The following is a 72,089-nucleotide window of genomic DNA, read 5'->3' on the forward strand; positions in this document are numbered from 1 at the left end:
CTCATTATTTAAGCAAACCTTTTCCTTGTGCTTAGATAATTGAAAGCCTCCACTGCTTGGAGTGCTCCACACAGGATAAGGCCAACTTACCCTCAGGGACCCATGAAAAGCCATGAACCCAGCAACATACATGAATGCATTTGAATCTCTAAGAAAATATTTCCACTGCTCACTTCTCTTTGGTGAGCTTCTTTTAAGCATAGGTAAATTGCATTACTCCATTTTCTCTGAATGATTTCTGATTCTTGATAGATAATGGATCTTTTTCATAATGCTTTTCTTTTTGAGAAGCATCTCTGGGAAATACAGACCTTTTGGGCCACACTGCTCTGTGCTGAAATTCTCTGAGGGTTCTCCATCCCTTTCTTCTTGCTTGTTAACATCATGGTGCTTGAATGAATGCCTCTTGGTGCAGCCTTTCCATACCAACAATTGCAGTGACTGGTCAGAAGAAAGTCACCTGTGTTAGAAGGTGGTGAGCAGGTGGGCTGTGTGATGAGGTGATGGTATCTACTACCTACTTAATGAGGAGAACTGTAAGACCTGTGTTCTTGAGAAAGAGAGGTAGAGTAGTGTCATGTAGCTTTGCTTAGGAAAGGATCATTTGGTTACTGTCATGACCACTGGAGATTCACAGAAGGAGCATTTTTCTCCAGAGGATTAAAAAAGCAAATCTTACCTCAGTAAATGACCAAAGCTAAAAAGGACATCAAATCACATCAGAGACCTGCATTGCAGGTTGGAATCGCCCATGAAGCAGGTCAGGAAAATGAATTTGCTTTAAACACCCAAGCCCTATGATACAATCTGCTCACATGGTGTTCATGGGCACAAAACAAGCACAAAATCATATCGAGGTAAAGACTTTGAAGTCTATATTATTTCACCTGCTGTTGCCTATGAACCACAGCAAGGATCATCTTGTCTTCACAGAACACTCACGCCAATTCTCCCCACAGGGTGTCAAAAAATGAAACTGGAGCAAACAAGAGGAAAGCCTGATGCTGTTTCTGGATTATTTGACCACTGTTGTGACCCACAGGGAAGCAAATATTACAAGCCATCTTTTCATACAGCAGATAATGTCCTCATTAGTCACAGCAAGAAGTCTCAGTGAGCAGAAGAAAGATGGATGAGATCCGAAGTAATTTCTAGTGCATCAAACACCTGAAGTAGCTAAATAGCTCAGGACAGAGAGCTCTGATGAGAGGATGAGTGAGAAGAAGGGATGGTGAAAGACCTGTACAGGCATGGAAAGGTGACAGAACAAGCCCAAGGCAGGAATTGGAAATGTGAAAAATATTTGACTTAGAGGGAAGGCGCAGAGCTCATGAGGAGTTTGTACACATGCAATGAGGATTTAGAGGCAGACAGAAAACTGATGGAGAATCGGAGTGTGAGGCCTGGAGCAAATATAGTTCTCTCTTAATAAGATCCAAGTCAGATCTTATTTTTGTTGACAGGACACAGCGATTTCAAGCAAGTTTTACCTATTTATGTTATCAGCAAGATCAAAATCCAGACCCAGAAGAAGCCAGGACACAATATAATCAACTCTTTGAAGTTCAGGGAACAGAACACAGGCTGATTGCAAACAAGAGAAGGAGCACTCTAATCAGTGTACCTTTTCCGATTAAGATGTATTTAAAGATTTGCAAAGCAGTGGAGTCATCAGGTGAATAGAAAAGAATACATTCAGACCTGGAGAAAAATAAAATCCATAGCCTCCTACTCCTTATTAGAAAAAGCTTTATTTAGCATAAGCAAGAAGGAGCAAGTAAAGTCAGAGATGCAGGATAGGAAGGAATTATTTTCCTTATCATTTGGAGTATTTCTTTTTAGGTGTTTTTGGGGGGGGGGTTGGTTTTGGTTTGGGGTTTTCTTTTTCAGAAAAAGAAAGCAGCAGGCTCTGAAGATTTCACTACTTATGTAAGCATAACAATCTATCACAGAAAACATGAGCAGAACAGAAAACAGCTTAAAGAATTTGCTGGTATCTGTTTGCCAGTATAATTCACCCTTAAAAATTAGCAGATAAGAAGGAAAGGATTTGCAAAGAGCAATTATAACTTACTATGAAAAGCAGAGATTAGTAGGCAGTAACTAGAATAAGCTAAATAGGGGAGAAATATTGACACTATCTTTAGATTGTAAAAATGGAAATTACATTTTTAATTCATTCTCTACCAAACTATGGAAGCAGTCAGAGTAACAACAATCATGTAATCTTAGTTCAGATTGTGACCCAAATGCTATCTTGCACAAAGAAGGGATGATTGCCTAGTATCTTCCCAGCAAATAAACTTTAAATCCACTCCCATGCCTGCTATAGAAGTTCCCCACAACAGTAATTGGCTCACATTTATGGAGATTGACTGAAAGTCTCTGAATGTTACTTAGTCTGTCTCCACAATGCTGCATAAAGATGAGCATTCAGATGGCAATTAATAGTTACTCTTGGCATCAAGTAGAAGAGATACTATCTAAGGCTAACACTGGTATGGAGATTAAATGTTACATTTGGCAAAAGTTTCTTAACAGACCATAAGGGCTCAGGTGCTTTAATGCACATTTGCTTAAATGCCTGTTCCTTTTTTTCCTTTTCTTTGATGTAGTCCTTTTAGTCTGTAGATTTGGTTCATTCAGAATTTCATGGTCACTGTGTTGCTGCCCTAGAGATACATCTCTGGGTAGCTTTCATTGCGCATTCCTTCGACAGATGACAATGATTTCCTATGTTTTCTTGCCTGGTAGGCTGCTTGGAAACGAGGGGAGGGAGGTCATTTTTGCTTAAGAATGAAGGAAAGGGGGCAGACAATTCAGAAGACAATTCTCAGTGTATCTCACTGAGAATCCTAAGGGACTAAGAAGCATGCAAATAATGCAAAACATTAGTCATTACTATAGTTCATACAAAGATGGTATTAATAAAATCCATTGTCTAAAAGCAGTTTGCATTTAGAAACAAAATCTAGGGGTTTCATCATCACAGGAGTATCAGAAAAGATAACTTTCCAAATAGTCTGCATGAGGGAAAAAAAGCCCTCCCATGTAGATCCATCAGCATTTTGTACCTGGATCAACACAGGTTTAAAGGGTTCTATTGCAAAACACAGGAGGAAGAGTTCTTGTCCTTTTCTCTGTGAAATATTAGAAATATTTAGATCTAGCTCGTAAAGATACAAAAAGTGGGCTTATAAAATATTTTAATAATAGAATCAAAAAATATTTTGGTTTGGAAGGGACCTTAGAGGTCATCTGTTTCCAACCCCTGCTGCCATGGGCAGAGACACCTTCCACTAAACCAAGCTCTTGAAACACTGCCAGGGATGGGGCAGCCACAGCTTTTCTGAGCAGCCTGTGCTCACAGTAAAGGATTTCTTCCTAATATCTAACCTAAATCTACCCTCTTCCAGTTAAAACCATTCACCCTTGTCTTATTCCTGCACGCCATTGTAAAAAGCCCCTCTGCAGCTTTTCTGTAGGCTCCGTTTAGATGCTGGAAGCTGATCTAAGGTCTCCATACAGCCTCCTCTTCTCCAGGCTGAGCAAGCCCATTTCTCTCAGCCTGTCTCCACAGAAAAGTTGCTCCAGCCCTCTGTTGATCTTTGTGGCCTCCTCTGGACTCACTTGAGCAGGTCCACATCTTTCTTATGTTTGGGCCTGTGGTGAGTTGACCTTGACTGGATGCCAGGACCAAGGGCACTCTACCATTCCCCATCCTCAGCTGGGCAAGAGAGAGAAGATACAGCAAAAGGCTCATGGCTTGAGATAAAGGCAGTTCAATAAAGTAAAAGCAAAGGTCATGCATGGAAACAAAGGAAAACAAACAATTTTATTCTCTACTTCCCATCAGCAGGTAATGTTGAGTCACGTCACAAGAATCAGGGCTTCAGTATACATAGTGGTTGCTCCAGGAGACAAACATCATACAGGATCTTTTGAATGTTTTCTTTAATAAGCAGGAGTCTATCAGTTTCATGCACAGCAGCTGTTATTTTGATGAATCAACAAGATTTCTAAGAAAGCTTATTTGACAGAAAGCACCAGATTATCAAACTGTACAAGGCATGGTAGTGCCAGTGAAACCTATGTACGTACTTCTGTCTGTACCACTTGAGGACTGTGACCCAAGTATTTCCATGCTCTACTCAATGCAGTGACGTGTGGGTTAATTTTGAATTAAATCATATTACCAATGTGTAACTTCCTTGATCCTATGCAAACAAAATAAACAAGTAAATAAATAGGACCTTAAACCCAAGCAGAATATAATCAACCTAGTCAAGAAGTGGGCTTGTAGTACTGTAAAGACAAAAATCTCCTGCTTTCAAACTTTGCTACTAAAACCCAAATAGCTCTATTTCTTACTAATGGGATTTCAAAAATAATACTCTATTACTAAATAAAGTGGTTGTTATACAATTAAGAATAGGTTTAAATAACCAAATTTTCCATTTTATTCTGTACTGCAATTATTCAGTCTTGATGAATATTTTCCAAGAAAGGCTGTGACCCAAAATTAATCTTTCTGCAGTAATGTTCTATTGATCAGTTCAGTGAATTTTAAATAAAATGCATGTGTTACATTTTTAGAGCAATAAGTCAGACAGAGCTTCAAAAAAGCCCAGAACAGTGTCTACTGTCCATCTTTGCCACAGTCCTGCTGGAAGACTGTGGGCACTTCAATCCTTCTCTCACTACTTGGAGCAACTTTCATGAAAAAGTAAAGTTACTACACTTCAGGTATGTCTCTCACATAAATATGGTGAAGTTTAATAATTCCTATCTATGATAAGTTGCAGGTTCGGGATTAAGGGTAGCAGTGAACCAAACATTAATCAACTATTGTACGAAAATACACAAGGCCTATACTGCTTTTAAATAGAACACATTTAGGCAGGAAATTGTATGAAAGTTATTAAATGTCAGGCTGGCAGTGTTCAGGAGAGTCTGCTCTAGATTTTTATTCTCAAAAGATTTGAGAACTATGAATTTGACTAAGGATGAAAACAATAAGGTTACTTTTATGTAAGCATTACAGTGTCTTAAAGTGGAGATAGGCAGTCAAGCTAGTAGAAATGTGCTATTGGGGCAAACCAACAACAGTCATGGTAGAAAACAGGACAGGGCCAGTGTAATCATCCAGTAATAGGGGACAGATATTGGTTGCATTAGATATTATAAAACTTAGTGTAATAACCACTTGAACCTTACATGAGCCATTTGGCATCATAAGAGAGACTATGCAGGACATGGAGATCCTTGTTTCTAACTTGGTGCCTTCAGCAAAAGGCCATGCTTTTCTTCAACGAAGTGCTGAACCTTAGAACATCTCACACAGTAGCTATTTCACCCTCACAACACCGAGGAATGAATTTCTTTACAGATTATCTCACATTTTCACTTTGAGGTGATAAAATGAGGATGGGTACGTGACTTGCCCAGGCAATGCCTGTCAGAGATTTTACCTCTGCAGACCCAACACTGAGATGTCTAATTTATTTGGATTTTTTAATCTAGGCACCTGAGGTAGTTGTACGGAGTCTGGCAAGAAGGGCTACGCAATAGCTAATTGTTCCAAGGAGCAGCATACGCCCATAATCCATACAGGACTGAATACAAGTTGACAGAAGACACTTTCTGTACTGCATAGGCAGGACATACTGATCAAAATTGTCCCAGGATACATGCTTAAATATAGACAGCATGAACTGAACACACAATGCTGCTCATGGCTGTGTGTTTCACTCTTCAGTGCTCCATAAATTTAAAGTGCCTGTGAGATGATAATCACTCCCATACATATGGCTCCCCGCTGTCTCTTACTGGTGCATGGGCCATGTGCAGACCTTGCTGTGCCTAAGCCGAGGGACCTGGGGAAGATCCTGGCAGAGCATGGCCAAAGGCTATCCAGTCTGGGGGCACCCCAGAGGGAAGAAGTGTACCATCATCTGCACATCCAGGAAGCACAACAGGATTAAGGGTTTCTGGAATAGCAGCCAAAGGCCTAAACTAAACCTTTCCTGAATTTTGAGTGCTACCAAGAGATCCTCCATCTACCTCTTTCTCACAGTTAGTCTTTCTCACTAACTGAGCTGCCTGGTAAAGATTTAAGGCAACAACAAAGCTGCCAGATCAGGCCTCGCAGAGCATCACAGCACAGGTATTATTAGCTCACTGCAGCTGTAGCAATGAGCAGTGCAGGGTGCAGGTGTTGCAACACAGGGACAGCTCATGGTCCTGCAGCAAGGTCCCAGGGAGGTGAAGACCTTCACTTCTTCACACCCTCAGCACTTCATGGGACCTCCCTGTCACCAGCAGTTGCTGAGGCATTTGCACATGGCGAATTTTATCTCAAGGGCTGTGTTTTGTCTGAAGCTAACAGCTGTTGTCACTCCCAGGTTGAGGTCAAACATGTTTTAAAAGAGGCTCCCTGCCCATGAACTCTGAAACAGAGGGTCAGCCAGTGGTCCCTTTATTTTCAGAGTAAGATGAGCCATTGTAGGGGTGAATAAACCTGACTAGTTGATACGTAGCTCATTATGATGTCCATACCCATTTTCTTTCAGGAAAGTAAACCTGATCTGTTGGAAACAATATCTAGGGCTTTTATACAGTAATTATAGTGAGCTAAGATCAGTATTTTAAATGAAAGTGATGACAATGCTTTATGGAATGAGTAGCAACAGAGCTGATTTAGATCCTTTATGCTGCTAATGAAATGTGAATAAGTAGGAGTCTCATTATCTGCACTTTAGTGTGTGCCTTAGATTGCTCATTATCCTTCCACATTGTGAACAGTTACTTGTGCATGTGTGTGATCCTAACAGTTTTTACACAAAAGGCTTCAAGCTTTGTTTAAGTAAGTGGTTTTTATGATTATATTTTGGTAATAAGCATAATATCTGGCTATGCACTATCCACATACAGTGCCTAATGGTTTGCAGCTTCAAAGAAAAGGAAGGTGATTTCAACAAAAGCTAGATTTTTTTCTGGGAGGAAAAAAAAAATCATGCGATTTATACAAACCCTTTTTGTTATGCAATAATTAGCATTTTCCAGGCATTCACAGTGTGGCAGCTGAAAAATGAATCTTTTAGGCAACCAGAATCACTTATGTTCGTATTGCAGGGAAAGAAGAACAGAGACAGTATCCTCTTGACCATATCTGGTTGCAGCAAAAGGACACAAAAAGGAAAGAAAATCAGCAAAGGATGAAGTCTAAACCATGGATTATTGCAGAAGGGATCCTCTTGTCCATTATGCCACAGTTTATCATCTTGCTTCTCCTGCCTCCTGTACTCTTCACATTGGTTCCTTCTCAAGTCCTACTAGCTGTTACTGGCAACAAAATCTTACCATTCTGAAAAGGAGATGGCACAGATGAGCATGGATTGGAGCCGTCAACCCCTTTGTCAGCGCACCTGAGAAGACCCAGAACTGATTAAAAAAAAAAAAAAATATACATTTTTTTCCCAAACCTCCAAGCAGACCTGACAGAACTTCTTCCAAGTGTGACAAGGATGGACTTCAGTATATTCCTCTCATAGTTATTGTGATGCCTCATGGTTTAATTAGATCTTCTGGATGTCTCTCTGCCATCTGCTCCCTTCCAAAAGCCAGCACCTGTCTGCTTGTCTTCATAAGCTCCAACACTGTCTCTTCAATGACTGGAAGAACATATTTCCTCCTTCCTAAAAGGGGGAAAATTATAGGAGAGAATAAGGACAAATATTTTAAGGTGCAAAGAAAATGTTAAAAATTAAAAACAAACCAAAACAGCACTCTTAGGATTAAAACACAAACCTTGTTTATATTTGTTTAGGGTTTCATATCTTCAGATACTTTGTTTACACCTTAGGCATGCTGATGGAAGAGGCAGCATGCACAGTGGTACTTTACCTCTCAGGTGACTCCTTCACTTGAAGGGACTCTCTTTGGCCATTTCCCTCATGGTAGGATTTGGATAGCAGTGCTGTTGGGTCATGTATCTGGAATCTGGCACTGACCGCAGAAGATCACATGATGCAGGGCCCTGCAGGGTCTTTCCTACCATTGATGCCTCCAAAGCCTGAGGTCATTTCTCCATTTCACATCTACAGGCAAGCAGACCTGTGCAGTCTGGCCTTCTCACATGGAAGTCCCTAAGCAAGGTGGGGTCACCTGTGTGTTCTATTAGACCTCATATGGGTCTGCACTAATTCAACTTCTGGTAAGACAGAACTTCTGTAAGCACCCAGATGCTGGGAGATCTCATTGCTTGAAGGATTGTACCAAGGGAGGATGTTTTTCTAATACTGAAACCTCATTCAGAACCAGGAGGTAATAAAGGCTTGTTTAAGAGGAAGATGATTTCCAGTTTGCATTTGTTTACTGGAAAGAAACCATTCATCTAAAATGGATGGAGGCCAGAACTTCTTGGGTGAAATCCTGGCCCCATTAAAGTCAATGGGTATTTTGCCACTGCCTATGCATTCAACACATCATTTCTTGTATAGAGAATGGGAAATTACTTGTGTTTTCAAACACAACACATCCAGCAAGGGAAAGCTCTAGAGCAAAGAAGAAAGCAAATGAAAGTTCCACCCCAACATGTTTCATCTGTAGATGAAACTACGAGAGGCTCACCTAGCATATGGACATCATGTCGATAGCTACTGTATTAATTAAATATCACCTTGGAGATTCTCTTTCACAGTCAAAAGAGCCAACAGCTACCAATTTCTCAGACACCTGGTACTTAGATGAAGGATGAACAATGTAACGTAGGAACTTGGCCCATGATTACGGATACCTCAAGACAATTTGCTATTCCCTCCTCATATAGCAAACATGAAACCACTTCATCTTTTATTCTTTTTAAAAAAGAGCATTATTTTTTTATCAGTTGAGCTTTATGCTGCTTTTTGCTCTTTCTTTAACATTTCATTGTTTTTACTAACATTTGTTTATCCCACATTTTTGAATTTTTATAGCAAGAGTATACTGATCAGCCATTTAATCTCTGCTCATCTGGTAGATCATTGCTATGTGAGGGGGCTGCAATTCAAAAAGTTAAACTTTCTAGCTTTTCTAAAAATGAAAGAAATGAAATAAATCTGTGTCTTCTTGGACAAGTAGATAGAACCACACAGCTATATCTTGCTGAATGTATTTGCATTCTCAAGTAACAGCTGAATTCAGGTGTTGCTACGTGTCACTGCATCATAGGATCCTTATTCATCCTTAGAGGTGTATTGGAACCAAACCAAAACTCTGATCTTTCCAGAATGCCTAAAGCAATAGCCTAATTTTATAAAAGCAAATAGGAAATGTGCCTTTGGCTTCACCAAACACTGAGATATATCAACAGTAAAGGACAAAGTTTGAATATATGTATATATTCAAAGGTACCTAGCAGATTTTCAAAGGATCTAGGAATCTAGACACCTCTGAAGTCAATGTTGAAATGGGAACTAGGCATTTCTTAAAAGTCACAGCAGACACCTGAAGGCAGGTAGCTGTCCAAACTCTCAGATGGAGAATCGGAGTTTTGTGGTTTTGGAAACTCTTCTTCTACAGGCTTACGAGTTCCAGTGGTTGCTCAAGCTCCTGGAGAGAAGAGCTTCAGTATTCCTCTTCCATCATGTTACAACTAGATCCTCACAGCATAAAATCTTGCATTTACGTATGCCGCTATCTTTTGAAATCCAAATTAATGACATACCATTTCAATCAATTCTCTGATCAGCATATGTTGTTTTATTCTTATCAAATACAGTTTGAGAATATGTCCAAACATATTTTTGCTCTATATTCCATTATTAATTTAAGCTGATGCTGAGTTGTCCTCTATTAGTTCGTTACTTTCCCATAGGTAGCAGAACATTGGAAACAGCAAATATTAAGTAGAAAGAAAATAATTATATCTAATTCTGAAAAGTTTACATTTTCAGATCATAGATGTAAGTACTAAATATACAGAGGTGTCATATCCAGTCTGGGTGTGCCCATTTATGAATGTAGTTCCCATTGCAGTTCTGTTTTTATTCATAGTTAAGGTAAGATACTGGTAAATCATGGGCAGTGAAAGATAAGCAACATCTGAGTAGAGAGATCAGATTCATTATTTGTCAAAATTCTAATTGCAGCATATTAACAGTAACAAAAAATCATGATGTTGTTAAATATCCAAAAGGTAAAAAAAAAATCATAAGATTAATAATATCAAGGCTCTTGGTTTACCAACATAATAAAATGTTCCCTGCTTTTCAGACTTTCAGTCCATCAAATTCCCTTGCTACTTTAGTTTCAGTGGCATTTTGAATTTAATTTCTTATCCTACTTTTGTAGGATGAGGTTACTTGTGGTAATTAGCTCATCCTTGTTTGGTAGACTAATTAGGACTGGTTGAAGGGAAAAAAAACCCAAAACAAACAAAAAAAAATTATTTCCATTGTAATACAACTGGTTGCAAAACCTACTCCTTGTATGTGTTACATTTGAGTTTTCATTAGAAACATTAGCCCCAGAAACCCGAACTTGAAAATATTGTGTTTATTTTCTTTAATGAAAAATTCAAGTTTTTCTAGATATTCAGACCATTGCCAAATACCTCTAGCAGTATTTGGCAGCTAAATGAGCTACAACATGAATAAACAAACCAACATTTAGAATGAATTCCAGAGCATTTTACCAGTGTTAATTGGCTAGCTAACTGGGAAGCATGTAGGTAACTCTTCAGTCACCAGAACAGAGAAAAAGTTCATTTGAGTTAAACCTACAGAGCTGAGTATCAGTGCTTGACACTTTTCCACCATGTCAGGAACTGGGACTCCTCTGAGCAATGTATGGGGAGAGCTAAAAGCTGAAGAAAAAGATTACAGAAGATGCTAGATGTACTAGGGAACAGCTTAAATTAGCATTAGATGTGAAGGGAGATCCAAGTTCCACTGGCAAGGCATCTCCACCTTTGGAAAACCATTTTAAGCCCATTTTACGATTTTTTCTACTTATCTTAAGACAAATATTATTTGATGTTTTCAGTTGCAGCAATTTCATGTGTATCCTCCCAACTTGCTAAATTTTCCCTGACAAAACAAAACAAAACAAAACATCAGATTCCAGGCCATTCAGCTCCAAACAAAAAGGTCTTCCCCTAAAACATGGTATGGGACTCTCGGCTACTGATCCTCTTGTCTTTCCCAGCCAGGAACAGGGGTGCCTCCTCCTTTGGCAGAGCTGCCTGTTCCTGTTCTGCTATTACAATAGAAGGGAGGCTGTAAACCTGTCCCGATCTCCATCCCCTGGAAAGCCCCTGCAAGGAAAAGTGTTTGGGGTTGCTACACACCAATGGAAATGTTTCTACAGGCATTTGCTTTTCTTTCAATGAACACTTCTGTGGAAAAAACCCACTTATCTTACTGTCTCTGAGTCATGGACCACTTTTCATTAACTGAGAGTTTTGATGGAAGATTTTCAACCAGTGTTAATCATACCTACCAGCAGGTCTGTAAGGATCTCCCTGAGAGTTTGTGCCAGACTATCATTTTAATACCAGGAAACTGACTGAAATGCTAACTAAAAATAGAATAATAAAATGTTCAAGTATGAATGCCAGAAAGACTAAGCAGAAAGGCCTTTGCAAAGAAAATCATGGGTTAGTAATCTCTCCAAAATTACATCAGCATATTAATAAAGTCAGGGTTGAAGCAGAACTAGATGATGTCATTTGACTGGAAATCCAAAAACCATTTGACAAAAACTGTAATGATTTCACAACTAGAATAACGGGTAATTAAAATAGCAACAGAAATTTTAATAGCAGGATTAAGGAGTTGAACACTCTTGTGCAACAGGAGAAAACCAGGAGAAGGTAGGTAAAAATATGTTACAGGCCATGATATGCTCCCGCAAAAATAAATGGTATCCAAGTAGTGCTTCTACACGCTGCAGGGTTCAATCCCTAGGCCATAAAGTTCTAGAGATACAGATGCAGATACAGGGATACAGAGGCAGGCTGATGACCTCATAGGCACTGCACCTTGATTATTCCTCTTCTGGTCCCTCTGTAGCATTTCCCTTGTACCGCACTGCAGCTGTTAAAAGAGAAAGGAAAGGTACAGTGGCCAAGAGCAAATTTATTCATTAAATGAAAGGATTAAGATGAAAAATGGAAAATTTACCTTCCTCTGAAAATTGGCACAAAAGAACCAAGTGTTAAAGTTTGTTTCTTTAACAGTGTTCCCACATGATACCAGGCTCTGCTGTGCCAGGGTTACCATGGTTATCACTATTGATTAGTAAATAGTGTTATTAACTCCCATGTAAATAGTTAGTGACTGACAATTCTGATATAGATGTGGACCTTTTAAGTAAATACGCTTTTTTTTTTTTTTTTCAATTGAATAGGGGCTGGTTGAACATTTGAACTGCAGCTTACATTTTCTCCCCTGCTTCACTTCTGTTTTGTTAGGCAAGTATATCCTAATGGCTGCTGTGTGCAAGGAAAGAGGGAATGTCAAATAAAATGTCCAGGCTTATCTGGTCCAGAGACAAAGGGAGAAATAAATAGCTGGTAATCATTAGGAGAAATATTGGATAATTTCAGAAAAGTCTTCTAAAGATAGCTGCTCCAGGTCTCTAGGAATAGACTTGTCTCTCTAGCTTAGTCACAACAGCAGCTACACGTCTCACTGCTGAACATCATCACGTAAAAGCTCTGAAAATGTTTGTTAGACATGAACTGAGCAGCATATTTTTGTGAGATGGAAAATTGCACTTCTCATCCTATTAGGGGAAGATGAACATTAAATTTGCCTGATGCCACAGCTTCTCTGCAGAAGAAATAGGGCCAGAGCCCAGACACTTTCCCCTTCACAAAAGTGACCTCAGTAGGTTACACAATGAAACTAGCAGTGGGCTCTTGAGGACATCAGATAATTGGAGTGACTTGGATATACCCTGGCATGGTCCATGTCACAGTGCTTCCCTACTTTCTACACGCAAATAAATGTGATGAGGCTTTTGGTTGTAGTGACTGGATGTGAATGCAGGCATCCTGACTGATTTTTCTGCAATATTTATCTGTTTTTCCATATAAATTATTGCATGTGGAATAATGTTAGCATGAAAGTTATGCAGTGGTTATCAACACTCAGACTCAAATATGCATACCTGTACATGCAAAAAATGTTCAGGTATCACAACTTACACCAGACTTGTCAGTCCTGAATTCACATAGCCACAGACAGTCAGGAGCAGAAACAGTGCTGTGTGATTTAGGTGACCATCCACAGGATCACAAACAAATAAGCAGTCACAGCTCAAAGTCATTCCTGGGAAGAGTTCAGTTCTTAGCTAACCAGTTAATAGGTGCAAATGTTTGCTTTTGTGGATAGTGAACTTTTCTAGGTAATTTGCACGTCAGTGAAAGATGGAATGTCTAATCTAAGCAAGATAAATCTGCGTAGCTACAGCAGCAGTGTAACAGAAATGCAGGTCAACTGAGAATCAGATCCAAGCCTGTAAAAAAGGAATCTGAAAACAGAAAAACCAGAACTAAATTAAATGGATTCATTATCTACTGCTAATTGTTTGTTCAGCTTTGTTTAGGAACAAAATGCTAAAGAATAAAAACAAATTACCAGTGGTCAGTTTTGGGTTGCTCAGGGTATGTTCTGCTCAGCTTGTTACTAAGCATATAAGGCAAATTTAAAACAGAGACCAAATTAATCCAAATGAAAAGAGTTTAGTAATACCATGCAAGGAGCCTGGCAATGCAAATTCTCAGACAAAGATGTTGTGCTAGCTGTCTTCAATATACCAGCTTATCTCTACATATAATCCTAGCAGAAACAAGATCCTGTTGGTTTTACTTTACTGTAAATAGACAAGATAAGCCTTCAGCTGGTGATTTCAAACTGGCCTTCACCAATTGTATGATGATACCTGTCTGAGTATCTCATCTTTTCTCATTGTGGAGGAAATATGGCAGAAATCTGGGTTTCTCTGGGCAGAGAATAAAGCCCCAAAGCAGATCCTTTTTGAAGGCTCTGCTTGTACAGCACATACTATAAAAATTCCTAGCCTCTGCCAGGACCACTGGTGCTATGGTGACATAAATACAGAGGGCTGCCTGGAATTTTGTATGTTATTAGCATATCAGACACACAATTATTTTGGTTATAAAAAGAAATAAGATTTTGGTTTCCAACATCTGCAAATAGAAACATTCTTTACCACACAGGAAAAGATGAGGGACTTAGGACAAGAAAAAAGCCATGAACATTTTCAAGAGGCCTTTGTGTACTTTCATTAAAGCCTTGCTTTATTTCAAATTGATTTGTCTTTGAAATAATGTCAAGAGAATATTTTATAACCTATCCTATATACAGAATAATCATATACTAAAGAACTGACTCTTTGAATAGGGCCTGAGCTGCAGATGCACGGTCTGATCATAGGTATTTTCATGTCTCTTTGGAAGAATTCTGCAAGTGAGAAAACATTGGAAAATGTGAACATAGTTCTAAAAGATGGTTCTTACTACCAGGAGTCTCACTGGTCCTGCTTTGCTATTGCAGATAGGTCATAGGAGTGTGAAAGCCAAGAAAATGTAGCAGGGCTGCAGAGTAAATGCAAACTGGGCTCTTAGCCAGAGCAAGTTCACAGCTCCTTGCAAGAGCAGGCAAAGCCAAACTCCTGCCCTAGGGAAGAGACAGTAAGCATGAGAATGCACCATTCCCTCTGTAGGAAGGGGAACACAGAGGGGACAGCAGAGGTGGATGTGGAGTAGAAGTGTCCTGAAGAGTTGAGATCTTGCTTGTGCTGCAAACAGGAACAGTACAGCTGGGGATCAACCACAGGGAGGACAACTTTGGCCAATATCTGCTGCTCCCCATGTATTGTCCCCAACCTTCAGCCTTCTTTTCCATAGTACATGGAAAATCCATGGCTTTTGGTGCCTACCTTCCCTGTGGCAAAAGCTGACGCTGCTTCTGGGATTTAGAAATATTTGGGAAAAGCATGGCAAAACATTTTAATGTTTTTAATGATGCAGTAGCATGCAGTATTACTACACAACTTGATGAAATAATAAATGTCACACAGTTTTCTTCAATGTTCAGTTACTTTATCTTAAAGAAGTCTGACAAGCTAGAATGCATCAAATACCTTTATCCTAAGAGCTCAACAAACACAATACCGAAAGCTTCCCACTTGACTTATTTGCTAGAGAATGCCATCATCATGTATTTGTTGCAGTTGAATTTCACCACAATGGGTATTTCAGCTTTACCTTGTAGGAGAACAAAGTTAAACAGGAGGTTGCTGAGGGAATTATAAGTTTAAGACTTGAAGATGAATTTAACCCAGGTCTCCAGTCTTCTTATCTCATTAGTGCAGCCATGGTCTTCAGCAGCCATGGCATGATGCTCAGAGCCACCATGGCTGAGGCTAGCAGATTGAAAGGGTTCAGCTTGTTAGGAATTCTCATTTGTTGTCTGAGCTCCTTCAAGACTGTCATTTCACTTTAATGAATTCATTCCACATGATACCATGGTGTTTCTATGAATATGGATTTATCTTCTGATTGCTGCAGCAGCTAGGGAAAAGAAGACGGGGAAGGCAGAGACTTTTAAAGGTGCCATCATGCAGTTCTACAACTTCTGCAAAGGCCAGTTCTTGCTTTCCTCTCAGCTATTTCACCACAGTTTGTTTACTCACAGTTGATGCTCTTTTCAATGCAAGGATTCCCCTGCTCAAATAGTTTTCAAAGTAAGCTTTATTAATGATCACATTACAAAGGAGACATAAGGAAAACAGGGAGATCATTGACTTCTACATGAGACACTAAAAGAAGGAAGGAAAGAAGGTGGGAACAATTATATGTGGTCCACATTCAGGCCTTCAGCTGAGGATGCCCAGTGTAAGCACCATGATACCTTCTTTCCATTGACCATGTAATGGCAATGTCTGGTAGTCCTGCACCTAAAACAGTCTGAGTGGCTCATTGGATTCACAATTTCACTCCGCTATCAACTGTGGTGGCTCAGCCAGGATCTTGGAAGACTTGAATGAGGCCCTTGATTTTTCTGAGTAGCAAGGGAAAAGATACAAAAGTACACATGATGCTGGCTCTCAAATACAGGAGTAATACCCTCTGCCTTTCTATTTGGACACAAATGATACTAGGAAACTCTCAGTGTGGCCAGAAGACAGTTCTCACTTGAAGTCTCTGTGGGCACTCAAGGGAGAGCTGGCCACCTACTACTTCCCATTATTCTATGTGCAACTAAGGAAAAGGCAGAACAGTTCAGATTCTTAACAAATAAACAACCAACCAGATGAAGCTTGGTCTATTGAATTAATGGATAGTATTTTACTAAACCATAAGCTTCCTTTTTCTCAGAGCAGCAGCATTATGGATCCTCCTTATATTTGCACTAGATAAATACTTAAAATATCCCAGCAATTATTTCATGTTGGCACATAATAGCTTGACTAGAAAAGATCTTCTTCTACAAGGATGTTGTTAGGCTATGTAGAGAGAAAGTTAGAAAGGAGAAGGCACAGATGGAACTAAATTTGGCCACTGCCATAAAAGATAGTAAAAAGTACTTTTTCAAATATATTAGCAATAAAAAGAGGGCTAAGGAGAACCTCTATCCTCTCCTGATATGAGGGGAAACCTAGTGACTGAGGGTGAGGAAAAGGCTGACGTACTTAATGCTGCCTTTGCCGCAGTCTTTAATAGTCACATCGGGGTACTCAGTTCCCTGAATTGGATAGGAAGCTGATTGAATTCCCCATAATTCAGGAAGAAATGGCTAGTGACCTCCTGCTCTGCTTAGACATATACAGGTCTATGGGGTTGGATGGGTTACACCCAGGAGTGCTGAAGGAGCTGGCAGAGGAGCTTGCTAAGCAACTCTCCATCATCTATCAACAGTCCTGGTCTAGTGTGCAGGTCCCAGACGGTTGAAGGTTGGCCAATGTGATGCCTCTCTACAAAAAGGGCAGGAAGGAAGACCCCGGAAACTACAGGCCTGTTAGCCTGAGCTCAGCGCTGGGGAAGATCGTGGAGCAGATGATCCTAAGTGACATCATAAAGCATGTGGAGGAAAACAGAGGGATTAGGCCCAGTCAGCACGGGTTCATGAAGCACTGGACCTGCTTGACCAACCTGATCACCTTCTACCAGAAGGTGGCCCACGTGGTTGATTGGGGAATGGCTGTAGACATTGTCTATTTGGACTTCAGTAAAGCATTTGACACTGTCTCCCACAGCATTCTCCTGGAGAAATTGGATGCTCACTGCCTGCATAGGTGTATTCTTTACTGGGCTGGAAACTGGCTGGATGGTCAAGCCCAAAATATGGTGGTAAATGGTATCACATCTAGTTGGTGACTAGTCACTAGTGTCACTAGTGGTGTCCCTCAGGGCTCGGTGTTAGAGCCAGTGCTGTTTAATGTCTGGATGAGGGGATTGAGTGCACCCTCAGTAAATCTGCAGATGACACCAAGCTGGCTGGGAGTGTTGATCTGCTGGAGAGTAGAAAGGCTCTGCAGAGGGATCTGGACAGCCCGGATCAATGGGCTGTGGCCAATGGTATGAGGTTCAACAAGGCCAAGTGCCAAGTCCTACATTTGGACCACAACAACCCCACGCAACGCTACAGGCTTGGGGAAGAGTGGCTGGAAAGGACCTGGGGGTGCTGACTGACGGCTGAACATGATCCAGCTTGTGCCCAGGGAGCCAAGAAGGCCAAGAGCATCCTGGCCTGTATCAGTATACTAGTGTGGCCAGCAGGGCCAGGGCAGTGATCAACCCCCTGTACTGGGCACTGGTGAGGCTGCACCTTGAACACTGTGTTCAGTTCTGGGCCCCTCACTGCAAGAAAGACATTGAGGTGCTGCAGTGGGTCCAGAGAAGGGCAGCAAATCTGGTGAAGGGTCTGAAGAATAAGTCTTGTGAGGAAGAGCTGACGTAACTGGGTTTGTGTAGTCTGGAGAAGAGAAGGCTCAGGGGGGGCCTTATTGCTTGCTTCAGCTAGCGGAAGGAGGTTGTGGTGAGGTGGGGGTTGGTCTCTTCTCCCAAGTAACAAGTGATAGGATAAGAGGTCACAGCCTCAAGCTGCTCCAGAGGAGGTTCAGATATTAGAAAAAATTTCTTCACAGAGAGGGTGATCAGGCATTGGAACAGGCTGCTCAGGGCAGGGGTGGAATCACCATCCCTAGAAGTGTTCAGAAACCGTGTGGATGAGGCCCTCAGTGACATGGTTTAGGGGTGGTCTTGGCTGTTCAGGTGTAATGGTTGGACTTGATCTTAAAGGTCTTTTCCAACCTATCTGGTTCTGTGATACTATGATTCTTATATGTGAGAATACAGCGAATGATTGTCTTACTAAGAAAAGCCTAACCCTTAAAAGGGCTCGTGTTCTTCTAATGACTCACTTTAGGAGAGGTAGATAGGCAGGAAGGATGATTCATCATGGGACACCTACTGTACACTATTCTGGAATATATTTTTTGCATCTCTCTCCCACTCTACCTATCAGAAAGGGATAAATAAGACCATAACAGTTTGGAGATTCAGAAAGAAGGGAAAATTGGTTAAAAGTCAATCCTGGCAATGGGGTGTTTTTAGAATTGAGTAAAAAAGTGGTGACAGCAGCACAGTAATGTATTGGCCTCGGAGGTCAGATTGGCCTTAGCAGATATAACCAATAAATCTGTAAGACTCAGGATGCAATACTGAGTCAAAAGTTCAGCTACGTTCTCAGGCTTTGCCTCTCAAGCTTTTTCAAAGTGCAGCCTCTGTTCCTAGCCCTGTTTCCCCAAACAGCCCAGGAGTGAAATATCAGGGAAAACAAGAGCAACAGATAAAAGCAATTCACTCAAAGCCTCGATGTGGCAAAAAGAAAATTACACTGTCTCAGTGTCACGCTTTTCTGAAACTTACCTTTGAAAAGAGGTCAAGAAAACCAACCCAATAATATACTTTGTTGTCACAGAATATTTGTTGAAGGTTCAGCCAAGCATTAATTTTTCATTCCAGCAAGTTGTGTTCCAGTCCAAAAGGTCGCACAGGAAAATGAATTTTAGGGTGTTGTCCACATGCCCAGGCCACAGGTGCTCAACTCACTTCTAGCAATCACTAGAAAAGCAAAAATTCATCTTGTATAAGCCAGGGTATTAGTAAAAATGAGTGCTGAAGCTTATGCAGAGACTATGCAGCTGTAGTTGGCTTGACCATGCACTTAGAAACTTTAAATGGCGATTTAGCATGACTGATAGCCATACACAGCAAGTGAAAGCAGTGACTGAATAATCTCTACACCTGCAATTGCGCATGCTGAAGTTGGCAGAATAGGATTCATGGGCTGGAACTTGAGGAGAAAGCTGCATTAACAGAGGGCATTCATAAAAATGCCATGGGATCATTTATAAACACATTTAGTGACAATTCATTTCTCTAGCTCACTAGAAATGCACGGTCTGCAGCAAAACATTCCACAGCACAATGCCCATGCTGGGAGATTTATCTCTTGAGAAAACATTGCTATGTCCTACAACACTCTGGGTTCACTTCAGTCCTCTGAACTCAGGCCCATCACAGATATGTATCCTATGGTAATTAACCTGCAGCGACAGAGAAAGGTTAAGCTAAATAGAAGGGAAAATACTATATGCAAAATATAAACATAACCATCTGCTGGAAGTTTGCATGTTCTCAGTTAGGTGTAGCCGTTTAACTTAGCCAGTCTGGATCCCTGACTATTGCAGGTGGTTTTAAATCAGCAAGAGTTTGTAGGAACACATTTTCTTAGAAATGTGATTGCTATTCCATTGCTTCACCTGGAGGCCTCACTATCCAGGGATGTAATAACACTGACAACATAATGGCCTTGTGTCATTTGGGTAAAAAGCCCATGTGGAATTTAAATCCTCTTTAGATGGGTAACTAATCATTTGGGGTTCTTAAAGAACCAAGTCCTTCAAGTGTGGGGCTGGCTGACAAATAGAAGCATTAGCTGAAGATCTTTCACGCAAGTTAGCCATTACTGAACAACTTCAGAAGACTGAACTCTGCAGCTTGCTTTTCTGAACATATTCTTCCAGCTCTGGTGCCACTGAGTGTATGGACCAAATCCCCACCCTCAACCTGGAGTATTCCTGAATTAAGGATAATAAGATAAAGCATATTTTCATACTTATGTATGTACATTACACTGGGGTAATTTTTCAAAGGAGCATTTGTTTGGTGAACACAGAAACTCTGCTTTCATCTGCTCAGTAGTGACTGCAATGAGGAAATAAATATCTGAAAGAAACACATATCGCTAGCTTCTGAACTACAACAGATTTACCAGCATCTCCTAGGACATTTCACAGCCATACACATGCCTGGCAGCAAATAGGTACATTCAGCACAAGACATATTTCCTTATGTTACTTGTCTATGAGAAGTGTCTATACAAGCTCTCTCCCAGCACCAATTTCCAAGTTAGGTTCTCACAACTGGGGCACTCATAAAGGGCAATACTTTAAGAAGGGTTGCCATAATTCAGGTTTTTAAGCCGGATTCACGTTCTAAATTCACACAGACACTTCCATACCAGAAACTCAGACAAAATAGGCAAACACTGGAAATCCATAGTCTGCACTCTTAAACTGCTAGAAGAGCCCTGGTGTGGTTGCATCCTGTGCAAATGCTATAGCACTCAACAAAACCCTTCCCAAGCACAGAGCAGTTGCTAGCACAGAGCAGAGGCTACTCACAGTAGGCACTCTGGATACAGCCTTCCTGTTTTGAAGGCTGAGTTTTAACAGTGTGTGTGCAACAGTTGATCTCAATGCCTGAACACAGTTTAATACATGTTTAATTTCCTAGTGGAAGTCTATAATAGATGCTTCTGAAATTTTCATCCTGCATCTAACTGTCAAGAGTGGAAGTGCAGAGCATCACTGAGCTATTTAGTGCCTGTGAGAGAGCATCAGAATAGTGGGCACTGTGCTCTGATTCAGCTAGATGGGATCCTGAAAACTGGTGTTTAGCAGCTGAGCTAGGGATTTCTAACTTCAGCATTATCAAGATTTTCAGGTCGCCAAAAGATTAGAGCCTTGGACTAGTGTTGGACCTGCAGATGCCTTTGTCCCAGTGAATGCTTTTGTCTACCTCTGACTGCCTGGGAATGGGAGGTTCCTCCTTTTCACTGGTAACTCCATGCAGGAGCTGGGTTCCTGCTGGTCTGGTAGCACACCTGAGAGCCAAGGCCAGCAATGCTTGGAACACTGGAGCAGGCACAGCATGCTGCCATGCACCTGCCTGTCACCAGTAAAGGAAACCCAAATACATCAACCTCAGTGACAGCTCTGGCTCTGCAGCACAGAAATCAGACTCACTGCTGATCAATATCCTGCTCAGCAGACTGAGGCTGACAAGCAAAGCAAGGCAGGCTTTCCAGCAACCCTCGCCAAGACACAGGGTACTTCGCCAGGAAAGATATGGCAGAACATAAAGCATGACTATGTCAAAAGCTGTTCTGGGCTCTCATTCAGATTCTCCACTCTGGAGACTGGCTTGTGCTAGCAGGACAATTGAGAAGGTTGAACGATCCTGCCCTGCACCAGATCAGGCATTTGTGTCCTCCACAACCTGTCCTGTGTTGCAAAGGAGCTGCTGTGCTTTATCTCCATCTGCCCAGAAGCAGGCTTCCTGCTGATGGGAGATGATCCCATTGGGAAGTGTTCACTGTCTGTACTGCCCAAGGGTACATTCAATGGATGGGGGCCAAAGACACACAGGGGTTTTGGGCTCCATAACCATAAAAGACTGCAAATAACAAGAATGAAGCTGTCCTGAATGGAGAAGGTTGTAAATTCCCCTGAGAAATGTTCCCTGCAATTTGCAAACAGTTATGGGAATAGGTTTGATCACAAAATTTTATATTTGTGACATTTCTGCAAGTGTCACTCTGTGAAGGTATATACTCTGCAATTGAGTCAGGCTCTTTCCTTCTGATACCTGAAGTGTTAATTATTATTCCTTAAAACACAATTACTGGAAATCTGCTCCCAGAGGAGAGAGAGGTTTGGCTTACAGTGGTACACTCCAACAATACAAATCCTTACACTAACTCTTTTCTTCAAACACAATCTTATTTTCTGAAACACATAGGCACGGCTGCATGTGTGTGTGTGTACATGTGTGTATAATTTGTGGGATTTGATTAACTGTGTATAAACCTCTCATTGTATCAGAATAAACAGTCATTTCTGAGGGTTGGCTCCAGGCTATCTTTGTTCTGTATCTGCTGTAGGATAACAGGCTCTTAATGGTGATCAGAGCTACTGGTCTCCTGTCTAAAAAATAACTCATGCAGTGCATGGTATTTAGTATTGCCTTAAACTCCCAACCTAACTTCTACAGTCTCCTGTTACTACTAGGTCCCCTTTTTTGAAGGAAGAGCCATCTAATTCTGCTCCACAAAAGCAGATTGTCTTAATTAGTTCTCACTTAACACTGGCTTTCTTGCTAGAGACTGTATTCACACACAACCAAAAGATGCTTGCAATGACACCGAGCAAACTTCTGAAACAATGCAGCTTTCAAGTGGAATAGAGTATTTTTTAGAGTCTTGTGTTAGAATAGCAAAGTGAAATACGCACAGAAACTCATGCCTGCAGTGTCCCCTATGCTTTTTAGATCTCTGGCAGAACTGCAGTCATCTCAGTGTCACGTAGCTGAGTTCATATCACTCTGTTTGCCTTGGCTGCCCATCATTAAAAGCTCATATCTGACCACAGGTCTTCCATCATTTCTTCGAGATAACTCTGTTCAGCTGTTGACAGGTCTTGATATTTCATCCATGTCCACTGAGAATAACATCTAGCTCTTATTTTCTGGTCCCAGAAATGAGATTAATCATCCTGTCCTGAAAGATCACACCACTGAAATCAGTAAGGAAATGTTCATGATTCTCATGAAAATAAACTACCCAAAACCTCTGCAGTTATATTTTAAGTTCGGACTGAACTTGTCTTCCTGAAGTCCCCTCCTCAGGACGGCAGTGAAGCCCATTTCAGGCTGTCAGCTCAAATTTACCATGGTGATAAAGTTGATGTCCTCAGGTGAGCTGGCAGTCCCACACAAGGCAGCATTTTCACACACTGCCTGTCCCCTGAAGAATGTCAAACCACTTCACAGCAAGAAATAATATAATGAGGATATGACTGTCTTTGGAAAGGAAGGCAGAGCAATGTACAGAAAGGTCCTGGCCAAGATCAAAGTAACTTATTCCAGATGTTGACCTACACATGGCTGCAGATTAAACAGGGAAGGCAGGAGCATTTTCTTCCACCACTCCCTTCCCAAGTCCCACAACAGGGTCAAAACAGCCCATGAAAATAAACTGACGTGAGTGTGGAGTTAATTCAACTTGCCATCAGCTGCAGTCATTCAGGAGCTGCTGAGCACCCCATCCAAGTGTCCTTGTGATGACCTCCAGGGCACAACCAGTACCCACTCGTCCTAATTTAATCTGCTGACATATGAGCCAACAGTGCCACTGTGCCTGATGCAACAGCTTGGACATAAAAAGCACTACACTAATTGCAAACAGTGATTCTGTACAGAGATGTGGGCATGCACCACCGCATGTTCTCATCCAGTATCAGCATAAGGTGTTGGAAAGCAGCAGAGACAGGACTGCATGTTACAGAAAGCAACAGTGAAGGGTAATGACGATAAGAGTTTATGGAAATACGAAGATCTGAGATTTTCATGAGTTCTTGTCAAAACAAAAACATTTTTGTTTGCAGATGGAAAATTGTCATCCAAACTTAAGAAATCTCACTGGGCTGAACCTTGTGGTTGAATTCCTGTTCTTACTGAGGTTTAATACACAGGTGAAACAGCAGTTGTCAATCATCTTAACCCTTGCTATGGAGAGGTGGGACACTCTTAGAAAGTATTTTAAGCAAACCCATGATCTGTTAATACCCCTGAAGCTACTCACGTGCTTTGATGTATGGCACTGATCTCCAAAGACAGCCAGAACTTAATCTGTTCAATAAAGAAACACCCCAACCAGTTTAGCTAATCCCCTGTCCAGCTAGCTTTGCAAATGCTTATCCTTGAGCATCCACCTTGCATGTCCATCTCCATCCATTCTCATTTTCAGAAGAGATATCTGGCCTTTGGAGCTGATAGCTCCTCGACTCTTGACAGCAGGCCAAACAGTCTGGAAACTGCAGTGCTGTGTGGAGGTATTGGCAAGCCCTGACAAACCTGCTGCGGTACTGAAGGCTGCCCAAACCCAGTTATTTAGAGCTGATGTGGGCTGCTGTCTTGCTCCTTCCTGATACACCACTATTCATCCTCCAGGCCAAGTCCTTGGCTGATACAACTGGCAATACTTCACTGACCCCAGCAGATGTGCTGCCCTTCACTCACCACAGGCTGTCCCTGCAAGTCACCTTGCCCTTCTCTTGTGGCTGTATTTAACCAACTTGTCAATGCTTTCCCAGCTCCACCTGCTCAGAAGAGTCCTGCCACTCCACCAAGGGAGTAGCAATGGGTTGTCCCCCACAAAGTGCCAATGAAGCAAACCCCAGCCAGCACTGGGCTGGTCCCTGGGCATTGCCATGCCCTGAACAGGAGACCTCTGTTAGTCCCTGGAGAGCGGGTCCATGTTCTGCTGCGCACTATCCAGAACTCAGGGCCCACACAAACAGGAGGAGAGGGTTGGTTAGGGTCCAGCTTGATTCCTGATGAAATTGGTGCTGGATGTAATAACAGAGAATTATAGGATCATAGAATAGTTAGGGTTGGAAAGGACCTTACGATCATCTAGCTCCAACCCCCCTGCCATGAGGCATGATCGAGGAGAGACTGTAGGAGACAGTGAGAGGAGCATCCACTTCCACAGGTCAGGTCCCCACAAAGACATCAGGGGCTTACTCTGAGTGATATAAAAACAAATGTCAGATGGCCCTTTCTTGGCTAATCAATCAGGCTTGGCTTTGCTGTGGTTACATCTCCTTCAAGTAGCACTTTTCCCATTCTAAAGCCAGGGAAAAAGCCACTGAGTATTTGACTTCTGAACAAGCAATACTGAGAGCAATTCAGTCTCATTTCTGTGGACATGTTTGCCCCATTATCTTAGCACAGCTGTGTAATCCCTGAGTAATTAAAATGGCTCCTCAAAGCTGCCACTCGTCTGCCTTCTGATCCGTGTCAATGCTGATCTGTTCAGCTGTGTAGGAATATTAAGTGTGCCTGATATAGCTAAGTCTCCTCAGCTTTTATCCAAATTGTCTCTTCAACGTCATCATCAGCTGAGCAGAAGGACAAATTCTGTTTTTACTGTAATCTCAAATTAATCTGTTGCTTTAAATTCAGTTTTAGTCTATTTACACCAGTCTGATAGGTATCAACATTACACAGCAACAAAGCATTTCAAGAGGACATGAAGAAGTTTTTAGATATAACAAGGGAGCAGAGTTTTTAGGTACAACAAGGGAGAGAGTAGATATAGAAAACCAGTAATAATTGGGGTGAATATGAAGTAGCCAGTCACTCATAGCAGCTGAGACCTTTGGAACTTTAAAGAACCCACAATACTTTCAGTAAGAAATAAATAAGTAAAGAAATGCAGCAAGTGAGGAAATGAAGAACCTTGCATGAGAGCCACAGAAGATCATCAAGGTTAAAATAAGAAGGCTTTGGATCATTTGCATTTTGTGGGGTATTTGCTGCTTTGCGGATAGGCTGCACTTATAGCTGTGACAATACTGGGGCCAAGGAGACCTCAAACAGGGCAGCTTCGGGGAGACACGAGTTAGGACCATGTGGAAGACAGAAAAGCAAACACAAACACAGATGTTTGATGAGAAGAATGCACCCAAAGAGCATCAAGGCAGAAAAAAGTTTGAACAAAAGCAATGGGGATGGGTGGGCAATGTGACAGGACTTTGTGGAGTCAAATGGCAGCAATAAAACTTCCTCTGCAACTCCCCTCTGCTTGGCCTAAACTCTAAGGTTATATCAGTGCCATCCTCTCCCTATACAGCCATGTTAGAGACCCCCTCTATACAGAGCACCATGCTTGATGCATCAGCAATGGACTGAGGAACGCCTGCAGAGCAGTAAAAGCAGGATGATCTGCCATGCTGAAAGAGGCAGCTGAGAGAAGAACATCTTGCTGGTAGCACACAGGTTAAAGCTTCGTGCAGTGCCCGAGTTAGGAGCACAGATGCTCCAGACTGAGCAACTCAGAGATGTCTCAAAAAGGGTAGGCAGCCAGCCCTCTCACACTAGAGATACCTCCTATACCTTGCTCCAGCTTTTTGTCCTGGTTCTTGATGGAGGCAGGAGGATCAGGCCAGCAATATATCATTTCAGTACCTCTGGCATAAGAAGGAGTGATGTGGGACCCCAAACTATGGCTGCACTGTTCTGCAGGACAGGCATCCCAAGAGGTTCCTGGATACATCTTGCATGCAGGCCATTGATCCTACCTGCTTGCAGGCATTCCCAGAGAGCCTTATCATTTCTGCAGACATGTCTGGACTCACAGGTGACACCAGGGCACTCTAAAACAAGTCTGCATGGGAAGGAGAGCTGGCTTTCCTTCTTTTTTCCAATCACCACTTCCCAGGATTTGGAACCAGTTCTTGTAGAGCTATTTGTGGCCTTCCTCAAGTGGAAAGATGGGGCAGTGGTGTTAGCACACAGACTTGCAGCAGCGATGTCTGGTGAATAACCTCTATTCACAAAGCCATGAGCCTGTCTTGGTAGATTTCTTTCAGATGTCTCAGATCCATCTCTCTCTTGCATTATTAATAACAGCATCCACAACCACATTAAGCCTCATTTTCAGCTCCTTTCAATAGCTTATTCTCAACCCCTCTCCCTTGGAAATGAGTCCCTAGCCTGTTAATTCTCTCACTGCTAGTGAGATACAGCAGTTACCCAGAGACAGTGGCATTTCCTTCAGGCACATGTGGTTTTCTACCCCAGAAAAGCATGGGATGTGCACTTGTGTGTCCCTGATATCCAGGAGATGCTCCAAGAAGTAATAACTCCTCTGAGACACCAAGGTCTGAGCTTTTCTGCTGTCTTTCCTCATGCACATCCACCAATGGGTTCTGTGACCACCCGACAGACAAGCTAAGGGATGCAGAATCAGGTCACTTGCATGCTCAGGAGAGCTGTTGTGCACAGCACTGATGCCGGAAAGTAGAGACATGCCATACTCTGAATGTGCTGGGTTCTCCTGCATTACTCCCAGGTGTCCTAGCTAAGAGGACATCATCTGTCCTGGGCTGTTCTTGTTCTCAGGACCTGAAGGATCTATCACCCTTTGCCTGTACAGCAGGGTTGGTTTGGTTTTGGTTTTGGTTTGTTTTTTCTTCTTTTTTGATATGACAAAGGTCATATATGTGAAAATATACCTCCCTTAAAAGAAAACACCCCCCCCCCCAAAAAAAAAAACAACACAAACCGACACATATAACTATTTACATAAAATTTAAATAAGACCTTTTCTCATCACACAAAACACTGCTCTCCTCACCATGGAAGGGCTGCCCTGTTCACAGGATGCACAGCAGAGCAGGTAACATGCCTGCAGATGGAAGAAGGACTCCAGGGCACCCTGTGGGGCCCATGAATGCCTGCTTGTGCAGAGATCCCGTAGGAGGGACAACACAGCTGCAAACCCCTGCAGCAGCCCTCCTTGATACCCTTGAGCACAGCACAATGACTCTGGGAAGGAGGACATGCACCAAGTACCAGTAAACCAGTGCTCAGGTTGGGCTGTGTGTCTAGCCTTGTCTGTACCGGAGGGGATGAAACAGAAACACACAATTAGCACAGGCTCTAAGCACAGACGCTTTCAGCTTCAGCAGCCCCTGATTCAATTGCTGGCATCCACCCAGGCAGCAGCTGTCACCTACCTTCCTCTCCAGTGAGTTAGGAGAGGTTTGTAAGAGGAATCAGGAGTTGTGATTTTCCTTGACAGAAAAGGTCTGGAAAACAAAGGGCTTTGTATCGGGTAGGGAGTGGTCTCACTTTCAAGGGCACACCTCTGCATTCAGTTCTCTTTCCAGACCTCAGCCAGGTGTGCTCCCATTCCAAGCCCTTAGCTCCTTACACCCCTTTTTTTTCTTACCCTTGATCTTCAGAGCTTCTCCTTTTAAAGGAAAGGCCAGGGAAGCTGCACACATACTCTCTTCTCTCTTGAGATAAATATTTAATAGCTTTCCTATCAAGGAAAACACTTTTGCCTGTCTTGCCTCCTCCTTTATTTTTCCAGCATTTGCATTATCCCTTGCTAAATATATTATGAGTCAGTGTTAACTTGAGACCACTGGCTGCCTCTCTCCCCCCCGGCCCAGGAACTCCTTACATAAATCACTGGGATTACCAAACAAAAAAACCCAAAACCAAACAAAAACTCAAACGTGCAGATTTATTGCTGCTTTTGTTTCCTCAATGCACAGACAAATTAATATTATGGAGATTAGATCCCTTTGCTCAGCTCTCTTGAGCACAGTGCAATATGACAAAAAAAATCCTTGTTCTGTGCTAAAAAAAAAAGGACTGGATAAACCCTGCTACTGTACAATCACAAGATCCTGAAGAAAGAGGATTATTAAAGTAGAACATAATGTGAAATATATTCAATACCAACCACAATCTAAGATGACACTGATTGCAGAGGGATAGCAGCAACTTTATATATGATGTGTGGTAGGTAAGCCAGTGAAGATCTGCTGCAAACCTCTTGAATGTAGAACAGTTATGGGGGTTTTCCTGCACTCTGAGGTTTTCACAATGTCAATTTTACAAGGCTGGAGAGAGGAAGCTGAAAAAGACTGTAGGGGCCATGTCATTAGCTACATCTTCTCGAATCAACTCAAAGCAGAGTCGCCGTTAGGCTGATAGGGGTTTACTGCTGGCTGGAACCACTGAGAGTTATAAAACTTCTTTGTAACCAGCATCCTCCATAAAAAGCAAAGTCATAGAAAGCATATGAACTGCTCCACAGACCAGAAATAGGGATGCCAAAGTACTTTGATGTTTCTCTGACTTGTGTGCGAGGGTAAAGCAGGAGAGGAGGTTAGGAGGTTTAAAATCTGTTTTTCAGGAATCTAGAAATGCCATTGAGTGAGAGGTCTGTACCCTGGATAGATGCATACCTTTAGCCTCCTCCACACTGACCCATGCAATCTTGCCTGTCAGGGCAAGGCTACCCCTTAGGTTTTGCTGAAATTGTCACCAAGGAGCTAAGAGGTTTCACCAAAAGGTGTTTTCCAAGAGCTATGTTGATTCTGAATTTCCAGGCTTCTGTTTTGTCACTTTTTGCTTCCGAGAGCATTACAGCAACTTCCCAAGTCATTCATACACTTGATCCTCAAATATTCTGTCAGAAAGTTAACCCAGCATGACAATTTCCACCTTGAAATTGCTTTAATCCTTTAAACACCTTCAAAGCCACTTAATGACAACAAGCCTGGGAGATAGATGAGTAGAAATACCAGTTTAGTTGCAAAGAAACTGAACCTAAGAAGTTCAAGATCAGGTGCCATGCCTGATACCTCATGCCTCAGCCTCCCTATGGACCTGGAGATGCAAGCCATGCACATGGCCAGCTGAGCAGGCTCACCCTTGTATTTGGGTATCCAGACAGGAATTGCTTCCCTTGCTTATCTAAAATACCACTGATGTGGACACAATCTCTGAAACTTCTTTCTTGGCTCTGCTTGTGTCAATCCTGCTCCCATTAGGCATTATCACCAGGACCAGCTAGCTGGTGAGATACCACCCAGGAACCAAGGGAACCAAGTTCAACCTTGTTGCATTCAACTAAATGGCAGGTCTTCCCACACACACCAAAGTGGAATTTCGCTGGAGGTAAAAATCAAGCTGTGCCTCCCACTTCCGCCCCCTCCGTCTCATGCAGTTTAACATGACAGTTCAGAGTATGGAAATTATTATGGGATGCCTATGCATCATGGTCTCTGGTCTGGACCACCGCTATTCTTCTCCTACACATACACAAGACACCCATGCATACAGAGAAAAGCTGCTGAGCACTTACATAATCTGATGTGTCAACAAAGTAAGGTCCCTGCCAACTCTCCCACGTCTGGGCACTTTAAGTGGTTTCAGTTTGTCCCAGACAGTGTTTCAAACATGTGAAAAGTTTCCTTTCAAGTCTACCCAAACCACACCTATCCAAACCCATACCCATTCTTACTCTGAAAGTGAGAAAACAACTTCAGTTGTTGTTAAATAAGTGCTTAAGAAAGTGCAGGCTGGCAGCACTGCTTTCTGCTAGACCCTCATCCTCCCATCACTGTGCAGTGCATCCAAGAAGCTGTGTCTGTGTCTAAGTAATCACGTGGCATCCACCTGTTGAGTATCTTAACACTTTTGAGAGACCGAGGATTACATGAGCTAGCTAGAGCAGACAGGCCACCACTGCTAGCATCGATGAGCACACCCCTTTGGTACAACACTCTCATGAAAGTCAAGGGCAAGGAGTGTCTATCTTTTTTGATGCAAAAGCTGTGGCCAGGGGTAGCAAAACTAAAACCAAATCTGTATGTAAGTTCTGTTTTGTTTTCACAGCTCTATGAGAAGCAAAAGCTTTATGGGAGGGGTGGATTCTGATGTCTTTTGTTAGGTATGACCTTAAGTCTAATGCTGGTGGGTGACACACACCAGCTATGCCTGATTCAGCTGCAACTGCAAGTGTGGTTATCAGGCTGCAAAGCAGACAAGCAGATTTGCCATGAGGTCCTGTCAAAGCAGTGAGTATATAGCAGGAGACCTCCTTCCTAGGAGACAAGTGTCTTTGTACGCTCAGTTGTGGAATATCCTGACATCTAATTGTTTAGTGATACCAAGTTACCTTTGTATTAAAGTTGTTTTTAAAATCCATTTTAAATGCACCATGCCCAAGTGTATTTTAGCTCACAGATTTAGCCAAGATTAACTTCAATGGGATCATTTGCTTTGCTGAACTACGACTTTATGAAATTCCATACTGACGAGCTTAAAGGCAGTAGGCATCCAGAAAATGAAGGTGCAGTTTCTGAAGAAAATGACCAGCATTCAGGTCTCTTCCACACTGGGACAAGCCCAAGAGTTTTTGCTTTTCTTCTTTCATTAAGTACAGCTGTACAAGACACAGAGAAGGACAGACAACCTCTGACCCCTAGGTAGCCACTCAATTCAGGTGATCAGCCTGGAAGACCTAGAATGAAATCAGCAAAGAAATGGAGATCCCTAAACACTGGGTTGCACCTTGTCTTAAACAGAAATCCTGTTCTAGACTCTGCAAATTTACATCAAGGTTTGAACACTTCTGCAAAATGGCTGTTTTTCTGACCAGATGGGAAAATTCCCATTGAACCCCTGGACCTCTTTAAAAACAAACACACATAAAAATCTATTTTGAGCAAAGATCCCCGGCCACTCCTCCATGTACCAGTCTTAGGTGCTTGGAAAGTTGCAAGCTTTTCTTGTAATGGTAAAGCCCTCTCCACCTGGGGTGCACCTTCAGGAGGAGCTCCTTACAGCATGGCCTCTGTGCTACCTCCAGCTGAGAATGGGACGGCTCTGGCAGGTCTACAGTTAACCTTGTCCCACTGGTGGAGGGTTCCTGATCCCCTCTGTCCTGGGTCTGTGCTGCCTTAGGAGCCTGAGGCAGGTGAATGACTCAAATTAAGCAGAGACCTCAGACAGGTTGACAAAAAAACTATGACTCCTAACTTACTTTAACATTGAAAGAAGTCCTTGTGCTAGCAAGATAATGAAGCTTTTAATGAAGTGAAACACCAAGCCAAGGCAGAAGCCCCATATGTGGATATGATTCATACATTTGAAAGGTCTAGAGTAGAATTTCAGTAGGATAAGCCCAGCTTCTGCATTCAGACTAAAGGGACCGGTGTTGCTTCCCAATATGTAAGAAAAAAACTTTATGTTTTTGTAGAGTGATTTTGCAGCCCACTGAACACATGCTCCAGAGTTCCTGCACGGAGGCAAAAATACATCCTGTGTATACACTGTGTTTATGAACTCGCCACTCCCTCCCTCCACACTCTGCACTTCAGAGTTTGCTACAGAGCTAATGGTTTCAAAAATCATTCTACAGAGATAAATCCCAGTGCGTGCAGTCTCACTGCTGGCTTTGTGTGGCCAATTGCCATTCAAGACCGTGCTAAAGTATTTCACAGGAAAGAATGAATGCTCCTCTTTCTTGTTTACGTTTCAATATGTGAATATTTATTTTCTCATGTCAATAATTACGCTAATGTTTCAGAACACTCCATTTAAAACTGGCTTTCATTCACAGAGAGACATTTTTGAATGAAAATGAGGCAATCAATGTTTTTAAAGGATCCTATTTTTCAAGTGAAAATAAGCACAATTTCACAATTTCCCCTCAAAATACAGACTAATTTTCAAGATGCTTAAAGGGAATATCAATGCCATTGTAGGCATGTAATATAATTTTCTAAGCTTTTATTTTACACAGAACTTTCAAAACTAATTAATGATCTGGATATCTCAAAATACTTAATTTGAATCTAACAAGAAGAAGATTTAAATTCAGGCTGTTGCTAGTGTCTTTACCGATGTGGCACCTTTATCATTCTCCTTTCAGTTTATCTGAGCTGTGCTGGCATTGTAAGACGTAGTAGAGAGGATAAAATTCTTAATCTGTTATGCTTGAAATCTTCAAAAGCAACCTTGCTGACCTCAGAAAAGTAAGATTTGGTTCTGTTAGAAATATACTGTAACATGCACAGGCTAACCTTAACAGCCCAGCTCTCTTTTTAAATCTGGTGTGACATAGAGATGGAGTCAGGCAGTCACTAACAGATGAAATGGATACAGATTTGTCCTTCTGTATGACTTAATGACTGATGGAAGCATTCAGAAACTATCAACACGAGGTGCTGCTCAACAGTACTGGACTATCAAGAGCGATGACTTCACCCCTGAAACCCTGGAGTGGTGGATCAACATGAACACAGGTGGAAGGGGCAAATCAGCATGGCTTTTCTGGTTTGTAGTGCCACAAGACAGCCTTCAACACACTGCGCTTCCCTACTCACCCTCATCTGGTGTCATTGCTCCAGATGATAGCTGACAGCAGAGAAACTTCATGAGCTAAATGGCAATAAGCAATCAAAATATGGCTTATGACAGCAGCTCCTGGTAGGCCAGTGGCCGTACTCACGCATGCTCGCTCACACAGTTGGGTGTTGCAGTGCCACAGCAGCCATGAGAGGCAAACATGGAGAAGACAGAAGATAAAGACCTAAATGGTACCTTCAGGAATAATGCTTTCTGCTTTGTGGTTTCATTTGAAATTCAGTCAAGAGAGTAGAGCAAGAGAATAAGGTGATGCACTGATACAGCACTTCCTCCTTGAAAGCAGCAACAGACCGGTAAGAGACCTGGAGACAGATTGCAGTTTGGTACCCAGCCAGAAATCTGGTCCTATGCTGAAAGATGCGCAGAAGCCATTTGCTATGCATTTAATGAAAATACAAAGCAAACTCCATAATGAGAGTGGGGTTTTGGCTTAACCACTCCTCACTGGCTGATCCCAAGGGTTTTGATGTGCTGCGGTACTTGGACATGACCACTGAGGTGATTAAATACTTTGTGTTTTCTTGTCTCCTTATTACACAGCTTGCAACAAAGGAGGACTTAGAGTCATTCTAGTCAATATTTTTGTACTTCCCTCCTACCCATTTGTCAAATTTAAAGACAGGCTCTCTCGCTTGTAAAGGTGCAGTGGAATGTGTTACTTATCACATATAAAAGACAGTTCGTAATAAATGATGATTCCAGGGGTACTGCTGGAGATGCTGGAGTCCCCGTAACAATGTACGACCCTACATGCGCACCTCTGCACTTGGCAGGCTTCTGTAAACTAGATTAGCTTTGAATGGCAGCAAAAATTAAAGCAAAAAGAAATGGGTACTGCATCTGTGCTCTCCTCTAGTTAGACAGTTTGCATGTTTATTCAGGGGTAATGCGACTATTTGTGCACTAGGATTGACAGCAATAACGCCTTCTGTGCACTTATAGGTAATCTGTGAAAGAGCTGGTAGGATGCTAAAGTCTTCTTTTTAAACACTTGCATAAATTCAAGAGTACAATTACTTCAGGACAATTAGTTGAGAATATACTAAGGGGACTAAGTTGGCAACTGTTAGTGGTAGCAAAGCAGGATGAAAGAATGAAAACACTGAAAAAAAGGAGAAAGGTAAGAGAGGCCACCAGCAGTGTCCTGCTTATGTCAGCTATTACCACGGGGCCATGATCCCTGCATACCAGTTCTGGACACTGATGGTCCACCCTGCTAATTCAGTTTTTACCCTGATCAGAACTGGACTCAGAAAGACATCTCCACCAATTCAGTCAGCATACGGGATGGGGTTCATGTGGACATCAAGCTTAAGCTGTCAGTGGAACCTCCAGTCTGTACTGGGCCTTGTACTATTTAATATCTTCATCAACAACATAGACAGTGGGGTTGAGTGCACTGTCAGCAAGTTTGCAGATGACATGAAGTTGAGTGGTGCAGTTGACATGCCTGAGGGATGGGAAGCCATCCAGAGGCACTTGGACAGGCTCGAGAGGTGGGCCCATGAGAAGCTCGTGAGGTTCAACAGGGCCAAGTGCAGGGTCCATACAATCAACTAAGTTGGAAAAGTTCAATTAATTTAGTTCAAGATGTCCCTGATCATTGCAGGAGGGGTGGACTAGATGACCTTTGAAGGTTCCTTCAAACCCAAACTGTTCTATAGTTCTATGATATTATGATTCTATGATGTCTGACTTCACGCTAAAGGCAAAAGGGCAGAGGATGTCCAATCCAACATGTGTTCTGCTTGTATAAACATCAGCTTGTCTGTTTTCTTGAATAACTTTGAACCAGCACATCATGTTCATACTGGATCAGCACTTTGCATCACAGAGAACAGCTTTTTCAGTGCATTGTGAAGAGCCTTTCAGGCAGACTTACCATGGCTTTTCTTCAAGCAATGTTATTAACACTATTGAATGGACAGGCTTAAATCACAATAAAATTGAAGGTGTGGACACAAATTACAGAAGTTGGTGATAGACAAATAAAGAACATAATCTCATGATCTGAAAGTTCACTAAGCAAAGGCACAGCCAGTATTAAATGCTCTCTGCTCAAGAAGTTTCCATTCGTATTAGAAGATTTGGGTGAAATTCAGTTTTCCTGAAGTTAGCAGGAACTTTGCCAAGGTTGTCAGTGAAGCCTTAATTTCACAGTCTGGTTTGTAAATCTTATTCCCTTTGTTACCTCTGGCATTTTGGCTGTGGAAAAGTCAGTTTGGCTCTAGGCAGCCAATTTCTATTCTTTGCAGCTGCTGCTTAGCAAATGTGCATCAGCCATTTTCCTGAACATGCAGTCCCATTATAAATGGAGGAAAACTAATGAGCAGGACAAGAAAAGCTGCTGCTCCCAGGAGGTTTCAGCTCCAGTCCAATGACAGCTAGTTCTTCTTCCCCCACCCCACCACTGCTCATGCTCTGTATGAAGAAGAGATGACACTATATGCTACCAGTCTACCCAAAACAGAGCAGCTCTTCTCTTAAGCACTTTGCTTTTGTAAGTAGGTTTTTTTCATTCACCATTCATTCAACAGGACTTAAGAATTCAACAAGGTAAGCAATACCAAGGAGATGGGTGAAACATTATATTTTTGTTTCCTCAGGGATCAATCATATTATATACAAGTACCTAGCATATCATATCTGGGTACAACATGCTAAAATAACTCAAAAATGTATCAATAGAATTTGTTTTGGTTTGACTGAATACTCACTGTCAGAAACACAGCTGAACCCCAAATTTCTTGACTTCAGCTCCAAGCTACCCTAACCAAATCAGCTTTCTGTATCCTATTAACTCATCAGATCTTTGGTTTCCATATTGATAAACAACATTTGCCCAGGAAATACAATCTAATTTCATTTGTGCATTTTGAGGCTTAAGCTACGTTCAAGCAAATTCACTAGATCAGCTGGCTCTGCCGAGCTGCTAGCATGGAACCTGTGCTCTGCGCAGGAACAACACTGGCAATCTCTGGGTGCAGACTTGTTTGCTGGTGATCTTTCGGCACAATCAAAGGCATGGAACAGACTGTGCTTCTAATAACCAGTCATTAGTTCCCCAACAGGAAAACTGTTGTATTTCACAGTGATTTTGTTAATGTGTGTCTTGCCTTTCATCCTTAAAGCCTGGGCTTGCACTGACAGAATTGGCACTAGGGGACACTGAGGCTGTCTCCATTAGCAGAGAGTGCAAACACAGGAGAAGCAGGTTCTCGTCTGGGGTGTTTCCTTCAGCCCAGCTTTACTCTGGTTCTGTTGACTGGACACCCACCAGTGGCAGGAACACACACTCCTGGTTCCATCCATGTGAAAGGAGTGTGTTCTGTGCAATTCAACACAATTCCTTAATGGCAGCCAAGTCCCTGGACGTGGGGATGAGCAACAGGTTAACTCAGAAGTGTACTTCTGAGCTGAACTAACATGCTGATATAGATTTATTAACGATCCTTAGTCAATCTAAGCTTTAGTTCCAGGATTTACATCAGCCTCCTGACCTTCATTAGATCATTGAGTCTTTTTGCCTCAGTTCCCTATCTGCAACAGATGGTTAGAGTGCTTCTTTGAGGGTATATTCACTAGTGCTTCCAAGAGACAGCTGAACACAGGACAGACATCTTGATGATGAGGGCTCAAAAGAAGAAGAAAGATGTTTCAGGCTTACACTGATGCAAAAGCTAGCACACAAATTTGCTTTTTACCTAGCTCTTTAGCCTTGCTAGTCTGACTATGAATAAAGTTAAAGACAGGGCATCTTTTGTACTTTTCCAATGCTGTGATTTCTGAATCCCCAAAACCATACTGTGCTGGTTGAAGCTGCCAGTCTTCTGAAGCACTTCTGAAAAGCTTGGAAGCATTTTGAAGAGCCCTGAGCAGCTATGTGTTTCAGTCCTTGCATCAGGGCTCTTGGTAGTCTCCTGTTTTACTTACCACTTCCGATCACTGTGTGGTGGAGGTCTTGTACACACAGCTATTTCTCAGGCTTCCTCTGGAACATATGATAAGTGTGTACTCAACTACTACTGAGGACAGCTTTGGAGTTAGAAGTGTAGCCATGTTGGGTCAACATTTATCAGTTCCAACAGAACAAAGACCACGAGGACTTACACGAACGCTGCAGACATCCTAAGGTTTTGAGTAGTTTTTTATAATAATGTGTTCCATATCTCCTCTTCCTTTTTGTCCTTCCTGCCTGTACACCCACTGCTGGAAAATCAGGAAAAGCTCCTCCTGAAGCTACTCCTGGTGCTTAACAGCAATAGACAGAAAGGTGTGAGACATGTATTGCTTTCAACCAAATCTGTGCATCAGCAAAAAGGGTGGGTTGCCAACTCGTTCTCAATTTGTCTTCATCAGCTATGAATCACACCAACTCCACTGTAGGTTTCAGAAGTATTTTGACTGATATCACTTGATCTCACCTGAACTGTTTCATCCATTGTCCAAATTCCTACTTGATTGTGCATCTGTTTTGCTTTTGCTTGGCCCTCTCTCTCCTACAGGTAATGTTAGTCAATTCACAAGGAAAACCGTGTGGGAATTGGTACACGCAATTATCTATTGACCTATTCAGCTACAAATTCCATCTTCATTTAAAACCTTTTTTATGATGTTTGTATTTCAGCTTTTTTTTTCTTTCCTTAAAGGTAAGAGGAAGTAAAGGAAAAAGAAGCAACTACACCCCTCGCCTCCAGATCAATGAAAACCAATGTGAGCCAAAGCCAAGACATGAACAGAGGCAAAAATGGAAAGTGAAATTCTTTCACTTGCAGAGCAACTCTCTTACAAACATAGTGAGCATTAGAAGAAAGGTATAGTCCAAAACTTACCAAAGGCCACTGACAAAATTCATACTGGCTTCCCAACAGACCACACAGCATCTCAGGTGTGGTATGACAGAGAATAAAGCTGCTGCTTGCATCAGTTCAGTCTCTGGACTACACCAATTAGTTTGTTGTGAGACGAGAGCAGAGACCCCCACACATTTGTCCATACTGAGTTTCTGCTTCAAGCTGTATAAACACAGAGCGCTTGGACCTCCAGCTCTGAAGACAAAAAGGAGAAAAGCCTGCCCACAAAGTCCAGGCAGTGCTCCTGTCTCCTGTTCATGTCATCGCGTGAGACCAGACAGCTCGGGACTTTGCTTTCTCAGGATGCAGGTTTGGGAAGTGTGCATCTCTAGATCCTCTGCTCCCAATGAAAAAGGAGGAAAAGCTGTTTGTCTGGGTCACAACTAGAGCTGTTTAAAATATGAAGAGACGGTGTACATCATGATGCCCAGGAGCAGAGACCTTGCCGGCAGTGTTCCTCAAGGCTATTATCACATACCAAACTGACTGCACACAGCAGTCAGGCTCCAGCCTTCTCCTCCACACAGTGAAAAAGGCTGCAGGACACGGCTCCAGCACAGATGGGAAGCAGGGGTAGCAAATTGCATGTAAACATGCCAGATGTGGCATTCATGGAGATTAAGGACACACAAACGGGGTCCTACAGGCACACTAGGTATTTAAGGTCTTGCCATAGCCTGTGGAGAGCCAGCCCCTGCAGACAATATAACCCAAAATGAACACTTTCCAGCTGCCCAGCTGGATCGCTTCCCAGGAAATACAATGCACATCAGCTGGACTCCTATGGACTGTACCAGGACTCAGGTGACCCTGCAGTCATAGGCCTCTACACTGCTGTCAGTTCCAGGCTGAAACACAGCCCAGATGTCAGCATGCCTGTACTCAGCTTGCAAATGACTTTCCTGGGCTGGTCTCATCTTATCACGTATCTGCTGCTGTTGATGGATGAGACTGGCAAAGGCTCCAGGCTCAGGTTCACCAGCTAATGCCTCATCCTTCACTAAAATGAATATGGGGACAAAGACTTGGCACAGACAACTAAAAGGTAATATTCTGTTACGTGAATCTGATTTCTGGACTAAAAGCACCTTTTAGCCTTCTGCATTTTATGGTAGCAATTTATTTTTTCTCTATGCAACTCACACAAGTGCTGGCTCTTCAAAACTATTAGCAGTAAAGTGCCTTTCTCTTAACACATTAAAATCCTTCCATTTTTAACCTAGCCTCTTCTGTAACTTAATGGTGTCCACATCAGTGCTTGCAAATAGAAGCAGAACAAAAACACAAGCCGACAGTCCCCACACAGAAACATTTTAGCTAATGTTTCACCTTAGAAAAGGTGACAGAAGAAATCACACCCACGATCTAGGCAAAGCCCAAAGCAAAACAGTCACACAAACACCATTAGTTTGGAATCCAGCTGCAGACATATGCATTGCTGGACCAAGTGCCAAAATCCAGCCATTCCCACCCATGTTTCCAGGGAATGGAGGTGTTCACGCTCAAAACAGGAGTCACAGTAAAAGGAGAGTTAAGCCCCTTAAATCACAGCTGACTGAGATGGGTTTACTGCAAAGACAGTGTTATCTAATGGACAAATGTCAAATGGGGACAGTAATGTGTACTTACACGCATGTGCTGTCCTGTAGGCAAGCCCTTGGCATCAGTGCTTGAATACAGCTATGTGGCCAGAGACTGCTTAGAAGAAGATCCAGAGATGAGGATGTGGCCAGTGTAGGCGACAGAGCTCAGTGTAACTTTGCATTTCAGAATGGAATACACAAATAATTTTTTTGGTGTTGTTTTTTTCCTCACTTTTACCTCATTGCCTTTCTTTAACCTCAAGATCTGGGTTCCTTGTGAAAAAAAATCATGCGTCTGTGACAACAGCTCAGGGACCCACCTCCACCCCTAAAGCCTATCTAAAAGTACCAGCCCTACTTATTTCCCTTCTTTTCCTCTGCCTTCTGGCTCTTCATTTCTCATGAGCCTGCTGATCATGAGGGGAAAACCCTGACGTGAGCCAAGCTGAACTCCTGCGAGAAAACTAATATTGTGCTGGGACATGGACATTTCAGACCAGAAACTCGCCACTTCAGGCAACTTGACCGTGAGCAGGCTGCGACTGCAAACCGAGTCATAGGATGTTCCCAGATCCAAGGACCATCCAGTCTGATGCCCCTCCAAATACTCTTTGTCCTTGAGAAGATTTCAACACCCACGTGTCACAACCAGTAGAATCTTCCTGATCATTCCTGTGACTATTTGATAGCTTCCAGCAGAGCAAACTTTAGCATCTCATCACGAAAGCTGAAGCTTTAAAAGCTGCTGAGCTGCCTTACCCTTGAACTAATACAGGAAAATTTATAATAACCATTGATTATAATTCTCATGTGAGGGCAAATGCACCTGTGGCATCGTAACCTCATTTACTGACTCAGTGCATGAATAATTGAATCCTTTTATGCAAAATTTGTAAGTTTGAATCCTTCTTGAGCTCTCTATATACAGTATGCTTGCTGAGGCTTTAACTTCAGCTATACTCGTTTGCATTTTTTATTTACCACCTTCACTTTAAACTAAGATCATCATCAAGAACTGAACTGCCTTAAAAAGTTATCATAGCTGGTAATCTCAAAATAAATCTTTTGAGCACTAGGAGACATTGCTGCCATTGGTCCCTGAGTACCTGTCTTAGAGGAAATTTGCTTTCCTGTTGCAACAGCCCCATAATCCAGTCTCCCTCTATTTAAAAAAATGAAAAACCAAGTTGCTTTTGCAACTGTTCTCATAGCTGAAAGGTATCAAGTAAAGCTAAACACAACTGCCCTTCTCACTGGGGATCTAAATCGCACTAGCAGCAAAGTCCTGCCATTCAAGTCAAAGATTCTATTGCCTTAAGTGAGGGTAAGATTTCACCCCACATTTTCCAAACAGCTTTTAAACTGTTGAATGCTCTCTCACACACAGCTAGTATTTCTCCCTCTGAATCTGCAGATGCACAAATAAACACGTTTGTTTATGATCTCCTGCGACACCCTTTTCACTTTTTTTTTTAGTGTAAGAGGGGAAATCTTAGCAAATGTTGTTATTTCAGCTCTTGTGCTGTAGTACTTCCTATCAAAAGTTCCTATACCTCGGGGAATTAATTATTATATTATATATAATGTCAGAAGATGTTTTATGCTGCCAAGAGTTTAAAAATATAGCAGTTAATCTAAATGGTCATCCTGGAGATACCATGTTTATCATTTCCCCCTCATCTCACTTTGCACCTATCATTCTTTCAAGTGTAGACGAAAAAAAAGAGAAATTGAAAGAAGGGTTTTAAATGCTTCCTTTTCCCAACAGCCGTCTCTAGTCTAAATGCCATATGCAACATATGTTTACAACTGAATAGTGTCACTGTTCCCGGTGGAAAACTCCAGATGTTGATGTAAACCCCTTTCAGGTTTCACAGCACACGTATTGCTGCCCTCTCAGATCTGTTCATTAGCTGACAGCTGTAGGAAGGGGAAGGAGAGGGCACTGCCAGCAGTCTTCCCAGTGAGTGCAGCTTCTGGGTTCTCCAGAGCATGTGATACTATTTTGACACAAATGTTAGGAGTTGTCTCAAGCCATTGAGCTGCCCTCAGGTATGCATACCTCCCGATGTATGGTGTAAAGCACACAAAACTGAGCCCAGAGGAGCACTGGGAGGCTGCTTCGTCCTTCCAGCTGCTCATAGGAGCTGGGACTAATCCATAACAAAAATAAACCTTATTGACACAATTCATATTTAAGTTTGGACAAAGAATGTCTCAAGATCAGGAAGCTGGTCCTCAGGCTTTGTATTTCAGTGTGCTTGCTCACAGAGCAGAAACCAAATATTCTGACATAAAGAAAATCACAGGCAGAACTGAGTAAAGCTCTGTTGTTCTGTAGTGCCAGGTACCTGCTAGAGATGGATGAGTATTACAGGTTACTGGCACTGAGCAAAAAAGGCAAAATTACTATTGGTGCATATACTTATTCTTCCCCTTTCTTCCCAGAAGCAGCATTACTGAAATTGTCTGGCATGCACCACAAGGCAATCACTTCCAGCCACTTACTTAAGAGACCCTGACATTGTATTTCAACAGAAAGCTGTAGTTGACATGGCCAGCAATGCACGGTCTTAGCCACTTCCATTTGCAAGTTCAGCACAGTCATCTGCTTAATTTTGATGTGAGCAAGCTGTGTACTCAGTAACATTGTCAGTGGCAAAGTGGAACCTGAACAGGCTGGGAAATAACCTCTGCTTCTCAAAAACTATGCTTTGATGTTAGTTTGGTTTCCTTGAGGATCATAATAATGAGCTGGAAACTAAAAAAGACCGCTAGAAGATTTTTTTCAGCCAGTGAGCAATCCCAGAATCATCAACAAGGCAAGCTTCTGATGCAGGGTCCAATTCCCCAGGCCCCTCTTTAACATATTATTACATCCAGGCTCATAATCTGATTTTATACATGTAATCCTGTCCACCACTCTGATGGCAGTGAGGCAGCCTTTAAATTGCCTTTGCATCACAGTGTGCATGAGACTTGGCAAAGTGGGAGGATCAGACCCTGGTCTTTGTGATGCTGCTCCAGCTGAGCCTTCATCAGGGTGGAGCAGGAGGACACAGCTGGTGGCAAAGATCCTCCCTTCCCCCTGGCAGCATGTGAAAGCAACCCATGGCTTGGTGTCATTTAGAAATGGGCTGGTCAGGTTTGGCCACCAATTGCCCTTTGCATTGTGCAGCCTGTTTTTTCCACTAAGATATCTAAATGATATTACTGGTTGGTGGGCATGTAAACGCAGACCGCATAAAACACCTCCTTTAAGTCTTCCACTGGCAATTAAATGCTCCAAGAAGGAATACATGAGGAAAAAAGCCCATGTAGGTTAAAATATAATTAGTAGTTATATTTATCACCAGGCTAATGCTGAGTTGAAGGAAATGAGGTGCCAGACTACAGGCAGACATGGCCGCTTTCTGGGAGGCCCAAAGCAGATCCCAATCTGCTGCTTCAGACTGAGCATTACAGTGAGATACTGAAAGAGACACACAGTGAAGCAATTGGAATATGAAAGATTTGTTAAAAGGGTACACAACTTTGTGACAAGCAATTGCTCCCGAAAAAATAATCAATGGGATTTTTTACTCCCACTCATTTGGGCTCTGTTGAAAATCTCAGCCTACATATGTTAAAACTAAATCCAAAACTAAATTATGTTTGCCCATATTTTTTATCATATATTCACTTACAGATTTATAAATCTGCTTTTAAACTCATGATTTCAGGCTCAGAAACCAAAAGCTTTTTTCCTGTACAGAAGAAAGCATTTCTGGGGGGAGGGGAGAAAACCCACTGAACCGTATTTTCATCCTCTTTGCTGAAAGCAAAATCTTTGCAACAGGAAACAAATTTAGTTACAAATACATTGGTCACCTCTAGTTAATCTGTTGCCTCATAACAGAGTTTAGCCCCTGGGGACCAGGTCTGATAGATCAGGTGTTTGCACAGCCACCTGCATCCCTGAGCATGAAAAGGTGGCATCACAAAAAGCAATGTATTTAGAGAGCTAAAAACCAAGTCCCAGGTACTAAATTGACTGCCACTGGCTTTTTCACCATTCTGGGGGTATTTTCAGGGGTTTGGGTGGGGGTTATGTTACATGATTTAGGATTGAGCAACAGGATCTCAAGGGTTAGCCTGCAGAAAGTCTCAGCCAGGCAGCAGGAGGGAAGGGAAAACTGGGGATGGGGCCTCGCAGAGTTTCCAGGGGTGGGACGAGGGAAACATTTTCTTTCCCTCATCAATGTGAGACGTTTGATCTGAAAGCCACTGAGGTACAAAGCTGGAAACTTACAGCTCTCCTCAATCCTGGCTTACTTTTCAGGTGAAACTGTACTTTCCCCGAGTGTCATGAATGCTGCACTGCAAAAAGCTATTAATAAATAATATTTTGAGTATGTATACAAGATCATTATTTAATCTTTCAGTAATCTTTTATCATGCATAATTTATTAAATGTTTTATTTATTGCTCATATTTATTAAAAATTGATTCTATTTCTTCTGCCTAATGTCAATTTCCAGATGCAATAAATTATTAATATTTAATAAATTAAAAGATGCAAGGAAAGAAATATTAAAAAAAGAAGTGCTCACTCCATGTCTTTCCTGTTCTGCACAGACATGCTTCTCACTACGCAATAAGCAACCCCATTCTTTCTGTGCAGGCCAGGGTTGCACTTTGATTTACCATTTGGGGAGCACTGACAGTAAGAAGTATGAAGCTCCAGAGTCACACCTCATTGTCCTCTTGCCCCAGGAAGCCTGCGAGATTGGCTTCAAACTGAGGAGAAGCTCTGACACTGAACACTCAGAGCCATCGGACTGTGCTTTCAGGAAGTTTCTGCAACCCCAGGAGTTAGAAACAAGAAATAAAAGGTAAACTTAGAACAAATACTATGGCTTTGGGAATTAAAACTTGAAGAAACCATGAAGATATGATGCAACATGCCATAAAACGATGCAAAACATTCATTCCGGACATTTCTTAGCACTTGCACACAGAAAACCAACAGTCTTAGATTTGATCATAACATCACCGGGAGCTGGGGACACCCAGGAGATCTCAAGGAACATCCTTTTTTGGGGCAGTCTCCCCTGCATGACCAGTCCAAACTCTTATTTAGCTTTCACCCGTTCACAAAACTGGCAGCACATCAGTCCTTGCTCTGTGCCAGCTAGAGCAGCTGGGCTTGAGGAGAAGTCATTTGGTGCACCCTCTGCCTGGGCTAAACAAGAAGTCCATTTGCAAGACGAGGAATGCCTTCACCAGCTCCAATGTCTCTGGACGTGCCTGCAACACAAAAGAAAGCTGCAAGATTGACAAATTGGAAGCAATTAAAACAAAAAATCCAACAATAATGACCTGGGTGTCTGGAAGGAGTTGAGGAATGATTAAATCAATTAAATCTGGGTAACATGGATAAGAGATAATTCAGAGAAGGGATGCACTACCGTAAACTCACAAGGCTTAAAATCCCTACCTGGGGTTGAGGGCACGTGCAGATGTAGAGCCAGAACACAGGAAGATTCAGGGACGTGAGGAAACAAGATGTAAATCCCAACCAAGGATGGGAAACCTGAACTCTCACAGCAGAGAAAATGAACTGGAGGTGGGACTATCCTGGGCAGGGAAAAATGGATGAGACAGCAGCTTTCCCCTCATCTGTAAAGCAGATGGAACAAAATAGCAGGTCACGTCTCAGAAAAAGCAGTAAGGCAGGGAAGGGGAGTACTGTAACCAGCAAGCACTGGTTCTGGTATTAGCACGGAGCTGGTGCTATTCACCACACCACTCTGCTGTTGTTTCAGCCCCAGGAGTTCAAATGATGTTTAAATTGACAGCGGCTCTTCCCAAGTCTGATGCTTCCCCCCCACACTTCCCTGCTTTCCACACACCCCATACAGATGTAGAAATTAGGTTACAGACATCAAGAGCTGGGAAATTAAATGTGACTGCTGGATAAAGCTCTGCAAGTGACAAATCCAATGAGTTCGTTTTAATCCTCTTGAGCTGCTAAACATATTGACTGCACGGGCTGGTGCACAGCTTTGCCTTTCTGACAGAGCCAGGGACGTTCCTTCCTGTGGGATGCCTACTCCAACCTTTGATACACATTTTGTTCTCCTGGTCTGTAAGCTAACCATTTAAGGTTCTTAAAAAGCATACAAACCCTTTTATAGTGGTATGGATGCACCCAGATTATGGGTTGAGTAGGTTTTGCTCCAGTTTCTGACTGCTTATGGCTGTAGCAGTTGTGAACCTACTGCATGGAGCACTGCCATGGTGCTCCTCCATGGTGACTCTCCTCCTGGCCACACCAGCTTTGTAGCCCAAATGTGTTCCCCTCTTAGCCAAGCCATACACAGGTACCTGCCTGCCCCTGTGTTGAATGTTTTCTACCTACCTAGCACAGCCCTTGCTCCTCACCTGTATGAGGAAATGCTACCCCATGTCTGAAAGGTGCCCAAAGTTTTATTCACCATTTAACACTTTTTCCAAGACTCCAGGCTGGAGGTTCTTCATCAATCCTACCTCAATATTAGAAAAAACTTCCATGCATGTGCCCACCAACAGCATAAAAAGCCAATGATGTAAGCAAGGATATGCCACATTTGACATTGCACTGACTGAATCTGCTCAGCATCCTGCCCCGGGGATTCAGGATATGAGATAACACATTTCCTAGTTCAGAGACTGTTTCAGATACTGTAATGTCTTTGGGAAGGGGGCATCATAACTAATTAAGATGCTGAAAGAAATAAGCACACTCCATTAATCCTGGTTATAAATTCCTGCTAATAGTTGATGGTAAAGGCTTGTGCACTCATGCAGGGGAGCTGAGCTAATTTAGGAGAACACCATATCCTGCTCCTTGTCCATCAGTGCTGTTCTTCACAGCTTCATTGTAAACCTTACAGTAATTGGTTTAAAAAACTTCAGTTTCTACAGTCATGAGATTGTGGTTTTGTCATTATTTTCTCTTTTATGCCCCCTTAAAACCAAATTTTCTCTCTTATCTTAGAAAAAAAGAACCAACAAAACCCAAACACAAAAGATCCAAAACCAAAACAACCTAAAGTTTAATACCAGACAACCCATATTTTTTATTTCCTTTTTTTCCCCAAAAAACCCTAGCTGTTTGGTAAGCAATGTCAACCAACTACCTTCCCACCTGACTTGAGTGTACAGAAGATCAGTTTTATTTCATTTTCTAACAATCACGGGAAGCATCTCAATTAATCAAATGTCTGAGAACCTTTTCCCATCACTCCCTGACTTTTAAGGCTCCCTGCATGCTGCAGGCAAGAAATTTTCTGTGTAAAATAGTAACTCAGTTCACAGAAAACAGTAAGTCCAAACCTCACCCTGGCCACCTTGTTTGGAGCCTATCAACTCACCTTTTTTACTGTTTCAGTGCAAAACCAGATACAAAAGTGACTCTCTCACAACCCCACCTTATCGCTGCCTGGTGTCCATCACCCACAAAGAACCTCCAGCTCTTGGGGATGAAGTCTCCAGTATTTCCTAAGACATGGACTCTCAAAGTGGAAGTTTTCCTTGAGAAACCAGCTCCCCCACGTAGTATTCCTTGATGCAATATGCAGCCTCTTCCAGAGCAACATGTGGCATCTGTTCCACCGCAGTTAAAATCCTTCCAGATTAAGGCAATAATGCAGAAAGCTGCCAAGTGGGCGATCCATACCCTGTTATAATCTAGAAAAGCTCTACTTCACTTATCAGTGTAAGCAAAGCATTTGATTTTTAAGATGTATACCTGGAATTATAATACCTATGTCAGAATCTTCAGGGCACTTCCCCCTCCTACTGCAGGTTTGCTAGCCTGGGCTCAGGGCCAGCTGAGCTGGTGGCCTTTGTTAAAGAGCTGTTGAAGCTGAGCCGGGGTCACCCCTCTTCTCTGGAGCTGCCCTTGAGCTGAGCTCCTGCCCTCAATCTCTGCCTTAGCTATACATATGTTTGCTGTGGCCGTGCACATGTTGGATCCTGTCCCCTCACGCAGTGGCTGATGTCCTGCGCAGCCTCAGCCCATCCCCATCTCCATGGAGACGCCTGATGCCCAGGGCTGGGGCTGCCAGAAAAGGTTGAAATCTGTTGGCATTAGTTGAAAACCTTTGACAGAAAAGGAGAATGATAATTTTTGTAGAAAGAAGACACTTTGACTCAACCTTTTAATTTGATCTCAGTTCCTGAATTCCATGAAGAGATGGTTTTGACAGAATATTTTATTCCAGTTGTCATTACAAGCAATATCTAGGTGCATTTACAAGTAGCATTTTGGTTCAAATCAAGAACCTACTTTTGAAGCAAAATCTCCTGATGACCTCTACTTAACCAGGCTTTCATTTCCATCACTGAGTGGACCGTGCAAACTGGTCTCCTTCTGGATGAAGCTAAAGTAGAAGGTGGGCTTCAACTGCTAGTGGCTTTCCAATGCATGAGGACAGACTAGAGTTAGCCTGAAGTGAACCTCCTTGAAACGTCTCCTTGGAAAGTGAACATTGGGCCCTCAGCATTGAGTCCATATAAAATCACTCAGTTAATGGAACATTGAAATAACATTTTAAACAATGCATAAACTACCCAGACATGTTTTGTATCTCATTCGGATAAGCAAATACTACTTGTAAAGAACTTGCATTATCTGAATTCTCACTTGCCTGATACAAAGAGCAAAGATACTCTTTGAAACTACAGTCATTTTGCAAGTCATTGAATCATTTCTTTCAGAACATTTTTATCTCAGTATGTTGAGGTTTCCTGTATCTTGTTAGTTTTGACCCACTGATGACTTCTTGCATCATGTAATTCACATTTGTGGTGTGGATGTGAATAGAATCACAAAAGGAAAATTTCCTGAAATAACAGAAATGCAGATGGCACCATACCAAAAGGTCTGTGAAAACTGAGTCATTTACTTTGCATCAGAAGAAATAATTTGTGTAAGAAAATTTGATATAAATGGGACTGTAAATAATTAGACAAATTAAGCAATTTAGACTTTCTTTAAAAATGCAACACAAGGGAGTCAATCTGGTGATTAATTCTGGCATTAGCATTTTGAAGCTAATAGTTATACGTGTGGGTTCCACGACCACCTACAGACCACTTCCCAGATGGTGCATCTGAATCCTATATAGAGGTACGCAGAATGCCTGGAGGAAAGTACAATGTGAAGGGAAGCAAATGTAGTAAAACTTGTCCTAAAATTAAGTAATTGAAGAAAATTGTAGCCCAACACTTCATACAAAGCACAGGGCATAAGTGCTCTTCCAACAGGAACGGTAATATAATGGAAAGTCAGCACTGACTTTGTTAACAGCTGATCATGAAACCTCATCTCACTGCAGCAAACAGGATGTTTGATGGGCAGTCTCTTCTCTCCTCTCCTCTCCTGCATTGGTAGCTGCTTGGGAGCTGACCTCATGAGATGCTGAATGAGCACATGGTTGAGCTTGCACATCTACCGTCCACCACACCTTCAACAAGCTCAGTAATTATAAGGCAAAAGCAGTCTGACATGGAATACTCAGTACTATCGCTGAATTCGAAGCCACACAAAAGAGATTATGATAGAAAAAGGAGGGAAAATCAGAAAGCAAGGCATGAAGAGCAGACAGATATTAAAGACAAAAACACAGCATCACTTCCATCACCTTTCCTGACAGAGAAGCATTTCATCTCAGAAGAGATTTGATTCTGTATCACCTTGGTTTGAGGTTGGTTTTGGTTTTTTTTTTACTAGACCAATTTCAGCCCTGGCAAAATATAATTGGCTAGAGCTCTGTTTCTGTGCTAGAAACTTCAATTCAATAACCTCTCTCCTATTGTATTCCACAGAGATCCAGAACTAATGTGTGCTCAGGATATGAGAAGAATGATTCTCTGGGAGACCTGAAGTTCAATTCCTTTCTTTCATTTCAATAAACCAAGATTGACTTTTAAATTGGCAGGCCTGCCAAGGGAGATTTTTTATCACAATTAGAAGCTGAGCCAGGTAGTGACCTTATCAAAAAAATAGAAGGGACTTTTTTTCCACATTTCTGTGCAAGTGTTGGTCAGAAAAGGCAGGGCAGAAGGAACACAACCAAAAATGTTTTCACAAATACTCATGCTGGTTAAAAAAATGAATTTGTTCCAGCTGTGTTTGCTTCTCTTAAATAGGCAAATAATTCAGTTCTGGTTGCACAGATTCTCATGGAAAGCAAACTTTGGAAACTCATGAGGATTCGTGGAAAGCAAAGTTTACACAGAGGAGGAAATCAGCCAGACAGGAATCAGACTGCACTGATCGCAACTGGCACTGAAAACATGTACAACTACTTATGGGAATATTGGAGATAATTGTAGTATCACCTTCTGCAAAGCTTCAGACAGGTCAGTGCATTGCTTCTCATAGGAATGCTGCTTCGGACAAACTCTTGGTCAAATCCAACAAGTGTCAAGAAATGTCACTTTTTGTAATTATTTAAAACTGTGTTTCTCTCACTTGAAGGACCCCAGCCCAAGAGGGTTCTAACTGTTCCATTTATATCTGGGTTTGATCTTTATATTTATCCAAATCTTATATAGTCTTTATATTTATATTTTTCTGAATTAGGAACAATCACTTTCTGACCATCTGTCTAGACACTATCTACAGCCAGGAATACTGAGTATTTAATGCAGACGACACATGGGGAAATAAAGAGCCAAGAAAGACAGTGACTACAGATGAAAAGAGGACAGCAGTGGTGTTGTGCCCATACAGCACAGCTGTAATTTCAGTCTCTGCTGAGCCTAATAATAGCAACGCAACTCACAGTATCTCAGTCATCCCTGCTGCTTCATCCCAGTGGGACTCCTGAATATGAAGCTCCCTGAAGCTGTTCCTCCAAGGTAGTCACCCTCCTGGGCTTCAGGCCATTCTCTAGACCCAGAGGCACTTGGAGGCACTCCATCACTGCTGAAGCAAAGTTGGGTTTTTTTAATCTCTCTATTGATTTATAATTGCTCCAGGCAATAATGATTCTATGTTAGCTGCATGCTCTTGCTTTCATTAGCCAGCCTTCTCTGCATCCTCACAGGTTGTGAGACCTTCTTTGAGGCAGTCTCTCTGCCTGCCTCAAAACAGGTTTATTATTTGAAAAGTGGGAATTGGTTTACTCTTTTGTTTTGGCCACAGCACATAGCAAACCACAGCATGTGGCAAACCATCCCAACTGGGTTGCATTGCACATCAAGGTTTTACCCAAGTACTCTGTGCCACTGCAAGGCAAAGGCTGGCCTGAGTGAAGCAGGAAGCTCAGGCTTGTGGAGGTAAGCCAGGGAGAAAAGGACCATCTCAGGACAGGAACCTCTGCAAAGCTGGGTGGTGGCTCAGCAAATCTTTCTTACACTTTTAAAAGTACATTTCTAAATGTGCTGCCTCGAGGCCAATGAAATTCCCAGAACAAACATGAATTTTTCAGGAGGATGGAATGTGTCTACTGCTGTTCCCTAAGACACAAAGGAGACAAAAAAAGCAATTATCTGACTTCAAAGAAGATATTTTTAGTATAAAATTGCAGCAACATATGCACACAAACACACACAAATATACTACATATAAATACATAAACATGTATACGTGATTCCCACAACCATAGTTTTGACAGAGCCAGCCCCATCATTAATCACCACAAAAGCCTGTCCTGGTAAGCCAGTTTCATGTTCCTCTGCTATTAATCATTAACCACTAGAGATGAAAGTAAAGCACTTTGTCTCCCAAGAACTACTAACAAAGGGGAGAGAAAAAAGCCCAGCAACATTTGCTTTGCCTATTAGTAAAAGCCCTGGTAATGCAATGGGCAAGCTCCCTTTTGTGCTCACTACCTGGAACGGCTGCAGAGTGATTGTCAGGCTGCTGGGCAGGGATGGGGAGTGGAAAATTATGTACAGCACCCTCAGGGCTAATTGCATGTGCCACCATTCAGGTGAACAGAAAACCCATACACTTGTCCTGCATCTAAAATGACAGCCTTATCCCCCATGTCTCATAAAGATGATTAAGGAAATAAATATAGTGTTTCCTCAGTGACTGAGCATTAAATTTTAACCAACATCCTGCCAAAACAAGAGAAAAGCTTCATTTCCAGCTGTGGATCAGGCCCTAATTGATGATGCAGGCTCCTGCTTTTGTGCCCTTGCAAACCACCTTCCCTCTCTACACAGACTGCCCAGCCAGCACAGCCCATGCTGGCTGCCAGGACAATGCACAAAATCAAACCTCCACAGTCTGTGGGAGTTACAGGAGTGAGGTCAGGACGGAACCAGAGGGTTTTGAAGTAGCTGCAGACTGACTCTGTACACTCTGTACACTCACTCTGTACACTTGTCTATGCACCCATGTACCCACACAAACTCTGAGTATTTCCACTGCTGAATGGGATCCATGCATTTCATCACCCACTCCTAAAGCCCGAAGGCTTAGCAGGCTGTGAGCTTCTAATGGAGGTCAAGACATTAGTGATTCTTTTTTGCAGTAAAATGGAAAAATATTTAATCCTCCGTTACATGGCTTTCTGGCAAAGAAGTTTGATCTCTGCTTCTTACAGATACTTCCATTTTGTCATGCTGCACAAAAGGGGATCCAGCCATTTTGAAGTGGATATAACCAAATAAAACAACTGAGGCACTAATTTTATAACTGATACCCATTGCCAACATTTCCCTCCCACCAACAGCTCACACACATCCAGGAAATTGTGCAGACTCTTAGCTGATTTACCACTAACTAATAAGAATACCACAACCAGAAGAATCAAAGCCACTCAAACCAATTCAATCCCATATCTGGACAGAAATCATTTCACTAACATGGACAAATGTGTTCTCATCCTTTCAGAAAACCAGGTTGGAAAGGAATTTAGGGACCCTCCAACCCATCACAATGCCCTAATCTCTACCACTAGCCAAAGTCAGAAGAACTCGACAGCTGGGGTCAAACTGGGGTTTGTGCACTGACAGCATGGTCCAAACAAGTAGAAGTGACCAGCATTCTATCATCTGACAAGTTTTTTTCTGATCAGATGTTTTTGGCTGCTAGCAGCCAAATTCTCCTCACTTCAGGCAGGTAAAAATTTCTTTGCAACAGGGCCATGAAAAACAGGTCCACTGTGAGTCATTTTATCTCAGGCAATTTTTCATAATTGGACTGCATGGAACAGACTTCTCTTGTTATTGGCTTGATAACAGATAATAAATAATTTGCCACTTTTGTAAGCAGAAGGAAAACAAAACAGATTCATAGCACTGGGATTTGGAAATGCTTGTTGCTTGCTTGTTTCCCATTCTGTGTCTTCTCCAGAGGTTAAACAAAAAAATCACTAAGTATCTGTCTGCAAAGAGGTACAGAGGAAACAACAGTATGTGTAAAATTGAGTCTTCAGAGGGGAATTTCAATCAGCATATTATCAGGATATTCTGACAAAGTTTAAAATCTCCAGAGGTAAAAACAGTTACTAGAACTAGAACTCCTGCAGCTGTTTGGTGCTAATTTGCGATTGCTCTTACCAGACAAAAAGCAAGGGTAAAAATGGATGAACAATTTTAGAAGAAATTAAGGAATACAAAAGAGAGGAAAGAAAGAAGAGAAAGATGCAGCAAGCAGAGAAAAACATAGTAAGCACCAGTGATGGGAAGCTAAAAGAAAATGCCTTAAAATAAGTCAGAAGGCACATGTATTTCATACTGAGAGAGAGCAAACCTGAGAGCGCATTACTATAAATTTTCCATTTTGTGATGTCCTTTCTAAAATGGTGTGTCTTAGTCAAATACAGGTGTGATTTGGGTTCAGAATGGGAGTAATGGATTCACCTTAATATGGGGTCAAAAAGGATATAGAAATAAAAGTAAATAAGCATAAGCCTGAGCATACAGATTCCCCTCCACCTGCAGAGCTGAACAAGGCAGAGCCCCTAAAGAAAAAGGACAAACTGCTGATGGAGAAGAAAGCAGAGCTGGCTGTAAAGTAGATATAGGGTCAGGCATGGCAGTGCCAAATGCCCATGAAAGGGACTGCCCCACCAAGCAGATGTCAAAGCAAGGTGAACCCCACCTCAGGCTGGGGGATATCCATCTCCTCCCAGCTGTGAGGCTATGAAGAGCACCCCAAGAGCGCACCTAGGAAAAGCTCCCTGCATAAGATAACAATGGTCATGAAGAGCCAAAAAGCAGAAAAACATTCTAAGCAATGGTGTCAGCAAAGGAAGCAGCCTCCATGGCTGCCCAAGCCTTGCACCAGAGGCCTGAGGCCACCCATACCTCTGCCTGTTCCCCAAGGACATGGGCACCTGCATCTAAGCCACAGACCAACCCTGGGTGTTTCAGGGAGCTCCCTGCCCCCTGAAAGCTCTGCTCTCTCTCCTCTCCTCTCCCTGGCATTTTCTGTGCTGCAAGGAGGGCACATGGCAGGGCAGAAGCTCAGCCTCTCTTTTTTGTCACCTCCTGGAGGATGTTGTTTCTTTCCATGTGCTAGGATGCTGAGGTAAAATCATATGCCTTGCCCAGCATCAGTAGTTAGATGTTTAAAGTAAATGGTGCAATACTTCTCAGACTGTCACTTGCCTGCTCTGCTGCTCTCCCAACAGGCCAGTCAAGATACATTAAAGTCACTCAGTGGATTTGCTTTGTACAAATTCAATTTAGAAGTTTCTCATTAGTTCAGAGACATGAAATGCTGGACTGAAGGTTTCAAAACTGTTGAGTACAACTGGGAGAAATATACGTTACTTATGCCTTACTCTGACTTCAGTTGATCTCCCATGCTACTTGACACCTGGTTTTGAGTAGCATATACTGCTATATAATTAAATGTTAAAGTCGTATAAAGAGGGAAAATTTCTTATGTGCATTCCTTGAGCACCATGTAGACTGTGGAAAGAATAAAAATACTGGATTGAACGGTGTCCAAATTAAAAACACTGAAGAAAAAAAAAAAAGAGAAAAAGACATTTTACCCAGAAAAAACCAATTTTAGAAAACCTTCGGTTTTAGAAAGCCTCGTAAAATGTACACATTATATTTTAAATACAAGGTAGAGCTATTACCAAATGAACAATCACTCAAGCATATCTGCAATGTTATAAACTCCAGGAGGAAATCAGAAAAGAAAAATCAAGGAAAAACATCAATAACTAATCAATAATGAATTTTTGAAGCACATGACAGCTTCAGCCTTTTCATTGAGTCTGGTTTTAAGAACTTTAAACATGAATTAAGAAAACATACTGAGATCACAGTCTACTTGGAAGCTACACACAAAACAGAAAAGCGTTTGAAAAATTGGCATTTAGAGATAATAAAATTATTCAGCTACTTCCATCACTCATTGGGAAACATGACATTCCATCACATGAGTCACCTCTGCAAGGAATGGGCACAGAATGTACCATGAAGCATGCTGAGAAGCCACAGATACAGGACCCAAATTGAGAGGGAGAGTTTCCGATGTGTGACAACAGCAAGATGTTGGCTACTATCAACTGTGATAGTGCCTTTAACTTGGTACATGGGACAAGCCACAGTGCGAAGGTGAAAGTGGACACCTCCCTGGAAGATACTCACTCCAGGTGAGAAGGAGGAGACATGGGAATGTCTTCTTAGCTGCTCTGTGGCATGTTTTAGTACCCCTTGGACTAATGCACCCAATAAAACTAATTGCTGCAACAACTGGGCCCTTAGCTCAGCTTATATAAAACAACGGATTTTTACAGGGCCACTCTGCTCTTTCTAGTGCCCACCAAGCCATGGCAGAGAGGGACCCTCATGTATCTATTTTAGCTCCCCCTCAAAGCTGTAATTGTCTGCAGAAGGTGAGGGAATACCAAGCCCTCAGCATCAAAGCAAAGGCAGGTTGACTGGCTGGATAAAATTGCTGCTGTGCACATTAGGACCTGGAGAGATGAAAGGCAGCTCACACCAGTATCACGGTTTCTTCATGGAGGTGTTCCCAGTCTAGCTGTCCTGCTGGATGTAAATTCTCCCTCTGCTCAGGCGGGTGTAAATCTGTGTGTTATGTTTTCCACCTGGAAAATGGAACTCCCAATCCTCCAGGCATGCCATCCGCTGCACATAAGGATCTTCTATCCTCAGTCACTCATTGCCAAGACGGGAATGTGAAACTACTCCACCTGAAGCACTTGTTTCTGAACCTCCCAGAAGCAGCACACCCAAAACTGCACATACTGGCCCCAAATGACAGCTGATGCTCCTTCCCAGGGGCACCTTTTGCCTGGTATGCCCCAGTTAATGCCCTTAACCCCTCATACCCCAGAGCCGCCAAGTGCTGAACTCTAGAACAGGCCAAAGATTTCCTATAGCACCAAGTCCACACAGCTTGTCCCACACAATCTTCCATTGCTAATGCACCTACACCCACTGCTGTATAGTTACGTGGCACAATTCAGTGCAATTCACAATGCATTCCCATCACTGTGCATTGCATGCCCTTTGTTGCAGACAGCTGTTAGCTATTCTAAGACTGTCTTGATTCTTCCTCAGAAAAATCCTCCACAATTTCAAAAGCTGTGATTTTCTTTAACTCCCTCTTTTCTTATTTTTTTCCCCATAATCAGACTGGGAAATTACTGGGGATTTTTTTTTTCCCCTCCGCTTTTAGAACTCAGGATCGTGTTTTGCTTGCAAACAAAGCAGCTGAATAATCTTGAAGTCAACCTCTTCACTTAAGGGAACGTTTTTAACTTCTTCACTTTAAGGGCTTTGAAATGAAAATCCTCGATTAGGTAAAGAACGTGTGCTAATTACTATTTCATTATGAATTTCCTGTGCTGATCTTTCCTCTGGAAGCATTAAAAAACTTAGCCTGCCTGTTACCATCTTTTTGGTCATTCCAAAAAATTGGCCCACTTCTTGATGACACAGTGAAGAGCATGTGTGAAATTTGATTGTAAACCATCCCCAGGGACAACCCAGGCTGTGTGAAAGCAGCATCCATATGAAAAGCATCCAGGCAAAAGAGGTCATAGATGGACCATCCCTGGAGACATTCAAGACCAGGCTGGATGTGGTTCTGGGCAACCTGATCTAGTTGAAGATGTCCCTGCTCATTGGAGGGGGTTGGACTAGATGAGCTTTGAAGGTGCCTTCCAACCCAAAATGTTCTATGATTCTATGAACAAAACCCCCAAACATTATAAGTAACATACTATCTGTGATCATGGTAGCTTTTGATCCCCCAGCGTGGAAGGACCATATACATTTATAAAAGAAAACCAAAGGGTAGCCAGTAATGGGGGGTTGTCTAAAATTTACCTATAGAGATATTCAAGAGTCCAAAAACACTAACATAAGAGACCTTTTGCCTTGTCAGAGGAGGGGAACAGCCAGCTTAGTCACAGAAACTGCTTGAAGAAGCACAGAGAGGTAGACCATATCCAGCTCCCCCATGTCCTTGGCAGGTTCCCTCAAAAGCCAGACATGGCTCAGGAGGGGGGTGTGTTAACCCTGACTGTGATCTCCCAACAGCTGAGCCCAGGGGAAAGCTATGGATTTCCTGATCACAAAAGATGCATGTCTGGAATCAGATTCCTTGTAGGTGACGATGGTAAGATCGAGAGCTAAGCTCTTTGTTGAGTCATTCATCAGCTCAGATGCAAGTTGTCAGCCATTTGAAGGTTTTTGACAAAAACTACCACACAGAGTCTGTGCTCTTTATCAGTTTTCCAACTACAGCAGTAGAGATGTGTCAGATCCACTATTTTCATTTATTAAAACTTTCTGCCTAATTTGACAAAATGGAGGAAAGCTCTAGATATAACTGAACATCAAATAATCTTCTTACATTCTCCTAAACCTTCAAAGTAGTACGTATTGTAAAACACAAAAGGAGAATGATTCTCTCTTGTTTAAGATACCTACTGAGACCCTGTTTCTGTCTTTCCCTGAACTGAAGCTCAGGCCACTTCCCTGGTCTCTGAAGCAGCAGAGACCTTTGAAGCTTCTGTCCAGAGCATCAGTTATAAATCTTCCAATTTTAAATCAAAACAATTAGCTGGAACATAATCAGGAAATGAAGAAGGCTCTTAAGACGAGTAGCTGGAGGCCAAGCAGGAGATCCCAGAGTATCTTAGTTATCAATACTTTCATGAGTCTGAATACAATCACAGGTGTCCAGACATGGAACCAAGGGTATTAGGTGCTGGCGCAATGGTGGGGGTAGGCACATGGTCTTCCACATCTCCTCCCGCACTATCCAGACTCGCTCTGTGGAGCTCTGCTGAATTCAGTATCCAGATTTGCCAGGCAAGGCTCTGTGAGCCCAGAGTCACTGTAAATCTTACAAGATAATCAGATGCCAGTGATAAAGAGTACAATAATTACAGGCTTGTGAAAATCAAGATGTGTTCTCTAGTTCATTCTTCAACTACCTGCTCCTTGTTCCCAACCAGGGATTGAAGACTGTAAAACACATGCAGACCTGAAATCACCATGCCATGGACAGCTAATGGGCTGTTCTGCTTCCCTCATGCTTTGCTGTCATCTTACGCAGTTGCATCAAACATGGCTTTGCTAGGAAAGAGACAGAGTGGTTTCAGACCTCAGTGGGAGTGGAACTAACTGCATTTCAAAATGGTTCACACGACCATGTTAAAAGCTTTCCTGATGACATAAGACCAGGTCTATACTCCAGTACAGAAATATGTAACTAAAGTGAAAATTGCACATGGTTATTTAGGCCAGTATGAGAGAAAGCTTAATCTTGGCCAACAAAATGGGACAATCAGCTGAAATCAGTGGGAATTGTGCTCAAGTGCCACAGTACAAGGATGAAAAATTATAGGCATGGTAGAAATCTGTAATGTATTTACCATGAGGAAGCTGAAGGCATGACTCCAGTCCTACTCACAATTCTTTCTTATAAAAGCGCATTAGTATTTTCTTTTTACAAAACTTGTTATACAAAGAGTATGGAAGAGATCTTTGAGTCATGTGAGGAGGGTCCAGCTATTCAAGGACCTTCAACAACTTAGACACTCCTGATAACTTTTAACAGTAATGCATAAGTAAAGAGGGAAAAGAATACCAGGTATTACTAGGTGTGACTCCACTAATTTCAGTAAATCATAGTGCTAACTTCATGTCTCAATTCAACATGTGGTATTTTTTACTGAACTAGATGCAGAAAATGAACAAGTCTTTATGTAGCTTTTAGGAAGATGAAGTACTCATGTTCCTGCTTTCCAAAGCTTATTACTCGCAGATAAAAGGCAGGGAGTAAAAACAAGACATTTCAGTCTAAGAAAACAGCAGCAAACTGAAAAAGGAGTTCAGAATGGAAACATTTGGACAACCTTCTTTTTCCAACAACTTGTGCTCTACGTATAATATTCTGGCCCTGAAACTAAAGCTGAAGGAGATTTTATTACAAATGCAGCTGCATTTATAATTAGACAGTGAAAAGTAGTAGGAAAAAATAGCATAGGAACAATTTGGTATGGGGACTGCCTGCCCTAATAGCTGCTTTTCAATTCTAATATCAGTGATTTTGTGCTCTAGTTTCTTTCATCAACTGACTGGAAACTGTTTTTCAAGTCATTAGGAAATTAGGAACACACCAATTTAATTTCAGTATCACAGAGAAATGGCTCAGATAAGAAAAAAAGATGAAAGTTTTTCTCTTACCTAAACTGACTGTGCATTGCTTAAACTGGTCTCATGCAGGGGCCATGCCTGGGTTGCTACTGCTAGACAGGAGAGAGGAATCAGACCTCATGTGACATTTCCAGACAGCAAGCTACACACGAAACTTGTAGAAGTGGCAGGTCTTTGTGTTTCCATAGCAACCCAAGCTGCAGTTGTCAGTAATTAAAATTAACTCCATAGTTTTATTAGAATGCCAGGAGTTGCCTTCTCAGATGATGGAAACAAAGCAGAAGCCGCAGTATCTGCAAAAACAATCAATCTCTGCATGCAGCTCAGTCATTCCTACAGCAGCATTCAACTATGCTGCATCCCAGCCCTTGCCACTCACTCTATCAGCATCCATTTGACCAGCAGTGGGAATGGGTATCTGCAAGATTTTAGCCCAGCTCCCACAGCAACCCAGAGTTTTGCAGATGCATCCTGCTGCTGACACATTGTTCTCCTGCCTGGGCTGTTTCAGATATACCCACTGCCTTCCACTGCCAGCTACCTGCTGCAGGTGAGACAGGTCAGAGAGCAACAGCCTGTGTCCAGATTAGGTTCACCTTGAGCCCATCAGGCAGTGAGGACGAGGCTGGTGAAAAGGTGCATCTTGTGAGTCCTAAAGGCTGGACAGAAAAAGCCATTGTGATGGTCTTGCCAGGCTCTGACATGGCTTTAGGGTGACTCTTTTCTTTCCCAGTGAGTTGGCATCCCTGAGCAGCAATCCCCAAAGCAATGGTCTCTAGTCAGATCACATAGCATGGGCAAGAGGTGCAGACTGCAGCAAATGGTGCTGGGAAGGGGAAGTTACAGCCTTCCAACCCTCCCCAGCCATCCACTCCCACAAAAAGCTCCCTGACAAAATGCTTGTCATACCGAATATACCTACATCCTAAGTAAAGAGGAAAGGGGAGAAAGTACAGCACTAAGCCCCTGACCTGGGGCAGGGACTTCATCCAGAAGCACTGCTTCATTCAGATTGTTTCTGGCTCCATCCTGGACCTTCCCCACCAGCTGTCTACAAAACAGAGTTTGGACATGCATGCTGAGATGGTTCATTGCAGGACTTTTCCCTAATGTGACTATAATTCAAGTAGACATCACAGCTTTTGGCTCCCTCCACCCCACATGTTCTTCAGTGCTATCCTGGGTGGCTTTGCAACCTCAAATGCCCTCATGATAAATATCAGCAAAACACACCACCAGGATCATGTGGGAAAAGCAGTGCTGTGGCGGGCTGCCGCATTTTACTTGTTTTTCTTCAGACAAGCATAACTGGAAAAACACAGTAAAAACAATAATCATCATTTTATGGCCGATGTCTCCCTCATGGGGCCCAGTGGAGATGCAGGGCCAAGTGCTGTTTAGTGTAGATGCAGCCAGTCTGCTCCAGAGGGAGCAGGATGGACACAAACCAGTCTGTGCTCCTTGGCCTCCCATCCAAAGATTAGTCCTTGGCTCTCTTTTATTTAGTAGTAGGGACATATCCATAGAGAGTATCCAAAACCAGTCCTGCCTCCAAAAACCTCCTTAACTTAACAGAAAAGTAGATGGTTTTGCTTCTAGGACATACGTTATGTTTTCCAGATAGCTAAGCGTAAATTGAAATTCATCTCTTGAGACCAGAGCCTACCAGCAGCTAATATGTCCAGCAAAACAGATTCTCATTAGTTGCTCTTAAAGTTGCTAGGAAAGCCAAAATAAAGTGTTATATTAATAAAAAACATTTTCCTAATGTCTACGCTGTAAAGATAGCTGTTAATAGCAAAAGAGGCACCTGAATATCATTGTAATATAACAAATAAGTCGATAAATTATAAGACAGAAGAATTATATCTTTAGAATGAATGGGAACACAAAATAAATACATACATATCATTAGCTCAGTAATAGTATCAAAACTACATTCAGAGAGGAATACACTGTTGTTTGGTAGTAAAGGCAGTGTCTATGATTAGCATGATGTCTCCTACCAAAAATATCATTGACAAAACTATGCCTTCTGCAATAAAGTCTTAAGGGGCTTCTATGGAAACCATTAACTTCAACAAAAAAGGCTCAGCTGGAAGTGTCTGGGTTTTAAGTCTTTTTAAACACATTGTGAAGCAAAACTTTGTTGCTTTTTAAGTTTGTAAATCAGCTTTCATTTTCTGTTTGCTTATTTCCCCTTATTTCTAATTTCATTCCCCCATTATTCTATGTTCTTATGATTCTATGATTTGGACAAGAAATATCTGGGAAGTCTCTCTCTTCCTAACTTTTACCCCAGAAAGCCTCCAAACACCAGTTCAAGAATCACTGCCAGAACAGTCCAAAAGCGCCCCAGAGCTGTGATTCAGTAACCCATTCTGCAGACTGAACAACCCATTCCAGCTATGATTATTGTTCACCACTTCCAGCTCTTCTTTTGTGCTGAAACAAAACTCTGGTAGAGGCAAAAAATGGCTGTACAAGTGCACAAATGCTGTACAGGCAGCACTGTGCAGACGGGAGCATTCAGGGCGCGTGAACAAAAAGGGTCCCAATCCTCTGGAAGCAAAGTTGCGCTCATTTCTTGCAGCTCTTTATACAATGTTATCAAAACTCAAAATCCTACTGGAGTCAGGATATTTTTCAAAACAAGGTTTTATTGCTGGGGGGCTGTATTGGGGTTGTATTGCTGCATTGCTCTGTCTGAATGCTTCCTTTCCCTCCCACTTGAAACCCGATAAGATCACGTTGGGAAATGAAGCATAAGATGGATAAACAATGGTGTTACTTAGTGAGAAATGCGCACAGGAATAGAGGAAACCCTACATTTCCTTATGAAGATAACTTTTCAAATAAGACTTTAAGAAAACACACAGGCCCTAGCCTGACATGAGCCCCTAAGTTTATGTGTGTTGTAAAAGGGCATTTAAGCCTCTATTTAAAAGGTGTTCAACAAATGCCAAAGCATAAATCCACATCTAGGCCTCAGGTGCAAAGGACTTAACGCTGATGAGCATTAAAGGACAACTGTGACATGCTTGTGCAGGCTGCCCAGGAACCTCAGGCTGCTTTGCTGCAGCATCATGTTTCTGGCAGGGGGAAATCCCCCCCAGATTGCTCAACAGAGCCCACATGTGCAGGAGGGACCTCTGCAGCCTCCAGCAACAGGGTGATACTGCTGCTTGTGTCCCTCAAGCAATGCACAGTGTGTGCACTGCACCAGGGGATTTGTTGCAAGGACGGCATGGGCTGCAAAGCCAGACACCTATACAAACATAATGCCACCTCGGAAGGCACCCCATGGGCAAGATTTACACATGGGGAAAGAGGGTATATGCAGGAAAGCAGGATGTGTCAGCACCCAACCCCATGTGGCCAAGGGGTCAAACTGTCTGGAAAGATGCCTGTTGCTCTCTACACATAGGATCCAAACTGCTCTTAAGGGACATACTCCAGGGACTTTTCACATGTCCTGCCATTTCCCTGGTTCTTTACTTGTTATTATTACTCTTATCCATTCCTGGTAAGAGGCACAACGTCCCAAACTGCTGAAAGACAAAAGCACAACAGGGAATGAAAGGCACGTCTGATGTAGGTTGCTCTCAAGGACTTTCTTCATTCCAGAAAGATCCCACAATCAGGGATTGTACATGCATGGGATTTAACTGGCCAATGCAAACATTGTCTTCTGCAGTAGGCACCACAAACTCCCTTTATAGTAAATGGAAAGAAACTGATCTCATCCTATGCACACACTAGAGAGCTTTTGAATGAATCCATATGTGAAATCAGGATCAGCACGAGTAGAGAAATTCAGGTCTTCATTCAACTGCCTTCACGCAGATGTCTGGTGCAGTAGGACACAAGGCATGTGAACTGAGCATTTTAAGTTAGGTGAGACCAAGCTCATCATCTCATGCAACCTTGGGTTTGATATTACAAATTTCAACAAAACAGAGTGGGATTGAGATGCAGACACCTCCATGCAGGTACACCCACATGCCCAACATGCCTTTCTTCCACCTTGGAGAGAGTTACAAGGTGCAGAGACGGGTACTACCATGCCAGTTTTTTCTGACCAGATACAATTCAGGACAAGAAAAGCCTGCCCAGTGATTGGCAAGCAGCAATCAGCATGACAGAGGTAGGAAGGAGAGGGAACCCCAGCTACCAACACCTTTACACAGAGAGCCAAGTATTGCAAATACCTTCTCCACTTGTCCAGCACAGCAGGATGCACTCAGCATCAGAGAGCACAAGCAGTGCTACGGAGGCAGCCACATGTGCCCAAACTCTAGCAACACAACCATGCTGAATGGTAGAAGTGGGGAGAGAGTTAATAGCAAGAAAATTTAAATATGTGGCTTCAAAACCTCGTCATCTGCTCTGAAGGTGTTAAAACCTGCTCTCCGTGTCTCTCTGACTTCTCAATAGTGACAAAATTGCCTCCTTTCCTCCTGAATTTTCTATACACTGCAACACAATGGGATTCCAACATGCAGACACGGCTTCTCTGGGGCTGCAGCCATTTTGTCATGGTTGGCTGCCTTTTTCAGAGCTCTTCCTTTTACTTTCATGAAACTTGAATAAAAAAGGTTCTATTAAAAAATGCAAAGGACTCATTTTTCAAAATCAACCCTAGCCTTCAATTTTTCAAGGTTGAAGCACCATTTCTTTATTTTGGTTAAATTGCAGTTGCAAAAGAAAGGAAGAAACCCTGCTGCAGGGTAACTAAGAACTAAGTAAATGCCTCGGGACCAAGCAGAACAGCCCGACAGAGCCACCTGCCCAATTAGCCAAGCTGGGCTTTCCATGGTTAGCGGCAGGAGGAAGACATCTCAGCCGAGCTATTCGGAACAAGAGCCAAAGTCCTGTGCTCCAGCGCACCTTCTAGAAGGGGCCTTTCTCTCCCTGACTGACATTGGGTGTCTGAGGTTAAATCTTTCAATCAGCTGTACAAATACCCCCTCATATGCACTGAATTTTTTCCCAGCTGTGATCAACTTTCAAAAGAGCATTTGGTGAGATTTTCAGGGATTGGGGCCAGAGCAATCAGATACCTTCCTACCACAGAAGATGGAAATTCTGGGTTAGGTTTGGTTTCAAAACTGAACACCCATCTTCAAGGTGGCCCATGTCTCTCAGGCTGCTAAGTCACTTAGGCTCATTTCAAAAGGTTACAAAAGAGCAAAGCCCTATGTTTTAAATAGCTCAGTGCACGGAGTTGTTCACAGACTGTTGCAAACTGTCAGTGATCTCCTCAAGTCAATGGGACAGGCAATGACATCTGGCTTGGGAAGCCATCCAGGAGCAGCACAAAACCTCGGGCTTTCTTGAAGCTTTGAGGCACTTGTGTAGGTGCCTGAAATGACAGCTTGGGTTTCTGGGGAAGGTGTCCAAAGAGCACAGGCAAACAGACAGCTTAGGGGACTCTGCCAGGAAACCTCAATGTCTCTAAAGTTGAAAAGACCATTGTCAGTAACAGCTGGGGGATGAACTTGTACTTACCACTTAAAGAAAAAACAACAAACCCAAAGGAACCCAGTTTTCCCACCAGACTGATTAATCCCTGTTGCTGCAAACAAAAATAAGAGAGTGAGAGTGCAAGATGTCAAACGAGCCAGCACAATGATTTTAAAGTCACAATAACAGCCACCAGAACAGTTGCTTTGTCTAATATCTTACTTCAAGCAGAGAACAGCATAGCAGCATTCTTGTCGTGGCATATCATGTAACACAGCAAAAGTCTTCAACAGTTTTTAAGCACTTTCTTTTTGCTGTGAAGCATTCAAAGCAAAGGGATCAAAGAGCAGGAAATACATGACACCTGCTCATTTCCTATAGCTAATGGAAACTGGGGGTTAATTTGTGTTGTCATTGGCTTCTGCTCATTTCCTGCTCCAGCCCAGAAAACAAGGTTTTTGTGACTGCTTAGGAAGAGGAATCAGTTCACATGTTTCAGACCTAAAAGCAGATCTGCAGCTGACTCTCCCTGAATTAAAGTGAATATCCCTCATTACTGGGAACATCAGCCAATGCTTTAAAACCCATCTGTCACATAAACCGTGTTGTCTTTATCTAAGCCCTCTGCATATACTTTAATTCTCACAGCAGAATTGTACAGCCAATATCTTTGTTAAGCTGATTTTTTAAGGCAGTGAATGGAGGCAGGAAAGCAAAACATCTTCCCCAAGCCCAAAGGGGTGTCTGGGCACAGACTTAACCTACATCGGGGGACTAGTTGCCTTCTCTGAAGAGTGGAAGGAAACCAAGAGCTCCACAGCACTATTCAGCTCTCCCAGGGCACAGACCACTTTGGGAGGTGCTTGTCTCTTTCTATCAACATACAGGTAGCCAGAAGTGTGAGAGGTGTCTAACCAAGGGCCAAATGCCTGAAACTGGGATCACTGGAGAATTGTGGCAGATCTGAACACAGCCTGAAGTGGCTTTTAAAATGCCACATTCTGTAGTTTGGCTGCTCACTTTGCTTTCTGTGACCATTAAATTGGAATCCAGTATGAAAATATTCTATTTCAAACGCCAGGGAGTTGCTATTTGGAGGTTTTTATTGACCTCATAGAAACTCTAACTATCCTTCAGATTTTGATGAGCCCAAGCGGGTACACCTGGTGCAGATCATGCCTCCTGGTCCCATCACTGACCTGTTCTTTGTGCATACAAAATTGCCCTTGCTAGTGGTAATGAGTGCAGAAGCATCTCTTCTTCTTGTGGCATCTGGGAATACTTCTCTTTAGTTTCCTTATGAAAGCTGAATTATGTTGGAGTAATATTTGTACAGCATTTTGTCTGTCTAACGAAGCACACTATCAAACAATCTTTTTAAATCAGAAAGACCAATGGCAGACTTCTCCTGAGCACCAAACTCACCAGTTCATTGATGAGTAGTACATTCAATGGGCTCCCACTGTGGCTTGCGCACTGGAAATACATTTCCAAAAAAAGGCGAAAAGGAAGAAGAGAGGTTTTCTTATACATGAGTAATGGAAGTTATGAAATTTCTCCCTATCTGAAGGAAAATTAGAGCTTAGATCTTCCAGCTGCCACTAATTCACTTGTAACAAAGCATGATCAATTATTGCTATAAACAAAGCACATTCCAAAGCAATTGTAGCTGAGGCAATAAAACCACACATTAGAACAGACAAATTGGACAGGCTCCAGTCAGTCTCATTTAGGTGAGTAATTTAGGCAAAGCTCTACTGCAATTTTAGGCATCTGACCCAGGAGGGGAGGGGGAGAAAAAGACAGTTCAAGCAGCCTGACACACCCCTCCGGAGTCTTCTTCTGGAGCCAGTGGAGAAGGGGGAGTGCTGCTAAAGATATGGAGATGCAGGCAGCCGTACATCAGCACCTTTCTCAGCTGCACAGGACAGGGAATGCAGTTCTGCCAGGCCACAGCCCAGCAGGTTGAGGGACCGCCTAGGACATACCACAGCTGGGAGGATGGACGGAGCCCAGGGTACCACAACCAGGAGAGTGGGACCTGCAAGCATTGGGACGTATATTTGGCAAAAGCCACCTGGTTTTAGTCAGCACTGGGGGATCTGCCAGGAGGGCTGGCCCAGCCCAATCAGAACTTTTACGCACTGTAGAGGGGGATATAGTTCCTGTGGTGCATATAAAGAATATACTGGGGAGGACAGCCTGGGTTATTCCTGCTTTAGGTAAAAGCAAACCCACTCATGGGATCGCTTTTGCTCTAATGCCTGGGTGCACTTGGAAAGGTGGGGATGTCCAGCATGTACCTCAAGGATTTGATTCTGGGTGAGAACAGCCAGTGAGGTCAATTGCTATATAATACTGTATGTCATCACTACTATGGTTGCTATATGCCGTATCAATGGTATTACAGTAAAAATCACCCAGACTAATGAAGGACGAATTTTGATGAAACTGGGCAAAGTGCAACGATGCTAGAACTAGACAAGCGCAGTGACGATGGAACTAGAACTGACTTCAGCATGCAACAGTCCAACACCATGAACCATTCCTCCTGTACTGAAGGACTACTATGGATGGAGCCCAAAGTCACAGACTAAATGAACTCAATGGACTTTTTAGAAGGAAGGTCCACAGACTGAGGGAATGATACTCTGTGTATATGTCAGAAGACAGAAAAGGATGTATTGGAAATTGTGGGATGTGGGCACAATGTAAATGGATGTCAATCCCATGGATTTATAATGTGGAATGATGGATTTGACTGTTGTCTTTTTCTTTCTTATTATGTAAACTATAAAACCCAGTGTATTAAAGAACATCCGAATACAGCTGCGTTAGAAATGGGGCTCATGCTCTGAGCATTAACTGGAGGCCATTGTGTGTGGGTACATTTTTCCACAGGCATAATTTAGAGTCCTGCTTTGAAATTTTGATTCAAAACCATTGGTATGATGAATAAAACACATGTTTAAGATGGATTTTTGAGAAGGACCCTGTATCAGGAATTTCTGCACGTAATTTACCCAAAAAGGAGCCATATCATTTTGGGGAAGATTAGTTTGTTTAACACTAGGATTTCCTCTGTAAAAATAAATGCCTTGTTTCATGGATCTCCTTCCTGGACACGTTCCAGCTTCAGCTGCTGACTTCAAAGGCAAAGTAAGTGTTGGCTGTTTGGCTGGGTACTCCTGCAGGTCCAAGACATACGGCGTTCACCTCTGCTGTGGGTTCCAGCCCAGCCTGAGGTCGAGCTAGTACCTAGTGTCCAAGCTAACTGGCAGACCTTGCACAGAGTCCTGAGCTCTGTGGAGAGGACAGCTGGGGCCACAGAAGCAAAACCCACAATGGCTTTGGTGAACTTTCCCTTTTTTAGTCCAGTGTGGGCACTGTGCACCCCAGCCACGTGCATCCTTCATGTGCGCTCACAGCACTGGGAAGAAAGCAGATGGGATATGGAGCTCATTAAGTTCAAACCAGGCAGTAGACCCCTACTTCATCTACCAGTCTGACCACAGTGAGTGGAAACTCCACATAAATCTTGTTCAACTTAACAGAAAGTCTCTTCTGCACTTGAATAATTAGTGCTTGCACAACTGGGAGCAAGCCCAAGCCATCATGCTTGTGGAGACCTGCCACTGCAGGTGGGCTGCATTCACACCAGCAGGGCTCTGTTATGCCCTGCACAGGGGCTGTCCCAGCTCCCTAAATAAGTGAGGTTCAGTTTGCAGGGCTGACAGATGGAGGGAAGGAATCCCTGTCCTTATCAATAAGCACACATGATCAAAGACCTGAAACCCCTTCAGCACTGAGTATCACAGCAGTCTTTTCTGGCGGTAAGCCTCCCATTGGAAACACCACTTATTCCTCTCATAGTCCAGTGTTGCAGAAACGTGACTTCATTGGCCTAAATTTGCTTGCTCCTTGCTTTTGTCCAGTACCCCCCAGCTAGCTGCAGACATAGGTTTAGAGTCATCTTTTGGCTGGTACTCTTCAGCTCCACCACTTCCCAAACAGCAACAGTGCTGCAGGTCCTGCTACAGCAGGTGAGAGTTTTGGGATGTTTTGGTTTTTTTTTTCCACCCAGGCTATTTCTAAAAAATCATACTTGGAAAACAGGAAGTATCTGGTTTGTGAAAGTCAAATTAACTTGGGACCCACACCCTGGCTGTCAGTGTCCTTTGGGGGTGGGGGGGGGAATTAAAAAAGGGATAAGTCAACAGAACCTCTTAGTCCAGATGCCATTTAACTAAAATGCAACATTCACATTGTCTGTAAATAGCAGCCAGCTGAAACTTGTTGGAAGATTAAATTTCAATTACAGCTGACATTTCCAAAACACTGTGTGATAGAAAAGCCATTCATATCCCCAGACCCAGACGGTCATCTCACGTATCCTGTTTCTGGGCATCATCTGTTCAAAGGGCCATCGCTGGCAAAAGCCACCAAAATGTGGTGTCAACCACACAAATGTCAGTTGCTGACATTTCCCTGCTCTGGCAATCATGGCACTCATCAACGCTGGAGTAAAATGGGGAGAGCAATCTCACAGCACTCCCAGCAGCTTGCAGGATACTCTAGTGTCAGGCACACATTGGCGCTATCGTGATTTCAAAGGAGGTATTTGTATTTTATGGGCAGGAGAGCTACCTTTACCTACACAGGGAGAGAAGAGAAAGTTGTTCACCAACCGATACTTGTGGTTTGGGGAAGAGAAGACTGCCTGAGTGCTTGAGTGTTGTTACTCCTCTCTCACAGACTTCAGAGTCTCAGGCAAGCTGTTTATGCTAAGTCTTCTATGGAGATAGGCTGAGATTGCTGAGCTTGTTCAGCCAGGGAAAGAGAAGGCTCTAGGGAGACCTTAGAACAGCTTCCAGTTCCGAAAGGGGGCCTACAATAAATCTGGAGAGAGGCTTTTTACAAGGGCCTGTAGTGACAGGACACGGGGAATGGCTTTAAACTGAAAGAGCGTAGGTTTAGATTAGACATTAGGAAAATATTCTTCACTGTGAGGGTGGTGAGGCACTAGGACCGGTTGCCCAGAGAAGTTGTGGCTGCCCCATCCCTGTCAATGTCCAAGGCCAGGTTGGATGGGGCTTGGAGCAACCTGGTCTAGTGGAAGATGCCCCTGCCCAAGACAGGGGCTTTGGAACTGGGTGAGCTTCAAGGTCCGTTTAAACTCAAACCATTCTGTGATTTTATGATTCTAAGTTTAACAGAGGACTACAAGAAGGCTTCAACAGGGATGGATGGCTCTAGTTCTTGTCCTTCCGGGTATTTCAGGCTCTTGTGAGCAGGATGACTGGTGACCTACATGGGTACTGAGAGCATCCTCCTAGGGTAAGCTAAATGAAGAGATAAGGCTTGTAAACTGAGAGGCCAGGAACTCTCCGGTCATGTCCTGAGTTTGGACAAGCTGTATGAGCATCACCATCCCTGATTTCCCCTGTGTCTCCCCAGAGAGTCCAGGGAGAAATACCTGGGTGTGCTCCACAGCTCATCCTACCCTGACACTACACACAGCTGAGCTCGTTACGTGACAGTGTATTAGGATATGCCTGAACCACCTGTGGTGTAGAAGATGGGCCCTTGAATTGGGCATTTGTGGCTGGGGTCATCTATTTGTTATAGCCAACATAACTAATAGCCTCTTGCATAAGAGGGTCTTGGCCTGTCACTGGAGCTGCTAGATGCTACCGAAATGTCCATCTGAAATAACCCTGGTTATACGGACATGGTACATCTGCAAGCCTTTTGGGAAAAAGACCCCTCCTAGGAACAGGGTCCTTCCTCCATGTAAATGCCATCATAGGAGTCACAAAAACGTTATCTAAAACCATGTATAGTGGAGCAGAGTGGTGCTATCCAGAGTATAACTAAAGGGAAAACCAATAAAGAAGGCTACATGCTAGAAATTTTCTTGTAATGTGCCCTCAGAATAGACTAAGCAGCTTCTAATTCCACTGATTTAAATGGTTGTGAGGGACAAGCTGAGGGCTGTTCTTAATCTGACTTACTTGAAAATTCACAGCACACATTTGTCTTACAGCTGCAACAAAACGTTTATCTTCATCTTTGTGACAGGAGAATTATAAGATCAACTAGCAAAAAAAAAAGCATGGTTGTGTAATGCCCATCTCCCCTTTGCCTTGGAAATGAGAAGTGTTCTAAAACTCCAAAGCGCTATTCATAGGTTTAGCTAAACCATCTCTTGACAAGCAGAAATTTACAAAACTACTACTACAGGAACAGGAGATGAACTCCCTCGTTTTGGGAAGAGGGCTTCTCAGAGACCTGGACTCTCCCACTTAAGGCTATTCTATACTAATAATGCTATTCAGACCACCACTAAAATGGCGTGACCCCTGTGTCCAACACAGCTACTTAGCCAGCTCATCTTTCAAACACCCGGCAAAGCTTGGCATTTTGAGATGCATTTCCCAGCTATATGAAGTCCCTTAAATCATCTTAACATTTATGCATTGCTTTAATCTTTGCACTGGTAAGTATTTCCTACTGTTTTCTCTCTCTTCAATTTCTTCCCTGATAGCATTTAGCACTATACAGATTACTTCGTACATAATTTTTAGGTGCTGATAATGTACACAGCAGGGCTATTACCACCATCTCCTTTCTCCAAGAGGGAGACTGATCTACAACCACAGCAGACAGTTCTCCCTCTGACACCACCTTTCTGATCACTGTAAAGTGTCTTTCATCCCAGAATGCTTTTAAAGTAAGATTCCTGACTCAAACACCATCAGAGCCATTGGGCAGCTTTGCATGGTATGAAGGGCAGGACCCAGGAGCCCCTCTAATCTGGATCCAGTGTCGGGATGAAATACGGACGGGTTGTGAATCACCCTCCCATGAGCAGGCTTCAATGAGAGGAAAATCAGATTGGACGGTTGTGTTTCAGCCAGCCTACTGATATAAATGATCAAGAGATCAGGACCTCAGGGCCTGCCATGACCTGGGCTGATTTATATTCTGCACATGGTTGTTGCTTTCCACAAACTTTGAAGGCAACACTGCATGGCAGGACCAGCGCTAATGTTCGTCCGTGGGGCTTCAGTGCACTTGCTCTAGAGGGAGAAGGAAGGTGGTGGAGTAGATAATGGAGATGAGCTGAAAGCCCAAGTGGATGTCTAATGCCTATGTATGACAGATAGAAGTCAAAAGACAAAATCAGCTCCTGTTTGGATTTTATTCTCATGAACGGTCTTGAAAAGCTAAAGTGGTCCTGCTGGGACTCTGGTCTGGGCTTCAGTGAGCTTCAATTACACCAAATGTGAGGTTCAAGGCCACTAACTACACTGTTTACTTGTGATGTTCCTTCTTTTCTTCCTTTAAAAATATATTTAAGAACAATTCTTG

This window comes from Pezoporus wallicus, unplaced genomic scaffold (assembly GCF_028554395.1).
Source record: "Pezoporus wallicus isolate ANWC-B61680 ecotype Strahan unplaced genomic scaffold, APGP_CSIRO_Pwel_v1 contig_161, whole genome shotgun sequence".
Lineage (NCBI taxonomy): Eukaryota > Metazoa > Chordata > Aves > Psittaciformes > Psittacidae > Pezoporus > Pezoporus wallicus.